The 62660-nt window shown below is 32.9% G+C and overlaps 6 protein-coding genes across 7 annotated transcripts; 5 read left to right on the top strand and 1 right to left on the bottom strand.

The window, feature by feature from the left end:
• Positions 1-9557: 9557 nt before the first annotated feature.
• LOC123639702 (olfactory receptor 6C75) lies at positions 9558-10496 on the top strand. Its single transcript, XM_045553762.1, has one exon. It carries the CDS (start codon positions 9558-9560, stop codon positions 10494-10496), a length of 939 nt encoding a protein of 312 aa, XP_045409718.1.
• A 7086-nt stretch (positions 10497-17582) lies between these two features.
• On the top strand, positions 17583-18518 carry LOC123640546 (olfactory receptor 6C76-like). The gene has a single exon (XM_045555157.1). The coding sequence runs from the start codon at positions 17583-17585 to the stop codon at positions 18516-18518; it is 936 nt and encodes a 311-aa protein (XP_045411113.1).
• A 6806-nt stretch (positions 18519-25324) lies between these two features.
• LOC123639701 (olfactory receptor 6C65) lies at positions 25325-27579 on the top strand. 2 transcript variants are annotated; one of them, XM_045553761.1, is made up of 2 exons: positions 25413-26329; positions 27555-27579. In XM_045553761.1, the coding sequence occupies exons 1-2, from the start codon at positions 25413-25415 to the stop codon at positions 27577-27579; spliced, it is 942 nt and encodes a 313-aa protein (XP_045409717.1). The 2 variants fall into 2 exon arrangements, with proteins under 2 accessions (XP_045409716.1, XP_045409717.1); XM_045553760.1 differs by lacking the exon at positions 27555-27579 and having other exon boundaries at positions 25325-26383.
• Positions 27580-36484: 8905 nt separating this feature from the next.
• Positions 36485-37426, top strand: LOC123639698 (olfactory receptor 6C76). The gene has a single exon (XM_045553756.1). The coding sequence runs from the start codon at positions 36485-36487 to the stop codon at positions 37424-37426; it is 942 nt and encodes a 313-aa protein (XP_045409712.1).
• Positions 37427-52129: 14703 nt separating this feature from the next.
• LOC123639704 (olfactory receptor 6C2) lies at positions 52130-53068 on the top strand. Its single transcript, XM_045553764.1, has one exon. The coding sequence runs from the start codon at positions 52130-52132 to the stop codon at positions 53066-53068; it is 939 nt and encodes a 312-aa protein (XP_045409720.1).
• A 5046-nt stretch (positions 53069-58114) lies between these two features.
• On the bottom strand, positions 58115-59053 carry LOC123639713 (olfactory receptor 6C70). The gene has a single exon (XM_045553773.1). The coding sequence runs from the start codon at positions 59051-59053 to the stop codon at positions 58115-58117; it is 939 nt and encodes a 312-aa protein (XP_045409729.1).
• Between the last annotated feature and the right edge of the window lie 3607 nt (positions 59054-62660).

Raw genomic sequence — 62660 nt, 5'->3', positions numbered from 1 at the left:
AAACAGAGAGAAGAGAAAATATTTAAAAACATCATGGAAAATGCATGAAATTTAGATAAACTGGTAAGAGTTCAGCTTTCCAGAAAACTGAATTTAATCTGAAAGTCTAGAAATATCTCAAGGGTGTTTGGAAGAAGAGAAGAGAAATAACATCTCCTATAATAATATTCTACACATTGTACTTTGTATTAGGCAAGTCATATGCAAAATTTATTGTATAAAACCTCTTAGTGAGTATTATATACTCTTTCATTTTTAATAATTTATTAATAGAAATTCATGTTAAATACTAAAATTATTAAAGGACTTTCTAATGTATGATTAACTCATTCCAGTTATACTTAATTATCTTATAACAGGTGTTGAAGATGTAGTGATGAAAATATGGCTCTTGCCTTAAATTTTCTCAAATTCTAGTGAACAGAAAAAATAACACCTAATTAAAATTTAATTTGATAAATGCAACAATTTGAATCTAAACAGCCTATAAACCAGGTAATGTTATCATTGACAGAGATATAGAATGTCAGTTTTCCTGCCTTTTCTCCTAGTAGAATTATAATTGATTTCACAAAAATTCATTTTAGCCCTACAATCACATGTATTTCAAAAATGTCTGCTTTGGCTATTACCTTAGTTTTCACTCTTATTTATACTCTTACATATTTCCTGATAATCTTGTGTGTTATTAAAAAAATCATATTATTTCTTAATTAAAAAAGAGTTACTGGAAAAAGATTATGATGGTCTTCAAACAGACACAAAATTCTCCCCAGTATCTCTCTCTGCCTCCAATCTGTATCATGAATCATGGATTGTTCTTCTACTCACTATGACCCATGTATCACTGAGACAGGGAACTGGCAGGCAACGCTTCAGCATTTCCTTAGGTGTTGCTCTAGGCATTGTTTCATGCATTGCCTAATTGTTCAGGCATTGCCTGAGTCAAGAAGTCTCAAAATAAAGTTTCGAGCTACCCTGATCAAAACAAGATGGTGGCAGCACAAGTTCCAACTGGTTAGAACCAAGATGGTGGGGAAATCTACTGTTTCTTGACATTACAGCTTCATTATACCATCGTTACCATAAAATTACCATAAAAGTATCTAAGAAACCTCCGACTCCCACCATGCACCTGATGCCATGACACTTCCAGTTTGACCATATACAGTCAAAATGAGGGTGCCACCCTAATACCAGGAAAACATTGCCCTTTCCAAGAACTAACATGAATATCCACCATCCCCCAAACTTGTTTAGCCTATAATTAAGGCTTTGCTTAAATAGAGGGGCTGAAGGATCCATGAGGCCTACTCCCCTCTGCAAGGAGAACTAGCCTCTACTCTGTGGAGTAGGTTTTCTATATCTTCTGAATAAAACTTGCTTTCATTTTATACTGTTGGCTCACTCCTGAATTCTTTCTTATATGAAGCCAGGGACTCACTAGGACTTCAAGTGATTCCCAGCATTGAGATTCACTTTCCTGTGTCACTACTCCATATCTATTATTCTCCCAGGTCTATTTGAAAGAAGTTATGTTACCAAACACACTTTAGATTTCTATGAGATGCCAAACTGTTCCAAGTATTTTTTAATTTCACATCCAGGAAAAATTCAAGTCCATTCACAAAACAAATGGGAAAATCAAAACAATTACTGCATACTGAATATTTTAAAATATTATTTGAAAAGTAATAAAATAAGTATTATGCATATAGTATTTTAACTCAGTTTCTATATGTGGATATTTATAGTTTTCTATAAAGAGAGTAAGAATCTTCCAGGTATAAACTCTTTATAATTCTTATATGATTGTGAAATTTCAATCATACATTAGTCTAAAAATATTTTTTAAAGCAACTAGGTTGCAAGTATGTGCTAGCAATTTGGGTTAATAGAATAATACCATTTCCACCACATGGGACTTCAGGTGACAGTTAAAAAGGTATACATTTACATAAAGAATTAATTTTTTTGTAAAAGCATATACCAAGTGTTATATCAATGTAAAAGATGGGGTTGCTCACAATATCGGAATTATCCAAGAAGGATTTCCAGGAAATATAATAAATATAATTAATGGATATTCTTGGCAAAGAGAATCATGATAGCAAATAACACAGAGCCGTAAAAGTGAAGAAAAAGGCATAGAGTGAATTATGAGAAAATAAATAGAAAGCAACAAATAGCAATTACTTCCTTTTCATGCTTTTCATGAAAGAGCCAATTTTATTGATTCAATTTATTATGCAAAGCAAAATATGCTATAAAACACTCACTTTTCTTATGTGAATACTATATTTTAAACTGTGTTAAATGTTTTATCTATTCCTCTAAGGTTTTAACAGTTCCTGTAAGTGGGTATTTTTTCTCCTTCTAAAGAATGAAGCATAGAGAGTCACAGGAAATAATCACATATAATCAATATATATCAAAATAGTGATTTAAATCAGGTCTATGACCCAGCAACTAAGCTACTGTACCAACTTTTTGTGGAGGTAGAAAACTTGCAAAATAAAAATATACATGTGAAACTTAGAACTTCAGAATTAAACATTATTTACATTATTCACTCCTTCACAAAGTACTAAATGAGCATAGTCAAAGTGCCAAACTTGGCTTATGGAAAATTCTACCCAAATTAACATACCACAGAAAATTAAACATTCAAGAGACAATTACTTTTTTGGAATTAAACTTAAATCTCTCAGACAACACAGAAAATCGCATTAGCTAAAGAAACTCATAATCCCCCAACTCTTCTATTGTTAATCTCAAAAGTAATATGTACCTGCATAACTGTGGTGCACTTTCAGTGTATTCTAATTTCCTTTGTGACTTATGGGCAATATTCTGTCATTTTTAAATTGAACACTGAATTATCCATACCATCAACCTCAGCCACAGCTACAGAATATGTGATTCATAATTCATTATCTCACTCATAGATATTTCTTAGTCATTCCCCATCAGTCTGATTTGAAACACAGTAAACCTTTGTATTCTTAATTAAAGCTCTTTGGTATTCATCATGCCCTACATCTCTCTCTGATATCAGGTTGCTTGTACCAAAGTTCCCAAGCCTAAGTCACCTTTTTTCTCCATCTATATAATTGGACCTTCACTGGTATATTTTGTAGTCACATAGGATCACATAAGCATCTTGGAATGGTTCAGTATGCTTACCCGTAGGTTAGCAATTTTCACAGTGTACTAGAACTTTATTTTTCTTGACTATCTCTACTAATGGACTATGAGCATTTTTCAAGCAAAGTGAATGTTTTGCTTATTATTGCCTACCAAAGAATTTATTGTAGTACAGTCATTCAGTAAAATATTTTTAAAATTAATCAATAAATAAATGGAAGTCTCAAATTGCCTACTTCCTATTTACATTATCAATATCTTCTCCCTTTACATTAACATTGTAACAGAGAGAATGGCTTGAAAAGACCACAAAAACATTTTCTGTCTCTTTAAAACATCCTCCACTCCTTTTTGGGAACTAAAACCTGCATCCCTGCTTCAGGCCAGCTATTGGGAGGAGCAAGCTAAGTCTTTTGTTCTTTCTGCTGCAGAGGATGGCTCAGCCCAGACCTGGCAGAGGAGTTTCTGAGCTGAAGACATGGATTGTCATCAGAGGAGATGGGACGGAGATGGGAAGATCAGGACCATCAACTATAGTTGAACAGCAATTGCCTGAAGCTGAGAACACACCCTTTAAAAGCTCTATATTTCTGCTTATTAATAGGACCATAGCATTTCAGACAGGGGTCTCCATCTCCTCCTTTGCTGGTAGAGTAATAAACTTCTCTTTCCTTCTCCTCAAACTACTTTTTCTCATTCTTCTGATGTGGCTTAGAGGACAAGTGTTGAGCTTTTGGTAACAGCATTGCTCTTCTCTGTCATCTTGTTAAAAAAAGTTTTTACGTCTGGGTTTTCTAGGACTCCTTGTTTTTCAGAACCATGTATTAATACATAAATCATCATAACTCTTCAACATCACTGACCACCTCTTAAATTTCTCATTCAACAGACTGAACCTATCTTAGCTTTTTAGGTCTACTTCCCAGGATCTCCACTGTGGATATATCTAGAGCAAAACCCTATCTTTTACTCATTAAGCTACCAAATGGACCCCTATAATCAGATTCCCACAGGTTTCACACTTTTGATGCTTTCTTAACTTGAAATGTTTTCATGTAGACAATGTTAAAATATCACAATAATACACAATAATGTCAAGGGAAAAGAACCCAAACTCTGTAAAACAATTTAAAGAGTTTCATTCTGAGCCAGGTATGAGAACCATGGCCTGTGGTCATGCCCAAGAAGCTTTGAGCAAGGGGTCTCACCATGGTTGGATTACAGTTTCGTTTTATAGATTTTAGGGAGACAGAAATTACATGTAAATTCATAAATCAATACATGGAAAGTATACATTGGTTTGGCCCAAAAAGGTGGGAGGAGGGTTACAGGCTATAGGTGAGTTTAAGGATTCTTTGATTTATAATTTTTTAAATAAATAAAGCTTTGTCTAAAGGCTTGGAATGTTTTAAGTTAAGATAAGGAAGTTTGTTAATCAGAGACAAGCCACCGTACACATACTAAGACTCATGAGATCTGTTGGGTAAATTGAGCACCTGCAGGTATGGTTTAAGCTTTGTCTATGCATAGATGAGGGATAGCCTTTGAGTTACAAAGAATGTCTCCAAGAAGGGATGGGGCATGATGAGGCATGTCTGACCTCCTCTCTCATGGCCAGCAACTCAGCTTTAGGGTATTTCTGGGGTCCCCTTCACCAAGAGGGGGTGCATTCAATCAGCTTGGGGAGATAAAGATTATTAACTTAGGGGATATTATTAACTTAGGGATATTATAACTTAGGGAAGTTCTACTTTACTCCTTAGGTATCAGTGGTTTCCATAAGGTAGGGTTATTCAAGTCTGAGTAGCAGCTAATCTACTCTCTTATTGGCTATGTGTAGTCTCAGAAAATGCAATCTGTTTGCATGACCTTGGGCAAATTAGCTGAACTCTCAAAGTTTAAGATAACAGTAATATACTTTATCAAGCACTTGGAAGGTACCATTTGCAAATAATCTAAACTCTTAATGAGTCATTTTCTCCATATGAAAATTAGGGAGAGTAATAGTAATTTTCTTAGAAGGTAGTTGTAAATATTTAGTAAAAGAAGGCTTAAAAAGTGCTTGCAAACATGTCTTGTACCTTCCAAGTGCTTAACAAAGTATAAAGATTACTATTATATTTGAAAATGCTAGTTTTAATTTAATAATATACAGCTATCTACATTTAATTTACTCAAAAAATTAAGCTTTATACCACACAATAATGTCAATAAGACAATGTATGCTATGTGGAACTCCCTTAATCACAACTAAAGCATCAGAGTGTTTTCATCTGTAAATTGGGGATTAGAATAAATTTTACTTAATTTATTGATGTATTTTATTTAAATCTTTCTTTTGTATATCATTACTATAAAAACATTTTGTGTATTTATTCATTTTGCATCTTCCAAATTTCTTCAAATATGCCTATCTATATGCAGAGATGTAAACACTACATTTTCATTTGCAAATGTGATTTGATTCTGCCAATAAAATACACTCATAAAAGATGGAAACTTTTAACTCCGTTACAGTTAGTCATCTACATTGCTGTTGTTAACCCAAGTGACTGAAGCAAAAATCTCAATCAGTGGAGATTTATTAAGCCTAAATTGATGACACACCCTGGAAAAACAGTAACTGCAGACAAGCTGTGGCTGTTTTTCCAAAAGGGAAGTTGGAACCTTCAGCATTTCAAAGGCATAAAGAGTGAAGGAAAAGGGAGAAGTGAGTGGGGTGGGAGGCTGATGAGGCAAAATGAGGCCTTTATGAGGCCCAGGAAATCTATATTTTACATAAAATAAGGGGTATCTCTTAGAATGACTAAAATCCAAAAAATTTAAAAACTGACAATATCAAATATGGAAGAGAAAGTGAAACAATAGAAATTCTCATACATTGCTGATGGGACACAAAATGGTAGTTACTTTGGAAAGCAGTTTGACAGTTTCTTACAATGTTAAACATACACTTAAGCACAAAATCAATCTTATTCCTAGTTATTTTACCCAAGTGAAATGAAAAACTAATATTCACAGAAACACATATATGTTAAGCATCTTCAGTCATAATTGCCATAAACTGGAGACCATCCAGATGTTCTTCAATAAGTGAATGGGAAAACAAACTATGGTGCATCCATATTATAGAATACTACTTGAACTAGGAAGGAACCAGTTGTGGATTCACAAACCAACATGAGTGAAACATAAGTTTATTTTACTAAGTAAAAAAACTCAAGGGGCTACTACAGATGTCTTTTCAAATCAAAATAGTGAATAATAAGATGACCTGTGCAGGAATGTATTGCTTGGCTTCAATTTGAATAAGGGACTCTGAGATTTCAAAAATAATGTAGAATTTTCACATTTCACTTCTGTAGGAAATAAAAACTATGTAAAGAGGTTTCTTTATCATCTCTGCATTCTCAGAACCTAATGCTGAACCCAACACATAATAAACATTCAAAAAGTAATTATTGAATGAACAAATGGTAGATAATTATAATCATGATCCAGTTTTCTATGTTATCAGTCAACAGAAAGAAAAAAATCTTAAAAACAAGTCTGACATCTTTTATGATGTAGAATTATGGAGATCCCAGGCCCACTCTAAAATATCAGGATGAATTATTAACATTTCCCTAAAATAGAAAAATCCATTCATTCACAGCTTAGTCTATTGCCACTTAGAGGTTACCAATTTCTATTCCTTCATGATTTAGCTTCTTCAACTGAAGTTATACATTATTATAAAATATAAATCCTTCTTCATTTCTGCCCTGATTTTAGGCTACTATCACCTAAGTATTCTATTCTAAATTGTACACTAATTTGGACTACTATTTAGTGCTTGGTATCTTGAGAACACCAATCTCCGCAGTATCTTTTGTTTATTCATTCAACTAATTCCCCTGAGTCCATTGTAAATGGAGCAGATAAAATTATGGCTAGCCTGAATAACATTACTTCTGCACAGAAGATCATATCATCTTATCCATCAAGCTTGGAAAGATATTACATGGACATTAATTTCAAAAATAACATATTTCCAGTATCAGTGATAGATGGGATATCCTGAGACCTCAGATCCTAAAAGTTTAGGTCGATGTATACAAATGGTTTGGTGTACGCCTTTCTTGTGAATGTTTGCAGAGAACCTCTTGGAATTATCCTTTATTATCAATATTTTGGGTATTTGGTTACAAATACAATAGAGGAGAAACATTGCAAAGACTCTTGAAAAATCCCAAAGCACTTATGTTTAGGCAAATTAATAAGCAATTAGAAATAACATTGACTAAACAGTCATATTTATCATAAAAGTAAGTATGTTCTTTTAGGAATACAGTTTTTACTTTAAGAGTTTATGTTTATATTTTATACAATTTAAATTGCATATATGCAATTAAACCATCCAATTTATATGAAATATATACATAAAAGAAAAATTTGAAAAATACTATGTCAAAAGTTTCATGTAACATTTTTGTGCATTATATCATAAATATTGTCTGATTGATAAAACTACATTAATTTTTGTTCTTATCTAAACATCTGGGAATAATCATTTGTAATATAAACAACATCAGGAAACCATGGAATCAGGTTTGTACAATACTTTAAAAAGTTTATTTGATGTGCTTTAATACTGAGAAGATATACTTTATGTTTTAGTTTTTCACAATGTGAATATTATGCACAGTGAAGATTAGCACTCATCCTATAAAGGCAAAAGACAAAAAACTGAATATCATTTGACCACAAAGAGCAAATAATGGAAACTGGAAATATATCCATCCCAAAAATTTTACAGGTAAAAATTTTGAATAAATTTATTCACATATTAAATTAGTTCACTAATCCTGAAAAAGTGTTTTTCAATTTGATAGCTCTGACATCTATGAAGAATATAGAAAACCAATGAGACATTGCAGACTTAGGCAGACTGTCTGGATATTTTGTTATTAACAAAATTATTTTAGATGACAGTATATTTAAAGCTTTAATAATAACTTCAAACATGAACAACCAAGTAAACAAATTCTGTACAATACCAAGAGTGACATCAAAAGCGAAAAATAGGAAAAAAGAAAATATTTATTACCTGCTTAAAACTTACCTGAATGTTGACCTCTTCCTATTTAGCATCCCTCAAGAAGGGAATAAGCAACGTTACCGAAGTGCTATAGCGTTTTGGAAATAAGGCAAATAAGAGCACTTGCAGTTTATAAAAATAAAATCAGCACTTTTTATAATACTTAAGTACTGCTTTATATATCAGAGAGAAGATTTATGATAGGTAAGTGGTAAGTAAAAAATACCCAAAAAAGTACATTTACAATTTTACAAGAGACCATTATAACAGATGAGTAATTAAAACTGGAATGTCTTGCAGTACAAACACTGAAATTGCACTGGGGCTGCTCTCCCACCCATTAAACATCTCTGTATACCATTAGCAGAAACACATTACCTTGGATGACTGAGTTGTCATTGTAGACTATAAAAGTCTGAATGGAGGAGGAGAAAAAAGGCTTACTCAAAATAGCAAAATAAAAAATATATGAAGAGGAAAACAACAATAAAAAAATTTTTCACAGAGTACTATAGTATGCTGGCAATGACTTCGTAAGAGTTTTATTTGAAAATGTTTTAATCTCAAAAGTTTTAATTTCTTTTTTCTTATTTTCAGGGAATATATTGAGACATTCAGAAGACAGACTTATATGGAAATATATGAGAATATAATGAAGAAAATACAGGAATAACGAATATATGAGGAAATAAAACAGTTTTTTAAAAGTATTTTGTTTCTATGTACTATGAAATCATTTTTCTCTAAAGGCAAAAGGTAATAATTTTAAAGGGTGTGTGTTTTTTCCTAAGTTTGTTATTGCATATATTTAAACTGCCCAACATATTTTGATACACATATACTTAGTAAAATTATTATAGTCAAGCAAATTATTCTATTCATCACCACCTTTCCTAGTTATCTTTATTTGTGGTAAGATCACATGAAATCTCCTCTCTCAAAAACTTTCATTATGCAATACAATATTATTAACTATAGTCCTTGCACAGTACATTAGATCTCTAGATTTATTCATCCCAAATAAGGGCATGTTTGTACCCTTTAAAGAGATAGATAGATAGATAAATAGATATTAGGATGTATGTGTATGAGCTATATGGATAGATAGATAGATGCTTAGCTATATACAATGGAATATTTTCCAGCCTTTTAAAAAAAGAAAATACTGCCATACTGCCATTGGTGACATCATAGATGAAATTGGAAGGCATTACAATAAATGAAATAAGCCAGCACAGAAAAAAAATTTCTTTACTGATGTTATAACTTTTTTATTTCTTCATCTATTTTACAGCTTAAATACAGAATACCTTTATAAAGAAAGAAAATAATGAGAAATTCCACAGCAGTAACACACTTTATTCTTCTTGGATTGACAAGTGACCCACAGTGGCAGATCGTACTCTTCATATTTCTTCTTGTTACCTACATGCTAAGTGTGACTGGGAACCTGATCATCATCACACTCACCTTTTCAGATCCCCACCTGCAGACCCCCATGTATTTCTTCCTTAGGAATTTCTCCTTCTTAGAAATATCATTCACATCTGTCTGCATTCCCAGATTCCTTGTCACCATCGTGACAGGAGACAGAACCATTTCCTATAATGGTTGTGTGGCTCAGCTATTTTTTTTCATCTTCTTGGGGGTAACAGAATTTTATCTTCTGGCTGCCATGTCCTATGACCGTTATGTGGCCATCTGCAAACCTCTTCATTACACAACCATCATCAGCACCAGGGTTTGTATCCTTCTTGTCTTTAGCTCCTGGCTTGCAGGATTCTTGATCATCTTTCCACCAATAATCCTTCTTCTGCAGTTGGACTTCTGTGCCTCCAATATAATTGATCATTTTATCTGTGATTCTTCTCCAATTCTGCAGCTTTCTTGTACAAACACTCACTTTCTAGAACTCATGGCATTTTGTTTAGCCGTGGTAACACTCATGGTCACCTTGACCTTAGTTATTCTCTCCTATACAAATATTATCCGGACAATTCTAAGAATTCCTTCTATGAGTCAAAGGAAAAAAGCCTTTTCCACTTGTTCCTCCCATATAATAGTTGTTTCCCTCTCTTACGGTAGTTGCATCTTCATGTACATAAAGCCTTCTGCAAGGGAAAGGGTGACTTTAAGCAAAGGAGTAGCTGTGCTTAATACTTCAGTGGCTCCTCTTTTAAATCCCTTCATATATACACTAAGAAATCAGCAAGTGAAACAAGCCTTTAAGAGCATGGTCCAAAGGTTAATCTTTTCTTCAAAGAAATGAATGTGATTATGTGCACAATGTATCCCTAAAAGCAAAGCTGAATGAAAAACTCTCTACTCTTCTCTAAATTAATTCTCTCTAAACACCTCATTTCACTCCTTTAGTTAGACATATTTATATGTCATCAACACCTCTTTATCTAACTAGCCTAAAAACCAAGACTTAGCTATATTAAGTTATAGAGAGTGTTTGATCTCTCATCTGTGTAACTAAATTTAGGTAAATCAATAATCACTAGTGTTTCTCATATAAAGGCAAGATTATGAATTCATCCTTAAAATAGAGAGGGCTATAAATTAAGAAGCTTACTAAAAACCACACTCAAATATAAAATTTATTTTTTAAGAAATACATAAAATATATATCTTAATTAATATCTCTAAAATTCTTTCTTCAGTGTCACCAGAAAAACATGTTATAAAACTAGAAGTATTATCAAAATGTCTCCTTGTAGTTATCAATAAATTGTAGTTAAAATGTTTGAAAACATTAAATAGTAATTTAAGATAAAATGTACAGTCAGAAATACTATCTCTGTTGTTTGAATTAAGGTTGTATTAATTTTTATATTAGTTTTCCTGGAAAAGAATAGCAAAGTACAATTGAAATGAAGAAATGACATTTACCTTATATTTTGTTTGCCAATATTTCCTAAAATATACATTATTTAACTAAAAGTTTTTCTGTTTCTGCCAATAATATTTTAAAGGTAAAACTATGATCCATAAAGACAAATTGTTATGCTGCCAAGATTCATATTTGTGCTCAAATGTTTTAAGCTGATACAAAACTGCCTTTCCTATTAATATGATGAAGTAAATGACAAACTAAGAGCCTAGAATGGTGATATTGACTCTTTATAAATGATCTTGCAAACGATGACATATGAATTACTAATACATTAGTTTTCCTTCATTAGTAAACTGACAATACTATCTTTATCTTTCTATTGTGTCTTTCACAGAAGGTTCTACCCCCCTCACCTATATCCAATAAAATGACTTTTAGAGGTATCTGAGAACTGTAAAAAATGAGTTCAAGCCCAGTTCTTACAGTTAATGAGTCCCCCATCTCCAATGTATCATTAAGAAAATTGGTTGTCTTGGGACAATAGCTATGAGTCTGACTAGATACAGGCTAAGTGGATTTGAGTTTGATTTCTTGATTTTCAGCTTGGTCTGATATATAGGTTAATGTAAAGAGCTCTATATATTTTCTAAGTCCATGACAGAAATACTTCTCATAGACGAGCGTGTCCTTAAGCACTTACTTATTTCCTACCATTGGGCTTCATGAAGAGGCTTACATTTTTTTTCAAACAGGTTCTAACATAATATTGCCATAAAGCAAAAATAAAATGATAATTTTATTTGATTACAAATATTTTATAGGAGCAACGTGTAAAGAAGTGAGACAATGTCAGTTTGCTTTTGTAAGATTATAACAAGTAGCAGAAATGCAAAAGTGAAAATCAGGAGTGTGGAAAAACAACATGCAAATGTTAGCAAAATAAATATAAACTCTGTGTGTGTGTGTGTGTGTGTGTGTGTGTGCGCACACGTGCACACCAGTGGTAAAATCTACATGATAGTGAGAGAGAGAGGAGGGAGAGGAAGGAAGGGAATAAGAAGGTGGTGGGGAGAGAAAGAGAGAAAAGAAGAGAGAGGGAGTGGAAAATAACAAAGTAAGGGAAAGTAGACCCTCTTGATCAACAAAAACTATTTGAAGAAGTTGACTGTAAATGATAATTGTACATATATGAAAATTGCTTTGTAGTGTAAGACTCCTGAGGACAGATCATAAAAAGCTTAATGCTTTTAACTTGGTCATTCAGATTGTCTACTCTGGGGAAAGGGATGGATTTCCTGAATTCAGGAGCTCAGAGTAAATCCTAGATGCAATTGGTGCTCTTATGAGGATGTGATACTGTATGGATTCCTTCTGTAACTGGGAACTCAGTGGAAGGGCCTCACAGAGTTAGTCTCTCATCTCTGAAAAGGGGGCACTGCCTGTTGCTGCTTACACACCTGAGGATGATGAAATAAGCTGAAGCTTGGGACCAACGGCCTCTATGAAATCAACTGCCACTGCTAGGGCCATCAGACAGATACTCAGACCAAGGGAAAAAAAGAAAAAAATAATAATTTCCCTTCCTTTCTCCCATGTTCTAATTTTCCTGTAGTGCCTCATTGTCAGTGCCTATCAGCAACCCGATAGCTAAAGAGACTGGGTAACGTAATTTGCACTGTCTGATTCCCAACATCACAGAGCTAAGTAGTAAATGCTGGGTTTGGAGCTGAAATATAATCAATAACAATTAACATATTTTTGATTTTGGCATGATTTTATTTCTTTATATTCATTATTATAGATCTGTCTAATTGACTACTTTACGCCATGAAATATAAGCAGAAATAGTGTGTCACTTGCAAATGGAATTATATAGTAGCCTCTACATTATTTTCTACCTTATTTTATTCCTGACGGTTACTGATGATATTTAAATTATATTAACTTGAGTCCTGAATGAAGCAAGATGTGAAAGAGAGTCTTTAGCGAACCTGCACTTGACATGTGTTGGAAAGGAGAAATAATTTTGTTTTAAGCAATTGAAATGTTGATGTTGTTTGTGAATGAGGACACCATAAAAAACCTTCAATAGTATAGCAATGATGGCCTGATAAACAATTGCAGAAAAACAGTACAGTAGCAAGTATTCATATGTTTTCCTTGCTCTGCTACCCCTCTCCATTTCTAACTATTTTATTTATTTTACAACTTAAACATCATTCTGCAGGTTATTAGACAGAGATTTTTCACTGAGCTACAAGGGCAATGAATATTGCCCAAAGAATAGAAGTGAAGGGGGAAGGGGATGGCTGTATACCTACATAATGAGTGCGCTGAGCACTGTCTGGGGAATGGACATGCTTGAAGCTCTGACTCGGGGGCCGGGGGGCAAGGGCAATATACGTAACCTAAACTTTTGTACACCCATAATATGCTGAAATAAAAAAAAAAAGGGATGACAATTTGCCCTTCCCTTTGGTGTAAAGTGAACTTATTTTCATTGTCTGAGAGACAGTTACTACATTAGAGTATGCTGCTCCTTCTAAAGTTGTTTTTCTTAAGATTTTATATGGGTAGAAGTTTTTATTGGGGTGACAATCAAAAGAAAAACCTTTACTATGTACCATGTATTTACTAATCTACTTCTTTCCTACCATCTTTCTAGATGAAGAGATGGGGGAAAATGCTTTTTCAAGTCCTAGTTTCTTTTGGGAAAATTGTGGTTTCCTAAATATAAATCTTTCCACACATCTTCTAAAAACAACAGATTACAAAGAAGAATAAATAAGATTACCCATAGCCCAAGCCCTGAGCATCACTAGATGACTAGAAAAGTCATCTCCAAGACCACGCACCAAAGCAAGAAGTAATGCAGGAATTTTGTGATAAGAGAAAAGTCAGTTGGAGTCTTAAATGTGAAAAAATAAAAATAAATAAAAACTGATAACATCAATGAAGTTTCATCTCTTTGCTGTTATTAGATGGAAAAATAATGAATTTGGTTGGAATCAGATTGCCAATTACTAAGGATGCCAAAGAAAAGGGATTAAAAAGCTTACAAGATGTGATCTGCCTTTCTCTAAAAAGGCATAACTTCTGAGGCAGAGTTAGGTGCCTTGTACTAGTTTTCTATGCTGTGTAATAAATTACTACAAACTTAGCACCTCAAAAAAGGCACTCGTGTGGCCTCACAGTTTCTGTAAGTCAGAAACCTAGGCACTATTTCGCTGGGTGTTTTGCGAAGCTGCAGTCAAGGTGTCTTGAGGGGTGGATTTTTATCTGAAGGATTGACTGTGGGTGGGTCCACTTCCAAAATTACTTACCCTGTCAGCAAAATAACATATTTTATAACTGCAGAATTCATGCAATCTTGTTTCTTGAAAGCCAGCAGTGGAGAAAAACACTATAGAAAATTAGCCAGCAAGAGTCTTTTATAATATATCATAATCATGAGAGTGAAATAACATCATCTCTGCCACCTTGCAATATGGCGATACGCATTGGTTAGAAGTAAACTACGGCCCTGCCCACACTCATGGAGAAGAGATTATACAAGGCTGTGAACATTATGAATTGAAGATCAGGGGGAATACCTTAAATTCTACCTGCTAGACATCCTGGAAAATAGATATTTTACTGGAAGCTAGGTGGTGAAAGTTAAAAAAAAAGGGGGGGGCCTCCTGAAACTGAAATATCCTTAATATAACATTTACAGAATATCAGAAAAGAAAGAAATGCATTATTTTGCTTAAAAAAAATACTGCCATTTGTGGAACGTTCTCTTGAAATAAGACAATCAGTGTAAATGACTCCAGTCTTACAGATTCACCTGCCATAACAAGTCCAGGTAAATACAAACATAATTCTAAGGACAAAAATAATTTGAATCCAGCACCCACAAAAAACATACTATAAGAAGACAAAAAGTGAGAATCAAACACTTCAGTAGTTGAAAATCAAGTACCTGACCCAAAACTGTCTAATAGGAAATAGTAGACAAATATGATGAAATTGTACATAATCTTTGCTTGCTTTATTTTCTAATGTGAAAGAAACAATACCTAAGGAGTTCTTTAGATAATCAATTTTATGAGTTTTATGTCCATATTATACTCTCTCAATTTTTATTGTATCTAAATGATATTCCTATATATTACCCATATTTTGCCTAAAATGAGTGCTCAATATGATTTTATTAACAAATAAAACATTTGAATAGCACATTTCATATCCTTGTGGCCCTTTCCTCTTGCTATTTTCTACTTCTTCACATGTTTTTCTGTTATTGGACCTTTTTTCTTGGCAAATATTTATCTCAGGTTAAAAAAATATTGACAATATGAACTCCAAGATAATTCTAAGACTATTATTTCCTCATTATTGTTGTTTGCATTGTATACCTTTCTGATGTTTAATGTTAAAAAATCATTTCTAAATGATACCTAATTAAAATTATTCCATTTAACTTCAGAATTCAGTAACCATTACCATCTCTCTCCAGAGACATTTTAATTCTGTTTTCTACAAGAATCTCCTGTGAATATTTTGAAGGAGGTGGGGGGAAAGCAGATTAGTATCAGTCTGTTTCTTTTGGAGAGCATATTTTTAAAAATGAGTTTTCTTGCTGGAAGGTAAAGACCAAATTAAAAAAATGACAACCCATATTTCTTTCACAAGAGTTACTGAGACACAAGTAAAATAAAATATTGGTAGGTTTTCCTAGCATCCAGAGTCAGGACTTTGTTATTTTTATGAAAATTTGGGGGAAAATGAGATACTAAATGCCTGGCCTTGCCTTGTACAACTTGGGATATTCCTTGTACACTTCCGACCACTTTCATTCATATGCCACGCAGCTCGTGTCCTTTCCATAGCTGTTGTTTCTTTATTCTCACTCATGATTTGGGCCCTGTCCTTCATATGAACTGAGAGTTTCACTTCATTAACTAGGAAAATATACAACTCTATCTTCTCTATTCGCATGTTCCACTGTAAGTATTTCTTGGATTCTGACAAAGATCTCAGATTTTCTTTCTTTCTTTCCCTCTCCCTCCCTCCCCTCTTTCTCCCTCCCTTTTTCTTCTCTCTTCTCCTCTTATCTTCTCTTGTCTTCTCCTCTCTTCTCTCCTCTTCTCTTCTCTCTTCTCTTTTCTCTTCTCCTCTTCTCTTCTCTTCTCCCCTTCTGTCTCTCTCTTATCCACATTCCAGGAAATCTTGATCTCTGGTCTGAATTCCTGCACTGTAAACAGTGCAAACTGTCCATTTTGCTGCTGCTCTTTCCCAGTTCCACAGCCTCTAGCTTTATTCCTAAACAATAAATTAGTACCAGTGACAATGTTACTCAATGAAAAATTTTGCAATACTACCTGAGTTTCAGACTTATCCCACTGATTGGGACACCCAGATTTGTCAGTGTGTCACCAACTCTTTCTTGGATCACCAGTTGCAGGACTTCTTGGATACTCTGCTATAGTCTGGTTATGGCACCTTCTAACAGCAACTGGGACTATGTCACCTTCCTGTCAGGGCCTCTCCCATTTCAGGAATAGAAAACAGAATCTTCTATTGGATTCAGTCCTACAGTATGTTCCATTTTACTGTATATACCCAGGATCATCTTGCCAAATTTCGCCTACTCACTACATAAGTATGTTGGTATGTTAGGAAAATCAAGGCAGAAATAGGTTGGGAAGACTATGAAATGTTCCAAAAGTAAAACATCAAACATTGACACTCAATAAAGTAAAGCAACACAGCACTTGGACTTGAGCAGTCAAACTGCTACCACATGGGATTACATAATTGTAAGTATGTTTTCCATTTTTTGCCTCATTGATTTTTTTCCATTTTCTAATCAATTTATAACCTAGGTCTTTAATTTTGGCTGTTAGAACATCTTTTATAAAATGATAAATTATTTAATTCAGAGAGGAAAAACTTTGGAAAGTTTGTAAAACTTTAAAAACTTGTGTGTTTCTTTCCTTAGGATAATATAAATGTTAGTTTTGATGGTTCTGATTCATTTGTTGTTACTTCTCTATATATGCAAGACTAACATTAAATATCTTGAAAAATTGTGAACAACTCTAAAAATGTGTCAAATATTTTATTTTCAGGAAATCAGAACATGTGGTCATTGCTATAGTATCTTAATAAAAATAAAAGAATATTTTACATTTTAAAGTTTTTGCCTAGCTTTCACACACATAAGAGCAATTTTTTAAAAAATAAAACACATTGGGTAAGTATATTTTTATTATACAGGTACATTTATTAGACTTATCAAATACCTCACTCAATATTAAATGACTAGTGATCTACAAGGCAAATACCAGACACATTTTTTTTTGTGCATGGTTAACATACATTATTCAGTACAACTTGGTGTCTAGTTTGTTTTATTATAGGCCTTATATGTTTCTTAATCCAGCAGATGTGATAAAATGTAACCCTGTACTCAATAAATTATTGTTTCTCATTCTCTATTATAGATCTGGCAGAAGTCAACAATAAGAAATGAAAAATCAGACATTTGAGAACCAGTTCATTCTTCTGGGATTAACAGATGACCCAAAGCTAAATGTTTTGATTTTTATATTTCTATTTTTCACATATATACTGAGTATAACTGGAAACCTGACAATTATCACTCTCACTCTGATAGATTCACACCTCAAAACACCCATGTATTTCTTCCTTAGGAATTTCTCTTTTCTAGAAATCTCATTCACAACAGTTTGTATTCCTAGATTTCTGGTCAGCATTGTAACAGGGGATATGACCATTTCCTATAATTCTTGCATGGCCCAGGTATTTTTCTTCATACTCCTTGGTTCAACAGAATTTTTCCTTTTGACTGCTATGTCCTATGATCGTTATGTAGCTATCTGTAAGCCACTGCATTACACAACAATAATGAACAGCAGAGTCTGCATCCAGCTTGTAATTAGTTCTTGGCTGGCTGGATTTCTCATTATCTTTCCCCCTGTCATCATGGGGCTTCAACTGGATTTCTGTGACTCTAATGTCATTGACCACTTTACCTGTGACTCCTCTCCTATGCTACTGATCTCCTGCACAGACACAGCACTCCTAGAGCTCATGGGATTTTTCTTGGCAGTATTCACTCTCATGGTAACCTTAACATTAGTGATTCTTTCCTATGTATTTATCCTGAAGAAAATTCTCAGAATTCCCTCTGCTGAGCAAAGAAAAAAGGCCTTTTCCACCTGTTCTTCACACATGATTGTTGTTTCCATTTCTTATGGAAGCTGCATTTTCATGTATGTCAAAACTTCAGCAAAAGAAGGAGTAGCTTTGACCAAGGGTATAGCAGTGCTCAATACCTCTGTTGCTCCAATGCTAAATCCTTTTATTTACTCCCTAAGGAACCAGCAGGTAAAACAATCCTTTAAGAACTTGGTCAAAAAATGGTTCTCAAATAAATTTTAATAATAAAGAAATTTAGATCCTTAACTTTAAATGGAAAGTTAACTGTAACATAATACTAACATTGTTCTGTTTCTCCATCCAATGTTATATGCAACTTCTTTTTTCTTCAGGTTTTATTCTTCATTTATTCCATTTTGACCTATTTGGCTCAGTTATCCTTTTATATTAACATGACCTGAAAATATTCTCAGTATGAGTGACTTGATGTTACACACATGAGAATGACATTTAACAAGAATGTCAGAACTTAGTTTTAAATAATCATTGAGAGACTTTCTCTTTGTGCACCAAGCAAAAAACTAAATAAACGTTCTCATCAAACAATTCTGAAAAATTATTTATCCCAGTGCACAATCACAGAGTACTAAGATAAGCTCTGCTGTAAGTTAAAGTCCCTTACCTCTAGTATGCCTCTATTTCTCCTTGTATTTCCTTTGGTTTTTGCATTATAAATGTTGTCTTGTTGGTGTTATATATCTTCATTATAAATTTCATCCTTTAATAATATAACATATGTTGTGTAATGCTTTTTTGATCCAAATTCTAGAATCACTGCAAGTCTGGTTGTGATACCCCTGTCACCCCCAATATTCTCACCACAAGGTATCCTTAATGAACTACACTGATGGTTGTGCCATTAATCATTCCTTTTAGTTAATTTGCTGATGCTGAGCCCAGAGCTCATATGAGGCTCCCTTGGAAAGAATCTGGCTTGCCTTTGGTTTCCCAAAATCCAATTTTCTCTCTTTTGATATTTCCATCAATTTAAAGCCCTATGCATTCTATTTCCTAGGTAGCTCTCAAAATTTCTGGTACACTGATGATACCCTAAATTGTTTTCTAGTGGCTATATGGTTTCACTGTTTTAGAAAAATTGATATTTTTGTGGATGTTGAAAGATGTGGGATTAAGCATGTTTACATTGTCCACACCTTGACATAAGTCTCTCCTGTAAGATGTTCTTAATTATACACTTACAAAAATAAAACTTTGTTTAGTATTCATCTATTTGCTTCTTTCCTGTCTTCTTCCAGTGCACAAACACATGAAATCATTTAATTTACTAGGAGAACACTTTTCCTTAATATTGGAACTGTCAGTTCTTGGGTTCTCTTTTCTTCCAATTTAAAAAATGAATTCTCCCAACAGGTGTTTACAGAAACAAGGCTACACACAATCAAAAGCAGGTGAAAACTAACACATTCTATCTGAGAGTATGAATGTCTAAATGTCTTAAAAAAAGCCATATAATATTTTCATCTGTATGTATTACTAAAAATATTTATGACATCTGATTGTAGAAAGTGTTTTGCTACATTGATAATGATTTCAGTTAGAATTGGGAAGGATACTAAACACTCTTAGACATCATAGAAACAAATGTCCCAGCTATTCAAGAATTATGCTCTTGTTTCTCTCTTTGCATTACAAAACTTTTCATTTTTCCAGTACTTGCTTTGGAGATTCTATGTAAATCTGAGCTTGCATTGCATCTATTGATGGGAATATGACTCAAGCAATGTGTTACTCAGTAAATTCCAAATCCTTCAATGCCTATGGGCAAAAAGAAAAGATATGCTGCTATATGTTTAATAACCCATCATCCAAAAAGAAAAAAAAACAAATTCACAGACATTATAAACTTTAATGTAAATTTCATATACCCAATAGATTATCATAGAATGTTTTTGTTGATTTTTGCCAAACTTATGTTCATAAGCAACCTATTTTTGCAATTCGAACAGTTTGACAAATAGAATTGTATTTCAATCTATTAACTCTTTTCCCTATAAATTTATCATTATTAAAGCTGATAATTAATGAGTTTTGAATAGGTATTATATTAATTTTAAGTATAATCTATTTAATTGTAAGTTTTTACCATTTAAATTTAAATTATGGCTTTTTAAAAAATAATTGCCTACTAAGATTTCTAAAGACTTAATACTGTTGGCACTACCCTGTGTACTCAAAATTCAGAACAAAAAGGACTATATATAGATCATCAATTAAAATTGTATTCACCCTATTCCTCAATTTATTTTTTCTGCATAGACATTAAACCAATTTCCCATCTGTCTTTCCTAAATAACATATTCTCCTAAATGTACATTTTTAAATAATATTTTGACCTGCAGATAACTTCACATAAGTAATATTATAACAAACTTTGCATTAAAACATAAGCATATTTATGATATTTATTCAAGTTCTCAGCTTTGATCATTGACAATTTAATATGATATACTTTGAACTTAAAACAACTGCTACACTTTAATAGCATCTTTCTTCATATGCATTCCATATTGCTTAATTATGTACCTTTAATACTTTTGTTACAGCTTTATTTTAAAACTTTATGTCTCCCAAAGAAACATTAAATACTTGAAAATCTTTGTTCAGGAAGTATCTAGCATATAATGACCATTAAATCATCCCAATGTTCATTTAATTTAGATTATGTATATGTTTTGTGGAGATCCTGGATTAAATAGCAACTAAATGTGTCTCATAATAACTAGCGTAAAGGGGATATATAGATATCTTTTCATATCAAAGCAGAGAATAATAAGTTGAGGTGTGTGGGAAAATTGTTTGCATGGGACGTGGAGAAGGGATTCTGAGATTTCACAAATAATGTAGCCTTCTAACACTATTCCAGAATGTGTAAAAACTATACAAACAGTTATTTTTATCATGACTATATTCCTAGAACCTAAGGGTGAGTTCGACACATAATAAATATCAAAAAATAATTATATAAGGAACAAAAGGTAATGATTTTATGATCAGACTTTCTATGTTTTCAGTCAGTAGAAAATGTAAAACCCTAAAGACAATCCTGACATCTTATTTGGCCCAGGTCGAGAATATTATAATGAATTTTTAACATTTTCCTTCATTGTAAAAAAAAATTTATTGTAACTCTCCTTAACTGTAACTCTCCCCTGAAACATTCACTGGCCTATTGTTCTGTAAGACTATTATTTTGTATAAGACTCTTATTTTCATAAGAATAATCAATTATCATTTGTTAGTTTAAAAAGATTGAAATAAAGCCTGAAATTTGGGCATGAGACATAAAAAAAAATAAAGATAAACCTACTGGATCACAGAATAGTCTACTGACATTTAGAGAGTGCCAATGTCTATTACTCCACTGAGAAGTTTCTTTCTTGTGTAAAGTTATAAGCTATTTATAAATATGTAAAAGAAAAGAAAAGAAAGCAAAATAAATAAATAAAATTTAGTTGAATATTATTGGGTATATCCACTATACAAAGGTCAGAGATTCTGTGGCTGATATTGGTATAGAGTTAGATAGCTTCTCCAGATAGACTCAAGCTATATAGTCTTTATTACTGCCTGATAATCTGAGAATGTTGTATACCATAATCATGACTTCCAGCCCTACAAATGCCCCTTATTATTAAAAATAACAGATTATGTTTTAGCTCTGATTGTCATAGTAGAGTATGGACCACATGGCTGGCATTCCCATGCTGCCATTAAATGAAGTCTGGAATACATTGTGCTAATGACCTAGCTAAAATTAAATCATAAAATACCCAATCTTGGGTCACACATTTTATCTATTCTTTCTAAATCCACAAATGCCATATATTTATTTTAAGAAAACTATAATTTTTACTAAGTTACTCAACTAAAACTGCATGTTCTTCCCTACAGAATCTCATCTCCATCTAGCAAAACTATTTCTTCTTCTTTTGTTGTACCATAGAATCTCTAGGTTAGGATTTCTTTTAGGCCTCAAATACTCTACATTCCAATTTAATTCATTTTTTTTTCATAGAAATTTGCTAGAGAGCCAAGGTGAGTCTTTCTTCATTTAAAATAATAATTAGAAGCTTAAGAGATAATCTGGCAGCTGATGTCTCTGGTCAGCCATCTTCAGAAGTCATTTTATCAAAAAGACACCTGCACTCAAGTGTTTATTGCAGCATAATTCACAATTACAAAGATGTGGAATCAACCCAAGTGCTCATCAGTTCATGAGTGGAATGACAAAATGTGGTATATGCACACCATGGAGTACTATTTTCATGTATTCAGCCATAAAAAAGGATGAATTAATGGCTTTTGCAACAGTTTGGATGGAACTAGAGACCATTATCCTAAGTAAAGTATCTAAAGAATGGAAAAATGAACACCACGTATACTTGCTATTAAATTGGAACTCATCGATGGGCACACATGTGCAGAGAGGGAAGTAAAATTCTGTGGATATCAAGCAGGGGAGAGGGAAGAGAAGGGGATGGGCGAAAACCTACCTAACAGGCAAAATGAACACTATTTGTGTGATGGGCACAGTTATAGCCATGATTCAAGCATTACAAAAGCGATCCATGTAACCAAAACTATCTGTATCCCCTTAATATTTTGAAATTAAAAAAATAATAATAATTAGAAGAATAATTTGAAAAAATTATCAAGCAAGTGATCATTATTTCATCAATCTTCCCCTTTTCTTCATGCAAGTTAAAATTCTATATTCCTCCAATACCTAATGGCTCCCAAGGGAACCCAACTAAAATGTTGCCAAAATTAACTGTGTTGTAAATGCACTAGTTTTTCTGTCTCCAGGGATAGTTCTATTATGTTTCTCTGAAAAACAAGCTCCTCTATAATATTATATTCAAAAACACACAAAAGTTGTCTGTTTCTTTTGGAGAAAAGCTTTTTGGAAAACCTTTATCACTGAGCAATGTCAGAAAAGTCATGAAACACTTGATGTTTAAGCTTCAAAAAAAAATCTTTTGGAAGTATGCTGATTGGATTTTCTTATCCTCACAGATTGGATTTTGGATTGAGAAATGGATGGTTTATGACAAGGAGGAATCTGGACAAAATATTTAAATTTTAATAATTGGTTAGCTGTACGAACGTGAATTAGTCTGATAAAGGATGTAACGCTGAAGGAAGACTTTTCTATCTAAAACACGTTTCTCTTATCATAAATAATCAGAAACCTATTTAGGCTTAAACTATGACTTGAATCCACCAAGGACTAACAAAAAGGTGAGTATCTTTCTTCTTTATTCACGTTGTTAATTTGTCTTTCTAAATTATAGAACTCTTAACAATTACTCTCTGGAATGCATCATGAAGGCATTTTGTCAATTCTTTCATAATTTTCTCTGCCAAGGTCTTCCTAAATTTGTCATAGCTGAATTCAGAAGTGTACAACACCTGCCTCAGGAAGGAGTCAGGCAGGATGTTTTTAGATAAACCTTAGTTGGTATGACTTAGTGCAGTACTACAAGACACAGAATAAACGACACAATTTCATTGTATCTGTACCCTTCACAATGCCTCACACTTTGACTCTGTCCATTAAGTCAGGCTATGCTCATGGTTCACTCAAATATCACCAACCTGGTTTCTCTCTTTCTGGTACTGGTATACCAGGTATCATGGTATCATGCTGAGGAATGAGGATAAATATCTTCTAAGGTGTTGATTATCTGCCTCACTGGGATTTTAAGATACTCAATACCTACAATTCCTATTTTGTTGGCACACACCACTACTGGTATCTCTATCAATTGGGATTGACTAATTCATCGTAATTGATGCATGGATGCAAAACTTAGCCCATAGATCTAAAACACACTTTTGAATCTTGATACCAGTCCTAATCAGGGTGGCACATAAATTATTCAATCATTAATTCACCCTTTTACTTATCAAATATAATTGAACCTCAATCTGTATTAAACACTGGAAGTGGTGCAGTAAAAGATGAACATGGGTGTCACCCTACCTCCATATGGTACTGATGTGACCTTGGGCAAGTTACATAACCCATTTGTACATCAATCTCCTCATCTGCAAAATGAGACTCTTAATATAGCCTACCCTGAGGATTGGGCATAGGGTAAAGGCTATATAGATCTTTTCTATAATAGGAAGAAAAAAAAATAGAGGAGAAAGAGGAGGCGGAGGAGAAGAAGAAGAAGGAGAAAACATTTATTATATTTTATGCTATATGATTACATTATTGCTATCATTGTTGCTATTATCTTCTTTCTAATATATTTCTTTTCCTTATCACATTTTTGAAAACCAAGAAAGTTATCAGATTATTATTTTCAAACATACTTGATAAAGGTTCTCATGCAATAATTTTCTGAAATAATATATCTAGTCTTAATGTGAGTAATCTGATTTATTTCATTATTTATATGATTGACTATATTTGAGAAGTCCAGTTAAAACTTGTATACTATGATCATTTACTAATTTTTTATTAATAAGGACTGACATTGTATTTATGTCAACTTCAGAGAAGAGCTAAGATGGTAAATTTTGCATAACAGCAAGAAGGGATGGATTTCAATGAATTTCTCATAAATACATATTTTATGTTTAATTTTTTGCTATGAACAGAAATCAGGAATAATTTACAAAAAGATTGAATTATAACTCAAAAGTCAGTTTTCTAATGAGAAAATTACCATTTGAATTTTATGGTCATTACATTTTCAAAATTACAGTGCATTTTCAGAACTTGTTTAATCTTCCACAAGCACAATGAAGTAAGCTAAACATTTATTATGGCTACCATTTCGTAACTGGAAAAAAACCTTTCTGTGTGTTAATTAAATAATCAAAAATATATACCAAGGAATTATCAAAGCTGAAATTAAAATCTGTTTTTTAAAAGTAATAAATCATATTAATCTTTTCAATACTAAATTAAATCTGATATGAGCTTGCAATTCTGATGTATGGTTGTTTTGCCACTTCTTGCTGAAAGCACCTGTTAAGGTTATTCATGCAGAGTGAGAACACTGCAAGTGTATTTGAAATCATATTATGAGTTGACATTCACTTTTTATCTACAGACCTATCAGAATTCAGAGCTTAGCCATGCCAAATAAGACATCAATTAGAGAGTTCATTCTTCTGGGACTCACTGACGATCCAGAGTTACAAGTTGTGATATTCTCCTTTATGTTGATCACATACTTATTGAGTGTAAGTGGAAACATGACCATCATTTTGTTAACACTGTCAAATGTTCATTTGAAAACTCCCATGTATTTCTTCCTTAGGAATTTCTCTTTCTTAGAAATTTCATTTACAACAGTCTGCATTCCTAGATTTCTGATCAGCATTGCTACAGGAGCCACAACCATTTCCTATAATGCTTGCATGGCACAAGTATTTTTTTTAATCCTCCTAGGATCAACAGAATTTTTTCTTCTGGCTGTCATGTCCTATGATCGTTATGTGGCTATCTGCAAACCTCTACGTTATACAACAGTCATGAGTAGCAAAGTCTGCAAACGGCTTGTTATCAGCTCCTGGCTGGCTGGTTTTCTCATTATTTTTCCCCCAGTGATTATGGGCCTCCAACTGGATTTCTGTGACTCCAACATTATTGACCATTTCACCTGTGACTCTTCTCCTATTCTGCTAATTGCTTGCACAGACACAGAGTTTCTAGAGCTTATGGCATTTTTCTTAGCAGTATTCACACTCATGGTAACTTTGGCCTTGGTGATTCTCTCCTATACACTCATCCTTAGAACAATTCTGAAGATCCCATCTGCCCAACAACGGAAAAAAGCCTTTTCCACCTGTTCCTCCCATATGATTGTGGTTTCCATTTCTTATGGGAGTTGCATTTTTATGTATGTAAAAACATCTGCAAAAGAAGGTGTGGCTCTGAGCAAAGGTGTAGCAGTACTTAATACCTCTGTTGCTCCCATGCTGAATCCCTTTATTTACACATTAAGGAACCAGCAGGTAAAACAGGCCCTTAAGGAATGCACCAAAAAAATGTTATCATCACAGAAGTACTAATGATGGTGAAATCTGTAGCTGAAACCACAAACAAACCACAAATAAATACAAATCATTATTCTAGGTGATAGATATACACAAAGGAATGAACAATATAAAGGTTTACATCCTTGTAAAACTTACCTCTAATAATAAGATAGACACATTAAGCAGTCACATAATAGTAAATTACCTAGTACTTTAGTAACTGATAAATGCTATTTTAAAAAAAGGAAATACAGTATAGAAAGGCCAGTGATGACTAGAATTCAAATTAAATAGCTTGCTCAAAAATTTCACAGTCATTAAAAAAGTTATTTTTTATTTTTTGTGTATGCAAATGTATTAATATTTTCCTATATTCTTAATCTTCTATTGTTCTGTAATTTTCCCATTTTATGTTCATCTATTTCAAGCATCAAACATATCAAGACTGTGAGGTACAACGATCAAATAAGTATAGATAGCCTATTCAAATTCTACCTGAAAATAAATGATTCTAATGAAAATTTACAGCAACCTACAGTTAATGAAAAAGATGGCATCTAATTTCAAAGCTTAGAAAACTGTGCTTTGTGATTATTTTGAAGAAAGGACTCTGTCTCTCCCTTACTCTTCTTCCCTTAGTCTATTGAATCAGATATTCAGAATCTGTACAGAGAAAAAGTAGCTGAGAAACAATGTTATTCTGTGAAAATGGACTATTTCAAACTGTCCAGGTTCCTTTTATGCCATCTCTGCTCCATCAGAAATATTTATCTACATCTTTTCAGATTATACATTTCCTGTACAAACAGAAAAAGGAAGTGTGAGGCGCTAGAGCTGTTGGGGAAGGAGATCTCCTCCAATGAAGTGCTATATGCAGTGTTACTAGAAATGACTGCTTTTACACTAAATGCAGTGACTTTATATTTGATAACACCATATTATCATAAAATTACACCATCAAATAGACAGAGGTGGGAGATCATAAAAATGCAATCCATGAAATTACTGAAAATTAATGCAGGATTTATACACAACTATTTAACATGCACATAATGATCAGAAAACACAAGTTTATTAATGCCCAAATACATAAGGACACTTCAAAGCAAATCACACATCTTAACAGTTTTCAAATAATCACAAGTAGTGCACAATATTTAATAAGCACAAAAAAATATTTAAAATTAATGTGAAATTCAAAACCCTGAAAATTAGGAAATAAAATTTCAATTTGAGGAAAAACAAAAAAAAAGAAAATTAATCAAAAATAAAATATCAAGGTTGATACATAAACTAATTACTTAAAAAAAAATTTAGCAATTGTACTGTCATATAAGACATGAGACTGGAACATAAAATTTATAAGGTTGTGATATTCCTAATACTAAGAAAACATAATAAAATTGTATAATTGTGTGATACTAAAGTAATAATGGTATTATGTGCAATTATATAAAAATATACTTTTGAATTTGTTTAAAAATACATTAGAAAATATTTATAGAGCAGAAAACAACCTGAATATATATTTTAACTATGAAAGGAATTATTTAAAAAATGACCATCTAAGAGCTGTGCCTCCAAAATATTTCTAAGATTTTAATATTATCTTATTCTAAACTTTAGATACATAAACCATTCATTTAAGTAGATGTTCTTATAATAGTTGCAGACTATAAAATAGTCAAAACAATGATTGACTTTGTAATATACAAAACTTCCATAACATATATGCATGTTCCCTGTGTAAAATCCTCCTACAATGAATCAATAATATAAAAAAATACTAGTACAAGATGAGAAACAAAAAGATACTGGATTTGGAAATTTTGAGACATACTGTATCATGTTATCTTTTAAACAGGTCAGATGAGAAAAATACTTAAATGATCTCAAATTATATTACCATTTGCCCATTAATTGTAAACAAAAAATAGGAAAAAATTCCTAGTGGACACAGATATGAAAGTATTTATGTCAAAGCCAAAAAGAAAATATATAGTAAAGGAACAACCCATCAAAATTTTATTCAAAGGTGAAATTAATATAATTTATATTAATAACAACAAAATAATGCTGCAATCCCCACTATGTATTAATTACTTCAGAGACTTTGCTCCAGATACATTTAACTAATGCTAAACCACACAAAACAGCAGCAAAATTCATAAATATTTAAAATAAGAAGACAAATATTCAGTTTTTCCAGACATTTGTTATGAATATTTCCCAAATAAGTTTTAAAATCACTGAAAACTATTCATAAAAGAAATTGAAGAAATCATAAATAAATGGAAAGATGTCTCATGTTCATGATTGAAAGAATTAATATTATTAAAATTTCCATATTACCTAAATTGAACTATAAATTCAATGCAATCCCTACCAAAATTCCAACAGCATTTTTCACAGAAATAGGAAAAATCAATCCTAAAATTGGTAGGAAACCACAAAAGACCCAGAACAGGCAAACCAATGAGAAAGAAGAACAAAGCTGGAGGTACCATATGTCATTATTTCAAACTATATTACAGAGCTATAGTAACCAAAACAATATGGTACTGAAATATAAAACAGACACACAGAACAATGGAACAGATTAGAGAGCCCAGAAAATACCACATATATATGGTCAACTAAACTTTTATAAGGGTGCCAAGCATACACAATGGGAAAGGGAAAGTGTCTTCAACAAATGTTGTTCGTAAAACTGTATATCAACATACAAAAGAATGAAATTGGACTCTTATCTTACACCATATATAAAAGACTCAAATGTAAGACCTGAAACCATAAAACTTCTACAAACAAACATAGGAAAAAACTCATTGATCTTAGCAATGATTTTTTGGATATGACAACAAAAGCACTGACAACAAAAGCAAAAATAAACAAGTGGGACTACATCAAACTAAAAAGCTTCTGCACAAAGCAATCAATCAACAAAATGAAAAAGCAACACATGGAATGGGAGAAACTATTTATAAACCATATACCTGATAAGGGGTTAATGTCCAAATGATATTAAAAATACCAATGACTCAATAGAAAAGAAAAATAATTAAAAATGGGCAGAAAACCTAAATAGATATTTTTCCAAAGAAGACCTACAAGTGGACACTGGGCATATGAAAAGGTTCTCAACCTCACTAATCATTAGGGAAATGAAAATAAAAACCACACTGAGATATCACCGCATACCTGTTAGAATGGCTATCATCAAAAAGATGCGAGATAATAAGTGTTGGCAAGACTGTGAAGAAAAGGGAACTCTTGTACATTGTTGGTGGGAATGTAAATCGGTACAGCTTTTATGGAAAATATTTCAGAGGTTTCTCTAAAAATTAAAAATAGAACTACCATACAGTCCATCAATCCTAATTCTGGGTACATATCCAAAGGAAATAAAATAAGTATCTTGAAGAGGTAACTGTACCCCCGTGTTCATTACATCATTATTTACAATGGGCAAGACATGAAAACAACATGTTTCCAGAGATGAATGAATAAAGAAAATGTAATATATGTATGCATGCAAACACACACACAGGAACACTATTCAGTCATGGAAAAGAAGAAAACCCTGCCATCTGTGAAAATACAGATGTAGCATTGCATTCTCTGAATCCAATTAAGTTTTGGAATGTTGTATTTTCATTTTCTTTTTTTCTGAAGACATTTTCTAATTTTCCTTGTGATTTCTGCTTTGACCCACTGATTATTTAAGAGTATGTTGCTTAATTTTCATATATTTTTAAACTTTTAGTTTTCTTCTTTTCCTGTTGATTTCAAGTTTTATTCCATTGTAGAAAAGACACTTTGTATAAGTTCAATCTTTTCAAACTTATTAATGCTGGCCTCATGCTGTGGGTTAGGAGTTGTTCCTTCATTTCTTTTTGAAAGAATTTGAGAAGAACTGGTTTAATTTTTCTTGAAATGTTGGTAGAATTCACTGGTGAAGCCATTTGGTCCTTGATTCTTCTTCGTTAGGAGGTTTTTGATTACAGATTCAATCTCTGTACTAGTTACACTTCTAGTCAGAGTTTCCATTTCTTCATGACTCTGTCTTAGTAGGTTGTGTGTTTCTAGGAACTCGTCCATTCATCTAGATTATTTAATTTGTTTGCAGCTATAAATTTCTATCTTAGCACAGCACTGCATGCACTGCATCCATATGTTTCGGTATGGTATGTTTTTATATTCATTTTTCTTAAGATATTTTCTAATTTCTCTTGTGGTTCTTATTTGAAGACTATGTTGTTTATTTTCTGCATATTTGTACAAAAAAAAATCTGGTTTTTGCTCTGTTACTGATTTCTAACTTTATGTCATTGTGGCAGGAAAAGACACACCATAAGTGAATATTTTTAAATCTCTTGGGACTTGTTTGTGGTCTACACGTGTTCTACCCTGTAGAGTGTCTCTGTGGACTTGAAAATAATGTGTATTCTGATGTTGTTGGGTTGAATATTCTATATACCTCTGTTAGGTCTAGCTTATTTAATCTATTGTTCAAGTCCTTTCTTATCGTCTGTCTAGTTGATATATCCATTATTGAAAGTGGATTATTAATGTCTATAACTATTATTGTTGAACTATGCATTTCTGCTCTCAATTCTGTAAATTTTTGCTTCATTTATAATATATTGGCAGTATGCCATTGCGTAAATGTGTATAATTTTTATATATTCTTGCTGAATTGAAACTTTTATTAATATTTAATGCACTTATTTGTCTCTCATAATCTTTTCACATTTCAAGTATTTTGTCTAATATTATAGGCACCCCAGTTTCTTTTGGTTACTATTTGAATGCAATATTTTTACCATCTATTCACTTTCAACCTATTTGTATCTTAGGATCAAAAGAGAGTCTCTTAGACATAGCATATAATTGGATCATTTTAAAATCCTTTCTGTAATTCTCTCTTTTGATTGGTGAGTTTAATCTCTTTTGTATTTAAAGTAATTATTAAGTAGAGAGTTGCTTCTTCCATTTTGCTGTTTGGTTTTTATATGTTTTATAGCTTTTTTGGTCCCTCATTTTCACCATTACTGCCCTTTTTTGCGTGTTTAGTCAATTTTTTGTAATTACGTGTTTTGATTTCTTTCTCATTCCCTTCTGTGTACAGTATATAGATATTTTCTTGGTGTTTATCAGGAGATTATATTTAACATCCTAAATTTACTACACTCTAATTAAAATTATAACAATTTAACTTTAATACCATAGAAACTCTGCTCCTAAAGATATCCTTTCTCCTTTTGGTTACTTATGTCATAGATCACATTGTTATACACTGTGTGCCAAATATCATAGATTAATAATTGTTTTTATGTATTTGCCTTTCAATTTTTAGAATTAAAATTGGAATTACCAAACAAAATTATAATAATGCTTTTATAGTTGCCCATATATTTGCCTTTATCAGAGATCCTTATTTCTGCATATAGATTGCAATTACTGTCTAGTTTCTTCTCATTTCCACCTGAAGGACTTCAGCAATTCTTGAAGGGCAGTTCTAGTGGTAATAAACTCCCCCAGATTTTGTTTATCTGGGAAAGTTTTATTTTCCCTCTTGTTTTGAAGAACTGTTTAGCTGGATATAGAATTTATGGTTGTCATTTTTTTCTTTTCAACACTTTAAATACACCCATGTATCACTTAACAGTGAGGATGCCTTCTGAGAAATGTGTCATTAGGTGATTTCATCATTATACAAACATCATAGGATGTAGTTACATAAACCTATCATAGATGGTATAGCCTATTACACATCTAGGCTCTATGGTATAGCTCATTGTTCCTAGGCTACAAAACTACACAGCATGTTACATAGTGTTACTGGAGGCAACTGTAATACAATGGTAAGTACTTGTATATCTAAACATAGAAAAGGTAATATGTTATGCTGCAACATTACAACAGCCATGATGTTACTAGGCAATAGGAATTTTTCAGCTCTGTTATAATCTTATGGAACCTCTGTCATATATGCAGTCTGTTGACCAAAATGTCATCACGCAGCACATGACTGTATGTCAACCCACTGCCTACTGCCTTCGTGGTTTCTAATGAGAAATAGGGTAATAGTCTAATTGAAGATCCCTTTTATGTGATGAGTCACTTGTCTCTTGCTGTTCCCAAAATTTTCTCCTTGTTTTTGGCTTTCAATAGTTTGATTATAATGTGTCTTGATGCTGATTTCTTTCAGATGATCCAACTTGGAGTTCAAGTAGCTTCTTGGATTTGTAGGTTCATGTGTTAAATTAAATTTGGAAAATTTTCAGCCATTATTTTTTCAAATAGTATTTCTTCCCTATTCTTTCTCAGTTGTACACATGTGATACACATAATGCTTATGCTGATCTGCTTGACGGTACCCCAAATATTATTCCTTAGTATCTGTTTACTTTTCTTCATTCTTTTTTCATTCTTTTCCTCAGACTTCTTAATTTCAATTGTCCTAATTTTAAGTTTTTTGATTCTTTCTTCTGCTTGTACAACTTTGCTTTTGAACTTCTCTAGTTTATTTTTCATTTCCGTTGTTGCACTTTACAGCTCCAGAATTTCTGTTTAGTTTGTTTTATGATTTCTAACCCTCTGTTTATGTATTTCATTTTGTTCATGCATTGTTTTCCTGTCTTTGCCCATGTCTTTTTTTGTATTTGTTTAAGCATCTTCAAGATAGCTGTTTTAAAGTCTTTTTTAGTAAATCTAATATCTGAGCTACCTCAGACATATTTTATGTTGATTTATTTTGATAATTTGAATGTATACTTTCTTATTTCCTTGTATGCCTTGTGATTTTTTTGTTTAAAAAACCTGGACATTAGAATCTTACAATGTGGTAACTATGACAATCAGATTCTCCTTCTTCCACAGTGTTTGCTTTTTGTTTTGTTTTTTATTTTTCTTTTAGGGTTTAGCCTGATGTGAAAGTCTAATTTCTTCTTATGTCTTTTTTAAGTCTGCTCTTTCTGAAACAATGGCATTCAATTTCTATGCCCACATCTTGGCAATCAGTAGCAGTTTTCAGCAGTCAGAAGAAACCGACGTTGTAAATGTTCAAGCTAATATTAAATGGTTAACTATTACTTAGGGACAAATGAAGATTTCTTAATTAGGTATAGGATGCTTAAAAATATATTGCTAAATGTCAAAGGCAGGTTACCAAAATTGAAATATATCTGGAGTAGGGTACTTTAATTTGTTCAGTCATTATCTCTGCATATAAACAAATATTTGAATATATATATTAAGACCACTTGAACACATCTTGTTCAAATGAAAAGATTCATGTTGTGATTTTTTTCTTAAATTATTAATATATTTGTTTCTGCAATTGTGCTAAAGTCACAATAAATAAATAAATAAATAAACAAATTACTGAGTGAATTTTTGTTACTGAAGTACCATTATTAAAAATCTAATTTAAATATCCTAGTTTTCACTTATACGGTATGTTCAAGAGGCTACCATTTTTCAGCCTAACACAATGGCATGTGCCTGTAGTCCCAGGTACTTGGGAGGCTGAAGCAAGAGGATCACCTGAGGCCAGGAGTTCCAGGCTACAGTGCATTATGATCTTGCCTATGAATAGCTACTGCACTTCAGCCTGGGCAACATAGTGAAATTTTGTCCCTTAAAAAAATTAAATGGGCTGGGCACAATGGTTCACACCTGTAATCCTAGCACTCTGGGAAACCAAGGTGGGAGGATCACTTGAGCTCAGGAGTTCAAGACCAGCCTGAGCATGAGTGATACCCTGTCTCTACTAAAAATAGAAAAAATTAGCCAGGTGTGGTGGCATGCACCTGTAGTCCCAGCTACTTGGGAGGCTAAGGCAGGAGGATTGCTTGAGCCCAGGAGTTTGTGAGCTGGGATGATGCCAAAGCACTCTAGCCCTGGCAACAGAGCAAGATTCTGTCTCAAAAAAAACAACAAAAAAAAAAAAATTAAACAAAAATATTTAATTAAAAAAGATTCTATTTGTTAAAAATATGTTTTAGCATTATATTTAATCACTATGGAATTAACTCTATTGTGTTCATATGTAATGAATAGATATTGCATACAGTACTGAAAATATTTGGGGGGTTTTATACTCATGCTGAAAATAATACAGAAACATAAAGGTGAAATTTGAGTTTCTTCTAATTTTAAATGAATACTAGTTACTTAGTTCAACTGATGAAAGGAGCAACGTTCTCTATGTAAGTTTCAGATGTAATGGTATATCTCAATAGTCTTCTGTGATTTCAACATTGTTTCATGTATTGTTATATCAGGTACCTTTTCCTTCACAGACCTCTGGCTCATTTTGCCTTTCTTATTTAAACTGATTTTTCCCACAATCTTAGGGATGATACAGAGATCATATAAAATGAACAACAGAAGATGTTAGTTTATATTTGCTAGGCCTCACTCCTCCCCAAATACCTGGCTAACATCCAAATTGATAATTTTCTCAGTCTCCTCCTGAGACACAGGTCCCATAACTAACCAATTAAAATATGATTGCCAAAGTTGATCTTGCACATGGATTCATTAGTGCTCTATTATTGTTCATCCCAAAAGTCATTAAGCATTTGTTTGTCTTAATGAATGTTCCTGAAATTATGTAATTAGAAAAATACATTAAAGGTGCTATGTGTACTCTTTTCCTACAGAAAATTAATGGAAATGGTCCTCTGTGAAATGTCAGAATAGCCTATTGAAAAGTAATTCTAGAAATTTTTTCATTTACAATGCAAAACTTGTATCTAAAGATTGAGTATAAAGATTGTGGGTAGAATATTTGAACATTCTAGATTTTGGACAATGTTGGGGAAAAACATGAGGAAACTATTTCATTGGATTTTTTCAGATGAAAAATCAAGGTCCTTATGAGGAAATCTGCAACTTTGTGGGAGGAGAGAAAAAAGCAGTTATTTCTCCAGGTAGCCTTGATTCACTGTATGACTTTTGATTTAAGAGAGTTGAGCTCAGTATTTTGTGTTCAATATTTAACTCCAAGCATCAAAATTTTAAAATAGGTAAGTATTTTCAATTAATTTTTATGTGGTATTTCAGCTTTTATTCATTCTATTCTATTGATTATACAACATTGATTACTCTCCTCTGGTGCATTTCTTTTTATCTCTCTGTCTCATATATATTGCATATATAATTGTTAAATCAATAAACTAAAATGTAAAACTATTTTAAATAATAATTTCTAGTATGTATCTGAAATACTTGAAATACAGCATGCTTTCCTTAATATTGATACATTTATAGCTTTGAAAAACCTGATACATATTACTGGTGAAGGTGTCCAAGATAGTTACTAAATAACATATGTAAAGTATTTGCCGGTTTCATATCTGATTTTCATATATGAAGTATTCATGTACTTCATTAAAATATTTTCTGACTATGCTGTTTGATATCTACTTCATTTAAAAATATTATTAGGGATTTTGAAACAATCAACTGAAAAACACTATATTAATTATATTTTAATGAAAGACACTATTTTTTAAAAAATTAAGATAGAAATTTAGGAGGCTCCAGTGTTATCCAGAAATAGAATGTGTGGTGTATTGGGGAAAAAATTGGATGCTACTTATATAAATCATTGTTTACATGTTCATAACACAACATTAGAATGACTTATACATTGATTATTTTAATAAGAAAAGGGGCAAGAAATAAACTAAAAGAGGTTGCAGTGGCTACTTCACAAAAACAGACATTTAGAATTTTCACTACAAAATTGGGTTGATCATTGATTTCTGTAATTAGTCAGGATTTTTATTCCTGACAAAGATAAATAAGAAAAACATAATGCCTGCTGTATTTTAGCTAAATAATGAAGCATTAGAAGTCTTTATGTTCAATTAGTAAATTTCCCAAAACTAAATGTAAGATATGGAGATAGAGTAAACATGGAGCAAACACCAATATTAAGCCTAGAAGACATATCTTAAAAGATATGAGAGAATTATAGAAAATGGGTGACATATAGAGAGACTATTTAAAAAGCCCCAGCTGCTTCATGTTAAAATACAAAGATACTTGAAAAAATTTGGTAAATATGTATGATTGTCTTTAAACTCATTGTTCTATTGTTTTCCATACTGATTTTATTAGTAAGATCTGACAGAAATCAACCACCAGAAATGAAAAATAGAACATCTGTGACAGATTTCATCCTCCTGGGATTGACGGATAATCCAGAACTACAGGTTGTGATTTTCTTCTTTTTATTTCTCACATACGTACTGAGCATTACTGGAAATCTAACTATCATCACTCTCACCCTGCTGGATCCCCACCTGAAGACCCCCATGTATTTCTTCCTCAGGAATTTCTCCTTCTTAGAAATTTCATTTACTTCTGTCTGTAATCCTAGATTTTTGATCAGCATTCTAACTGGGGACAAATCCATATCCTACAATGCTTGTGCAGCTCAGCTATTTTTCTTTATCTTCCTTGGATCAACAGAGTTTTTCCTCCTGGCCTCCATGTCCTATGATCGCTATGTGGCCATCTGCAAGCCTCTACATTACACAACCATCATGAGTAACAAGATCTGTTATCAGCTTGTCATCGGCTCTTGGCTGGCTGGTTTCTTGGTCATTTTCCCACCTCTGGCCATGGGCTTACAGCTGGATTTCTGTGACTCCAATGTCATTGACCACTTTACCTGTGACTCTGCTCCTGTGCTGCAAATCTCTTGCACAGACACCGGTACTCTAGAGCTCATGAGCTTTATTTTAGCTTTGTTTACCCTCATGTCCACTTTGACATTAATAATTCTCTCCTACACTTGTATCCTGAGAACAATTCTGAGAATCCCCTCAGCCCAGCAAAGAAAAAAGGCCTTCTCAACCTGCTCCTCACATATGATTGTTGTCTCTATCTCTTATGGAAGCTGCATCTTCATGTACGTGAAAACATCAGCAAAGGAAGGAGTTGCTTTGACAAAAGGGGTAGCTATGCTCAATACCTCTGTCGCTCCTATGCTGAATCCATTTATTTACACTCTAAGGAACCAGCAGGTGAAACAAGCATTTAAGGATGCTGTGAGAAAAATACTTTCCTCAAAAACATTGATCTGAATGCAATTTATAACTGAAACACAAACACATTTTTTTTACCAAAGAATTAATACATTTCACTTTGTAGTTCTTCTCTGTCTTCTTACTTTTATCTCTTCTCAGAAATACTACTCACACTATTTTTAATATAATGTTCTTATGTTACAAGTCTTTCTGTGAATTTATGTGTAATATCATTATCTAATTATCTGATGTACTCTCTTATGGTATAATTCAAAGGAAGGACTAAAGTCGCTTCCTAAATTAATGCATACACTTGAAATAAAATAATTGTGATATTCATCACTGCCCAACTTATTTAAACAGAATATGATATTATATCTCTTTAACTATTAAATCACATAAGTGAATATAGGAATGTACATACATATGTATGTATTTACAATGCGTTTGTATCTCTGTGTCAATATTTGTATATATAAATATATATATGTAACACACACAAATGCCCATTGTTTTAATGGTTTTTTTCCTTCAAAATGACAGTCAGAGGAAAGTTATGGAACACAGGAATAACTGATGTATAAACAATGAGTTAAATAATATAAATGAGGCATTAATTTTTGTATTTATCAGGATATTTAACTCATACTTTACCTATATCCTGTAAAAATCAGAAACAATTCATGACAGCAAATCATTAAGAACTAGAATAACCTTTACTAGTTTTTCTTTTGTTTTTAGAGCAATTTATTGTGAATGCTTAAATATGAAAAAATAATTAATATAATAAACTATGCCATTAAGAATAATTTCACGTGTAGAACTTTTCCAATTATAGTCATTACTTAAAGGAAAAGGCAATAATATTTAATTCCACTTCTATAAAACATTTCTACAAGGAGTTAGCAACATTTGGCTTGTGAACAGTGCTCTCTGTGGACTTTTATCCAAGACTGTGATTTATAACTCTATAACCACAAAATATGTCGGCTTATAGTGTTGTTTTCTCTCTTTTATCAGTTGTCTTAGACTAGTTTTGATAAAAGTTGCCCATTGTATTATGTGGGATTATATTAGTTGTCAAATACACATTAAAATAAGATCCAGTTTATGAAAAAAAGATTTATTGGATTGATAATCATAGGAAGACTTGCAAGTTGTGGAAAATAATGTTTAGTTCAAGGAGTCAGAAAAGAAGGCTTATACGTGCTACGACTTAATTTTGCTCAATCTCACTTTTGCATGCTTCTGTCTCTACCTGTTTTTCTGTATCATATCTTTATTGATATGATATAGAAAATTTCTTTTCTTATTTCTTAACACAGATGCTCTTTTGTCACATAAATGGTATAGCACCTTGAAGTCTCCCATTTATTCTTTTTTACTAAAACTATACCTTTTATTTCAAGATAAAACGATTTATTCTTTTTAATTCATGACACAATAAATAGAGACTCCTAGTCACCAACTCCAATAGAAGTGTCAGCTGGGTTGATTGGCCCATTTTGTGTAGGTGTTAATGACTGACCATCTCTTTGACCCAAGAGGGTCAGTTATATTATTCTCAGCCATAGTGTGTTGGTTAGTTTGTTCATGCTGGAGTTAGACTGTTTGGGTTTGTACTCTGGCTCTGTTGTTTATAAGCCTGAGACTTTGCTGGCCATCCTGAAAGTGCTTAGTAATGCTAGCTATTATCACTACCATTGTTACTTCTGTTTACAGTCTGCCTGAGTCACACTGTTCTTTGAGAGGTCGAGTTGGGGGCTGGCAGCTACTCTTGCTTGAAAGTGAAAGGAAAATAGTTTTGGGGTAAATCAAATGCCATTAAATTTATATCAGCTAAATCCATTTGGCCAATGTAATTGTATAGTAAGCATGGCTACCTGCAGATACAGAGACACAAGGTAAAGGCCACCAAGCGTGCACTCAAAACTCTTTAAAGGGTGGTATCTGCTGGGTAAATTTATGAGAGTGAAGGAATGGCCATATGCCTTACCTGAGTTTCATATTCTATCAGATTTAGATTCCTACCAGTCACAATCAAAAGAGTCAAATATATAAAGCATAATGTATTAATTAATACATTTAATCACTTAAAAAGGGTTACTAGAGGCTGGAATAGTCATGTGCCCTGTGAAGGGAGCCACATTCTTAGCATCTGCATACCAGGGCAGCTGAGAATCTTTGGACAATAGGATGGTGTAGAAAACAAATATCACAGTTCATTTTTTTTAACTAGACATGAAGATACATGATAAATCATTCTGATATAGGAATGTGGACCCCCAAACTGGATCCACCTGAAGGCCAAGTGAGTTCTTGGCTTTGCACAGGAAACAATTCAAGAGTGAGCTGACAGATTCAAGCAAAAGCAAGTTTATTGAAGTAACAAAGAAACAGAAGTAAGGCTTGCTCCATAGGCAGAACAGCACCTCTCTCTCAGAGCAACAGAGAGTAGCCCTTTTTGAGTTTCTGGGGTTCTTTTTTATTAATATATTTTTATTTAATTTTATATTAAGTGGAAGAAGGATTAATCATAACATTTCTGGGAAAGGAGTGGGAAAAGAGGGTTCCTCCTCTTTTTAAACCATATGGGGTAACTTTTAGGAGTTGCCATGGTATCATAAACAGTTATGGCACCGGTGGGAGTTTCTTTCAGTGTGCTAATGCATTATAAGTAGGGTACAATGAGCACTGAGGGTAAACTGAGGTCATTTTTTTTTTTATTTGTAGCCATCTTGGTTCTAGCTGGTTTTGGCCAGCCCTTCTACTGCCTCCACTTTTATCAGAGACCTTGGTTCAGGTCTTACGACTCTTTATTGAGCAGGGCCTGCCAGTTCCCTATCTCAGTCCCTTTCCCCAAATGCACCTGTGATAAACCACATAACCCAAACAAAATGTATTTCTTCACTAGAGTGTACTGAATCAATATTGCTCTATTATGATATTTTATTGTGTTAATGATGCAGCTAATTATACCTAAGTGATTTGCAGCAAGCTAATCTAGCATCTCAGTTGGTTTTATAAACTGTCAGATTGGGTTCATACTCCATAACTCATGAAATTTTTTGTTTGAAGAGAGTGAATTAGGTCATTTAAAGTGTTTGTTTCAGGAACTCAATAAATATTTATTATTATTTAGTTATGTAATCTCTTTGTTTAGTACATTCTTCATCCTGGATTTAAAGAACAAATACCATATTTCCTCTCTCTTCTCTTGTTTAGGACATTCTTTTCCCAGTTTATCCATTAAATATTTGTCTTCTATAACTAAACTGTTGACAATATTTTTATGCTGTCATTCTATATACCCTCTCTTTTAAAGTTGTATCTCAGAGTTTAATCCTATATTCTGAGGTAATGACTTCTAAATCTATGATTAACCTACTTTTTATCATGTGCCCAAGGCCTAAATATCTGATTTTCTAATTTTTATCATAAAGAGATAGCTTGGGTAGTGGGTAGCATAACCAAATTCTTTTTTGGCTCTTACCCACAAAACAACCTCAAATAAGCCTACTATCTAAGAAAACACTGCATCCTTACTTTGCAAAACCACATAAAAGATGATTATCTTAGTCATAACAACATTCATGGAGATTGTCCCCACAAACCATCCTTCTATATATCATATCTGGAACTGCCAATGCAAATATCCTAACTGTACTTCTATATGGATATGGGACTACACATCAAGACCAAGTTTCAAAAACTGAAAGTTTTGCCTTCTTCTTCCTACCGAATTTGCTTTCTACCTGATCATTTATTTGCCCCATTACCTAATTTATGAAACCATAAACCCGGGGTTCATCTCTTCCTGCTTCTTTTCCTATTCTTACATTACATTTTTAAATCAAATTCTGCTTGTTTTATTATACTTTCACATATTTTTCATCATCTTACTGATCTCTGTACCAAATGAATTATGTTAGGAAGACAGAAAATACTCAATATATTTCAAATTCTCCAAGTTTATAGTTTGCCTTCTGATTTTCTTAATATTGCATATCAGTTTCTCAACGGATTGTCTTAATTCCCATTTCTTTTTTATTTTCATGAAGTCAAATTCATCAATTTTTTTAACATGGCTTGTGTTTCTTGTGTCCTAACTAATAAATCTGTACCTTATTTAAATGTCTCCACATTTTTAAAATTTTCTCATTAGAGCTTTATCTTTAAGATAATCCTTTAATCTACTTCAACTTTTTTTATGATATGATGTAGTATAGGCTTTTTAAAATTTGTTAAGCAAATTTTCCTGAAACTTTTGTTTAAAATCTTGCCTTTTGTCCCATTGATTATATTCCCATTTTAGTTGAAAAATAGATTAAATTAATGCATGTTTGAGTGGGCAGTCTAATATCTATGAATACTTTCTAAATAACCGTAACTGAAAAATGCATTCTGCAGTCACCTAGTGGAAGTCCACATATCTTCCTCTTTTACCAAACTGTTTTTGCTATTAAAAGACATTAAAACTAAATGTGCTCTTATAACACTAGCTATTAATAAAAAACAAAATTAAACATTTTACAAGCCCAGTATTACCCTTATACCAAAGTCAGACAAGGACACTCCAAGAAAAGAAAATTAAAGGCCAATATCTTGATGAACAGAGATGCAAAAATTTTCACCAAAAATACTAGCCAGACTTTTCAATAGCACATTAAAAGTTTCATTCACCATGATCAAGGGGGATTTATCCCAGGGATGCAAGGATGGTTCAGCATACATTAATCCATAAAGGTGACACACCACATTAACAGAACAATGGACAGAAAAACATGTTATCTCAATAGATGCAGAAAAAGAATTTGATAAACTACAACATCTTTTCATGGTACAAATTCTTAGCAAATTAGGTATAGAAGGAAAGTACCTCAACACAATGAAGACCACATCTGGCAAATCACAGTTAACATAATGCTCAAGCAGGAAAACGTGAATTTTTCCTCTAAAATCAAGAACAAGACAATGATGTCCATTATCACCACTAATATTCAATATAGTGCTGAAAGTCCCAGCCTGAGCAATTAGACAGGAGAAAAAGATAAAACACATCCAAATTGGAAAGGAGGAACTTAAAATGACCTTGTTTGCAGACACATAATTTTAAATATAGAACACCTTAAAGGGTCCACCGAAAAAAAAAAAAAAACCTATTCAAACTAATGAATGAATGCCTTAAAGTTACATGATATAAAATCAACACACAAAAATCAGTAGCATTTCTATGCACTAACAACAAAGTATTAAGAAAACAATCCCTTTTATAACACTTACCGAAAAAAAAAAAAAACTTAGGGATATATTTAACTAGGGTCTGCAAAAAGACAATCACTCTAACACAAAAATGCAGCAAATCATACGCAAAATCCCTCAAGCCATAACCTTCCTCTGCTCTTCACACCTTTGGACGGGCAGGTACTACTATTTTAAGGAAGCAGACAGATCGGAGACCTTACCTCCTTTTTCAGTGCTATCAAACACCCCAAAAAGTTTCTTTAGCAAGCAGATTCCAGGAGCATTTTCTCTCCTCTTGAAAGCTCATCACTCCCATCACTCAAGGAACAGAGTAATTAGGGGCCTAATGAAACAGCCCCACCAAGGCAGCAGCCACCAACCTGCTGGGGAGAGAGAGCTGAGGCAGAACCGCTTCGGGCACCAGGCGCTTCCCGCGCTGCACTGTGGGGGCCGCCATCTTGGCGCATACCAAACAGAAAGTCTGGGGGGGGGGCCTGTTCATAAAAATTTCCATGGAATCTGTGACTTTCATTTCCCTTTGTTACTGACCTAAAGAAACACACCTTCTAACTGGCCCTCCAAAACCTAATTGTATATGATTTGAAACCATTCACAGTTTGAGATGTTGCTTTTTAGATGTTGTTGTTGTTTATAGAGACGAGCTCTTGCTAGGTTGCGCAGGCTCCTCTCCAACTCCGGGACTCAAGTGATCCTCCTGCCTCGGCCTCCCCAAGTATTGGAATTACAAGGATGAGCCACCGTGCCTGGCCTGGGATGTTGCTTTTAAATATATGTATTCTAAAATGTCAGAGGCAAACATTTCAAAGCAGTAATATATTAAAATAGTGGTTCTTAATTGTGTGAAGTGTTTTTGAAAGTCATACATGTAATGATGGTCTTACAAGTCATTGTAGACAGAATAAATAATATGTCTGACCTATGCAAGTTCTGTTTTTCAAATGTACATACGTTATCCTGTGAATAACAAAATATGAATTAATTTTATAATATCATTGTATACATAGTAATTTTTATCAATATGAATTTTTATACATAGTGGATATTTTACCAAATATTATAGCATGACAGATTAGGTTAGGCCAAATATTTTGATTATTAATAAACAGATGTCCTCATATCCTTAGAAAGTGTAGTAGGAAATTGAATCAGACTTGTGCAGTATTTTTCTCATTAGGATGGGCATCTGGCCTCTGTTTGATACTGTTGTTCTACCTTACTGTCTCAGAGGAAATTGTCTCTCTGCTGCCTTCTGTTTTGGTTACTTTGCCCAAGTTAATTACACAGACAGTTCATTAGTGATGTTTGAACCTGGTCACTAAGGATCTTCTACTTTATTCATTGAGGTGATCCCAATGCACCTCCAAGAGACAGAGCAGAAAACATAAATATTGTTATTTTGTGTGTAGAAAATCTAACTCCTTACTGAGAAAGATCAGAGCATCTACTTTTCTTAAACCAAAAGAAATTCTTTTGTTCTCCCTTTACATTAAATTTTCTTACCATCATACCAGAGACCAAACAAAATGTTTCCAAGTTTTAAAATAAGAAAGAATCTCTAAAGAGACTTTTTATATGATGTGAAAATGAGAAACTAGGAGACCTCAAGACCTCAGAAGATGCCTGTGTAGTAAGTCATGTTAAACCGGCACAAAGCCATATCTTTCGTAACACAACACAGTTAAACCCACTAGGGAGCTGCCTCCTGAAACTATGAAAAATTTTCGAAAGAGTAAGTACTGTAAGGTCAATATGACAATTACTTTCTCTTTTGAGAGATAAGGGAAAGAAATGTTTGTTCGTATATTCTTCTGTAATTTTGTTAATTAAGCTTGTTTCAATTTTTTAACATGGAAAACTGTAGTAGACATGCTTTGAAACTATTAAACAACCCTGTGATAAGACTAATTTCATAGCAAACATATACTTATGCATCCCTATGTGGTAACAAATGTGATAATTTGTGCAGTGTAATTTAAAGGACACACAAATCCTTGGAATATATTCCAAAAAAAAGAAGATTACATTGATTACAATTTTAACATTTTCTAAATTGTAAATGTTATTTTATGATTAAAAGTTTACACAGAAATAATACATTTCCTCTTATTAGTTCAACAAAAATGTTCCTTTAATATCTAAGTGAGATAAATTAGATAAATTATTGATAGGCCTTTATTTTGTTCATGATGCTCTGCAGAAAATGATCAAGGTGGAGAAGACTATTTCATGGAGACAGTTTTTGCCTGCTGTGTGTTCAGAGGGGAAAGTATGAAAAAGGAGATGACGGAAAGGATGTGAATTCTTAGTTACTTCATACTTTGTTCTACTTATTGCACTTTTTATGATCTTTAAATAGTTCAGAGATAATTAGTTCTTAAACCAAAATCAAAGAATAAGGCATAGTATATTATCAGCACACTATTTTACTTGTATAAAATAAAAATAATAAATTGATTTTATCTAACAAAGTCAAAAATGGGATTTTCATAAAAGAAAGAGAATTGAGGGGATATGGAAAATCTCAGAGAATTTGAAAACAAAGAACTCTGTTTTTCTTACCCGGAATAAGATGATGTGAGAGGCTTGCAAAGAGACCAGTCTTTGGGGGCCAGAGGGGTCATCAAAGGAAACAGTTTTAGTTTTATGGAGTTTCACTAAGAAGTGTGTGTGACAGGCTGCAATATTGGCCAGTGTGTTTTGTTAATGTCTTCACCCTAGTTATGCCAGGTCTGCACCGTTGCCCTTGAAAGAGATGTTCATTAGGTTTCCTGCATAAGTGTCCATGTCCCTGTGATGTCCCTTTAAAGCAAAGAGGGCCCTGCCATATGTACCTCATGGGATTTTGTAAGACACATGTCCATAGGAAGGAGGAATTTATTTTCCCCCGACCCAGAGGACTCATGATATTTGCAGTCATTTTTAAAATACAAACTGAGTGAAAAATCGTTCATATAACAAAATAATATGTATCTCCTAGGGAGATACCGTTTCATTCAGTCATGGAGAAACAGCAAGAACCCTAAAGACTGTGTTTCCAGATAAGACATGTTCATAGCTACCATCATAAACAATCAATGCTGGCTGAGGACAAGGAGCAATTATTGCTCCATGAACAGAAATAGTGTCATTTCCTCTTGCTGAGGAATGAACATAATGGTGAGAGATGACGTCAACAAAATGAGACCAATAATGCAAATAAAAGGTGTCAGTATTTTGTCATCCTTATTTGTGTCTGAAATTGTAATGTAAATATATAAATTAGGTGATTTTTTAAATGATATAAGGGACAACACTGATGGGTAATAGAGATGATCTTGTGGTTGAGCAACAAACTCCCTTAATTGTGTAGGTGGTTCTCATACGTAAATATGCATATGAAACTAAATCATTATACTACAATTATTCTAATTTCTAATTTCTTCACTAGCATCTGACCTCCCTTGCTTACTGCCTGGCTAAAATTTATTAAGCTTTGAGTCCCAGAAATCTGTATTTGTGACAAATAACTTTGATGATTCTAATTCAGAGAACTATAAACTAAACACTAAACAACCTAGTCAAATGCAAGTATTTCTGGAAGAAGATAGGAAAGCATTAGGTAAACAGTACAGTGAAAATTTTATTATAAATCAAATGAGTTTTATAATACAGAGCCTAGCCCGATGCCTCGTTAATAGTAGGCACTGTATGGAATAGTTAAATTTAAACTAGCTTGCTTCATATTTTCCAATAGCCAGGTGGAAGCAAGTTCTTTCATAGAATTAAGCGGATGTACTCTAACAGGATGGAGAAGAGCAAAAAGGATCTAGAGCTGCTTAACTCCTTGGGAAGAGTGGAGGAAGAGACTATCAAAATGAAGCACTGCATGCAATAAATGCACACAGCTAGTATACCTCAAGGAATCAGGCAAAAGGAGGTTCGAAATTTAGGAAGGGGAGTACAGAGAACAAAGGCTATGAAGGCAAATTTTACATTTGTCACAACTTGTCTTCTGAAAAAGAATATATTCACCTTTAGTCAATATAATATAAAGACTGAAAAGAAGAATTAAAAATGTCATTGTGTTTCTGAAGAGAAAAAAGAGATAAGAGGCTGGTTAAACTTAAAGTTGGGGTAAAGGATCATGTGGGAAGGTTAAAAGTAGAAAAGGGCAAAGTAGAAGTCCAATAATTAAGTATGTAAATTTTGTCCTTAAGTCACTCAGAATAAGCATTTTATCTCCTTTCCAAACGATATTGTTGAACTAGTGCCTGCAGATGTGATCCACTAACACGCAAATAAGACCAGTGAGAGTGGAATCAAATACTACTTTGCAGAATATGCCACAACCTGTTAATAGTTACGGAAGTTACAATTTATCTAGTCTTATGGTCCTCAGCATATACATTTTTAACAGCTTTATTAAAGTATAATATATGTACAAAACTGCACATTTTTAATGTGTTAAATTTGATGAGTTTGGACATATGCACACACCCATGGAGCCATCACCACAATCAAGGTAATAAATATATCCATTACCCTCAAAGTTTATTTGTGCATCAATTTAGCTTTAGTGGGTTTTTATTTTTGGTTTTTCTTTTTTTTTAGTTTTTAGGAGTTTCTTAATAAAAAATTTAACGTGATACCTACCCTCTTAAACTTTTTCAGTGCACAATGCGCTGTTGCTAACTATAGGCACCATATTGTGCAGCAGATCTTTAGAACTTACTCATCTTGCATAACTGAAATTTATAATTATTGAACAGCAATTCCCCATTTTCCCATCCCTTCATCCTCTGGCTACTAAGATTCTAACTCTGTACTTCTATGACTTTGGGTGTTTGAAATACCTCATATAAGTGGAATCATGCAGTGTTTGCCCTTCTGTAGCTGGCTAATTTCACTTAGCATAGCATCTTCTATGTTCTTCTATGTGGTTACATATTACAGGATTTTCTTCTTTTTAAAACTGAAAAATATTTCATTGTTTTTAAATGCCACATTTTATTTATCCATTCATCTGTTGATGGACATTTGGGTTGTTTCCATATCTTGGCTATTGTGAACAATGTTCAATCAACATGGTAGTATAGGTAGTTCTTTGAGATCCTTATTTCTGTTCTTTTACATATATACCCAGCAATGGGATTATTAGATCATAAGATCATATACTAGTCCTATCTGAAATTTTTTTAGGAACTATTTATGCTGTTGTCTATGGTGGTTGCACCATTTTACATTCCCACCAACAGTGTACATGTATTTCTCCATGTACTCACGAAAAGTTATCTTTTGTTTCATTTTGTTTTTTAATTTTTTTTGTAAAAGCCATCTTAGTAAGTGTGAGGTGATATCTCATTGTGGTTCAATTTGCATTTCCTTAGTGATTAGTGATGTTGAGCATATTTTCGTACACCTGTTGACCATTTGTATGCCTTCTTTGGAGAAATGTCTATTCAATGCCTTTGCCCATTTTTAAATTCAATTGCTTTTTTTTGGGGGGGTGCTACTAAATTTTAGGAATTTTTAATGTAATTTAGAGATTAACCACTTATCAGATGTATGGTGTGCAAATATTTTCTCCCATTTTGTAAGTTGTTTTCTAAATCTGCCACTATTCTCAAAATTATTACTGTTTGCTTATTTGTTTATTTTAGAAAATATAAGGATGAGTAATACTTTTGTAACAATTGTTAGAAAGCTAAGTAGTCACAATTATTTTTTGACTGTGTCTGATTCCAAACTCCTGAGAATTCCAATATAACAAAGAATCTTAACCATGATTACACCTCCTGGAGGGTAGCAGAAATTACTGGAAAAGAGAAGTTGTTTTAAAACTAAACTTTTCCTACCCACCTATCCCTTATCTCATCCTGTAGCTGGCTCCCACTCACTGCAAAAGGAGAAATCTCCTGCTATTGTAGGATTGTGTGTTCTTTACCTCCAAAGTGTTGGGTCATGAGAAACTTAGAATGCTGTGATACTTTAGGAAAAGCTGAATAACACTTTACAGACTTTATGACTGTTCCAGCCTAAAAAAGTGTGACGATATTATTTTTCCCTTATAAAAAGTAGATTTAGTAATTTCTCTCTATGCTAAGTAATTTTGTTTCTCTACAAACACTATTCACTGAGTTTGGTTCTGGGTAGCATGTAGAACTAGACATCTAAATGAACTTTCTAATATGAATAAAAAGACATGAGTGGATTTAATATTTTGTATATGAAAAGGCTATTTCACTAAATACTTTCAAATTGTATTAATTAGCAAATGTACTGGGAATGTTGGCATGAAAGAAATGGATTTTAGGATATAAGTGGTAAAGTAAACTATTTAAACTGACAAAAAAAAAGATTCTACCTTGGAAATAATCATAAATATAGCAGTAATTCTAATCTTCACATTGCAGCATGAACCTTCTACCTATCGGTATTGTCTGAAACTTTAAAACAATTTTTTTAAAAATTTTAAACTTTAAAAAAAACTTTTAAAAAAATTCTACTTTTTAAAAGATAAAAATACAAGTTAAGTCAATTTAATAAAAGGTACATGAACTCATCCATCTTTGGTTCTCCTGGAGAGAGTTGGAACCCATTATATTAAGTGATGTATCCAAAGAATGGAAAAACAAGCATCACATGTACTCACCAGAAAATTGGTTTCCCTGATCATCACCTAAATGCACATCAGGGAAGGGTACCAATTAGATATCAGACTGAGATGGGGGTGGGGGGAGGGGATGGAGGTATGCCTACATGATGAGTGCGTTGCGCTCCGTCTGGGGAATGGTCATGCTTGAGGGTGCTGACTCAGGGAGGTGGGGGGGTGGGGGGAGGGGATGGAGGTATGACTACATGGTGAGTGCCAGGCGCACTGTCTGGTGAATGGACACGCTTGAGGCTCTGACTCGGGGGGATGGGCAGGACATGGACATTGTATATAACCTGAACTTATGTACCCCCATGATGAGCTGAAATAAAAATAAATAAATAAAATAAAATAAAGTAGTTACGCAACTGAAAAAAAAAATTATTGAACACATGTATGTGTTAGGCACAGTTTCTGCACCAACAGGATATAACAGAAAAAGAACAAAGCCTCAGTTCTTAGAGTTAATTTTCTAGTGACCCTAAAGATCCAGTGATCCTAAGAATATTAGGATATTCTTGAAATTCTTGGATGTATCCATACATATGATCTATGTGAATTCCAGCTGATTTTAGTGAAATAAGATAATCCAGCGTCTCTCAGATAAGAGGAATAAGTCTTTAGGTCAGCCTTGAAAAAGAAAGGCAAGTGGAAAGTAAAACAACCTCAGTCTCTAAAAAATGGTATATGGGGATCAAATTCTGGAGGTAAAAAAAAAAAAAACAATTCTAAGTGCCTAACAAGGAAGGGGTCAGGAGAGAGATGATTACCAGAAACAAGTGTACAAACAACAACAGATAGGGAATTATAACATTAAGGGTAAAGAGTAGTTCACAGGCCAAAGAAAAACTCAGGAAAAGATACTAGAAAAAGAGGATTTGCAAAGCTTAGAATTGAAATTATTCAGGTCTTTTGTTTAAGAACACACTCAGAATGACAGCACAGTTTGAAACAGATGTGAACATGAGAACTTTGAACCCACTGACCAGACTAGGCATTAAGGAATATATCTTACTCTTGGTATATAGACAACTGTGTTTTATTTCATCATTAAATTTATTAAGAACCCTGTATATGCCAGATATAAAAGAAAATATGAGTATGCAAGATGTTGCCTCTATTTTAAAGAAGTTTATAGAAACATACAGGAGAAATGTATACAATGTGATATATTTCAAGACAGGGTAAGTAGCAGGTACTTGAAAAGAACATAGGAGCATAATTTCACATTATCTGTGTGAGTAAATGAAAATTTCCTTGAGGAACTGATACCTAAGCAGAATCCTGAAGGACTAATAGGCATTAGTCAGTCAAAAGATTCCCCTCTGCAGAGGAGATACCATGTAGAAAATAATAATTGGGAGTAGTCAATGTTAGTGAAACTTAAGTCATAAGGAAGAAAGGAAAGAATATGGCAAGTGATAAAATGGGAAAATCAAGGAAAGTCCTGTCCATGAAGAGCCTTGAAGTCTACACAAAAGATATTAATCTACATCAAGAAATAATAACACCAGAAGAAGAGAAGGCTTAGAATATGACTACCTAGAACATGTATTAATAGTAAGTATTAATGAGATGTCTGTGGAACATCCAATTTGTGTTGTATACTTAGGGATGCTTTTTATGAAAGATGTATCCAGTCTTTGAAATATATCACACAAATGATAATTTAAAAAATTGGCCTACGTGACATCACTCTTGGCGAGTAGAGAGTAAGAAGAATGGCAAACAGAAAACAAGAAGTCAGGGTCTGAAGATAGATTATTGGGGAATATCAATATCTCACAGATGAAGAGAGAAGAGACTAAAAAGAGAGACACAAAAGATCTACAACTAGGAAGACTATCAGAATGATGGCATGGAACCCACTTAAGGAATGATTGAAATATTATTTTTCGATGCTATGGCAATGCCAGGCAAGATAAAAACTAAACTGTGCCCTTAGCTTCAACAGTAATGAAGTCCTTGTAGGTGTTAGGAAAGCTATAGGAGGTAGAAATGAAAGTGAGGGCACAAAGGGTTAACAAGCCTAAATTGAGTGGGAGTCAGATAATAAGGAGACACTCATGTCTTTTTAAAGGAATTATTAACATAATGAAAAAAGACACAGCCTAGAAGACTATATTTAGTCATGTTAATTATAGATTAGCTTCTGGGGCTTTGAGAGAAAAGGAACTACAGTCAGATAAATGAACGTAAAATGATAGCATGTGAGAATATTCCTTTTGTAAATACTTTAACCCAAGTTTTTCTCACACTATAGATAAAACAGCTTTACATCAAACTATCTATGTTCCCTGTGTTGAGTATGAGGAATACCAACAAAGAAAAATAGAGACCAGGGAAAGGCTCTTTAAGTCCAGTTTTATATCATTGCTATTTGTTTGTTTTCCAGGAGAAATGCATCTTTCCCTTAGAACAATCCTTGAATAATAACAATTGAAGAGAATTTACATTCTTAATTACCTGTATATCTCCTATATCCAGAGTTTGTCTTGGACAAAGAACTTTTAAGTACTCATGAAATGACATCATCATTTTCTGACCCATTTGTAAATCTCATCCACGTAATGATCTACAATCAGACGCATTTGTAAATTCTACGAGGCAAGGAATGACCAAACAAAAAGTTAGACTGTTTTACAATAACATGAATTCTAAAGAAAACCTCCACTGTTTATATATAAAATTCAGAAAGACTATTGGAATAGTGGAGGTATTGATTATTATGTGAAGGATGAAAATAAATGTAGGCTGGTTGTTTGGCCTCTGCGTGTATAGCCTTTTGCTATAGAAATTGAATATCTCCCTTCTCATAAATCTTGACTTTTACATGAGAATTGGTTGGATATCGAAGGTCAGTGATGAGAAACCACACAGTAGTAACAACTTTCATCCTGCTGGGGCTGACAGATGACCCACAGCTACAAGTTCTGCTTTTCATCTTTCTATTTCTCACCTACATGTTGAGTGTAACAGGGAACCTGACTATTATCACCCTCACCTTGGTGGACCACCACCTAAAAACTCCTATGTACTTTTTCCTCAGAAATTTTTCCTTCTTAGAAGTTTCGTTTACCACAGTCTGTATTCCTAGATTCCTGTATAGTATATCAACTGGGGACAACAGCATTACCTACAATGCTTGTGCAAGTCAAATATTCTTTGTTATTTTCTTTGGAGCAACAGAATTTTTCCTCTTGGCAGCCATGTCCTATGACCGCTATGTGGCCATCTGCAAACCCCTTCATTATATGATCATCATGAACAACAGGGTGTGCACCTTATTAGTCCTCTGCTGTTGGGTGGCTGGGCTGATGATTATTGTCCCACCACTTAGCTTAGGCCTCCAGCTTGAATTCTGTGACTCCAATGCCATTGATCATTTTAGCTGCGATGCAGGTCCCCTCCTAAAGATCTCGTGCTCAGATACATGGGTAATAGAACAGATGGTTATACTTGTGGCTGTATTTGCACTCATTATCACTCTAGTCTGTGTGATTCTGTCCTACTCATACATAATCAGAACAATTCTGAGATTCCCCTCTGTTCAGCAAAGGAGAAAAGCCTTTTCCACCTGCTCATCCCACATGATTGTTGTTTCCATTGCCTACGGAAGCTGCATCTTCATCTATGTCAAGCCCTCAGCAAAGGACGAGGTGGCCATAAACAAAGGAGTGTCTGTGCTCACTACTTCTGTGGCACCTTTGTTGAATCCCTTCATCTACACCTTGAGAAACAAACAAGTGAAACAAGCCTTCAATGACTCTATAAAGATGATTGCATTTCTCTCAAAGAAGTAGAAGTTTTGATGAATTAGAATGAAATGAAAGAAGAAAGTTCCCTAAATATTGTCCTACTTCTGGCTTATTTCATTTTGTTCTGCATACAATTCAGTCATATTAACCTTCTCAGTAACATTTAATATTGCATCCTGATCTCATCTTTATCAAACTACTTATTCTTTCAAAACAAGCCTATACATAGTGTTTTCCCTCATTGTGAAATTAAAAAATATATTTTTAAGAAATTACATTTTTCTGTACCTCTGACCCGAATCTTTTCTTTATTATTCTAGGGAAGAAAAGAAAGTAATAATGCTTAAAAGTGTACAAATTATCTAGAAGTTAATTTATGTAGTAATAGTACTAGTTTCTCTAATACAAAGTCTTCAAAATTAATATAGTAAATTCAAGAATCAAACAAAAAGTAGAAAACACAGCAGAAATATATTAAATATAAATTAAACCAAATAAGGCATTCTGGGCCAATTAAAATAATTGGAAATAATATATTAATAGTAGTTTAAGATTAATTAGAATTAAAGAAATGGAAACATCTTCACTATCACTAGTAAGATGCATTAGTTCCTTCTTTACATTACATGAGAGAAGAACTTCACTTAAAAGATGTATGTTTAGTTTCAAACAAATGTAAACATAAAGTCACTTATTATGAGTTATAAAATCAGAGTAGATACATAAGAACAAATTGGAACACCAAAATTTAATTGCTCATAAAATAAGACAGCTATTTACATCAACAGAAAGGTAACTAAAAGATTTAAGTAGATATTGAGGATATACAACCAGAACAGATAGAAAAAAATGAAGACCTACAAATGGGAATAAATATTAGAATTATATCAAAAGGACAATTAAAGAAAATATTCACAAATTAAAGAGGTTACAGTTTTAAGCTATTAATAGTGGCTATTAAAATATTTAATGTATTTCATTGCTTCTCAGCAAAACAAAGAAAATTAAATGAGTTTCTACTGATAATGCTCTCCCCTTTTTAATTATTATATCTAAGATAATTACTTCTACAGGCTAACAAAGACTAAATTGTTAAAGGAAAGTTGGAAAAATAACTTGTATTAAATTACAAACTCAGGAATTATTTATTTTAAATATTAAAAGTGGGCTTTGAAATTGCAGTAAAACATTCTTTCATATTATTTCTATTGATACAATTTTGAAAATAACTACATTTTTGAACTACCAATAATGTGTCAAACTCTTTGCAAACATCATGATTAATGATACTGTAAATATGTTTTAAGTATGCTAAAATGTAGAAATAAGATTGAATAAATTGGCCAATATATCATAGGCAGGAAATGACGAAGCCTGATTTCTGATTTCAAGTCATGTTCAATCTACTACACTTCACTGCTTTTCAGGCTGCAGAGTAATATTGGCGGTGGGGGGGGATGAGAAAATATGCTCTAATTGGAAGTATATGAACTGGCATAGGTCTCTCTCTATATATATATTTCTCCTGCTCTCTCTCTCCAAAAAGACACTTTTAGTCTACCAGTGTTTCTACTTGTACTTGTTTTTTCAATTGCTTTGATCAACTTTAAAGAAAAAAATTAAATTTTCTAAACACTTCATAATTTATAAAATAGATTTTATGTACCATAGTATGTCCTATTCTATCTAGTTTATGTAAGATTTTCTATTTTCATATGGAGCAAGAAGATGAAATAAAACTGCAGTTATCATCTCCCCACCAACATTGAAGCACATTTATTATCAACACTACCTTCAGTTTTAATATTCATTTGACCTAAGAACAACACTCAATCTGAAATCTAAAAGCATTCAGAGCAATTATACACGTTATCGTGCACTACCAGACAAGCAGTGGACTTCTTGAGTAGAAACTAGAAGCCAAAGGATAATGGAGTAGCACTTCAAAGTGCTGAAAGAAAGAAAAGAAGCAGCAAACAAAGAATTGTATACCCAGGAAAATATCTATCAAAATAATGGCAAAATAAACAAAAGCAATTAAATGTTATTGTCAGCATAAATTCATAGTAAGAAACATTAGAGAAAGTTGTTGTAGCTGAAGGAAAATGATCCTAAATGAAAATGCATGCAACTGCCAAAGGCATGAAGAGTGACAAAAGGTAAATGTAAAAGAATGCAAAACTAATTTTTTAAAATATGCTTGGAAGTGTAACATGTGACTCAACCGAATCCAAACTTCACAGAACAAATCCCTTTATTTAAAGGCTTTGTTCTGTAAAATTTGAATTCAGTTAAAAGGTTGCACTCAAGGATCCGGAAGGCCACATGTGGCCCCAGGTTCCCCACTCCACTGTGAAAGGTAGTAACAGGAATGAAGGACATTTGAGGCAAATAGAAAGCAACAAAGGAGATGGTGGATGTAAAACCAATTACAATATTATTATTGGAACAATAATTATTTTGTAATTTCTAACAAAAATAAATATTATTAAAATAAACACTATAACAAAAAGGCAAGTATCATCAGAACCAATTTTTTTTTTCCAGCTTGGGAAAAAAAAGGTTTTTGTTTTTTTTTATTTCAGCTTATTATGGGGGTACAAAAGCTCAGGTTATATATATTGCCCATGTCCCATCCATCCCCCTGAGTCAGAGCCTCAAGAGTGTCCATTCTCCAGACAGTGCGCCTGGCACTCACCATGTAGTCATACCTCCATCCCCTCCCCCCACCCCCCACCTCAGTCTGATGCCCAGTTGGTATCATTCCCCAGTGTGCATTTAGGTGATGATCAGGGAAACCAATTTGCTGGTGAGTACATGTGATGCTTGTTTTTCCATTCTTGGGATACTTCACTTAATATAATGGGTTCCAACTCTCTCCAGGAGAATCAAAGAGATGTCGTGTCACCGTTATTTCTTATAGCTGAGTAATACTCCATGGTATACATATACCACAATTTACTAATCCATTCGTGAATTGATGAGCACTTGGGTTGTTTCCACATCTTTGCAATTGTGAATTGTGCTGCTATAAACATTCGGGTGCAGGTGTCTTTTTTATAGAATGACTTTTGTTCTTCTGGGTAGATGCCCAATAATGGGATTGCTGGATCGAATGGTAGGTCTACTTGAATCTGTTTAAGGTATCTCCATATTGTTTTCCATAGGGGTTGCACTAGTTTACAGTCCCACCAGTAGTGTATGAGTGTTCGTAGAACCAATTTTAAGTGTCTATTATTATAATAGCCTAATTTAAGTATAAGAACACAGAGTAATTGAAAGTAAGAGGATGGAATCAAAAGGCATACAAGGCAAAACTAAACAAAACAAAGTGACATGACTATGCTAATATCACTAGATTTTAAGGCAAGATATATTGCTAGAGATAAAAAGTAAAATGTCATAATGATAAAAGGGTTCATTAAACTTAAAGGCACACAAATTTTATACCTGTACATTCCTAATAATACAACACTGAGAGATATAAGGCAAAGATGAAGAGGGATAAGAAGAGAAATACAGAAATCTACAATTTCAGCTGGGGATTTTCATAAAATGAAAAAATTTATTTTTCAGCAAATTGATCTTTCAAAACTGAGCTTCCATGAGAGAATTAAGCACCACATAAAAGTATTCCCAGAGAAAAGGCAGAGTAAATTAAACAAAATTACTTTTTCAAATGACTATATTGAATAGTACAGTATAGTGATTGCATATAATGTGAATAAAAAAATTGTTGTGTGGCTTTTCCTTTTTCTAACACTTTAAAGACTTTGAACCTATCTGTGTCTTTCTAGTAATAACAAAAAATTATGGGAAGTTTCTGCAGCACATTATCTTATGCATTTATCCTTTCCAGTTCTTTTAGACAGAGTGACAGCAACAATCGTTGTCTTGATATTTGAGAAATAATTTGTCTTTTTAATTTTGCATTATCATCTTGTAATTTATTCTGAAGATCAGAGTCTGCCAATAATCTAGTAATAAATTTTATTTGATCCCTTCATGTTTTCTTTTCTCACTATCATTAAAATTAATAGGCACATATTTTCAGGAATATTGACTAGGGAAATACATACTAACTATATACATACATAAGAACAAATACTAGTGGCGTATATGGAAGATAATCTTGTGCTAGTAGCTTAATCACCACCATAGTATAAACCAATTGGTATAATGGCATAAACACATATTCATCAGAAAAAATAGAATGTGGTATATACATGTTCTAAGCTTTGGAGAAAAAAGGAAACATAATTTTATATCCCTAGTTTGGAGGAAATTAAACATAATTTTATCTTTAAAGTCATTTAAATTTTAAGATATTTATATTCAATACAATTTACTGTGAAAAATGTTTACAGAATTAAAAACTAATAATTATGTAACAGGATATAAAATTCATCACATATTCCCATTTACTCAGTACATTAATTGATATGGTCAAGATATTAAACTTGCTTATATGCTCTTGAAAAAGATTGTCGATGGACTCAACTACATATGCATGAAATCATATTTATTATCCACTGAAAATTTAAAAATCTGTTCAACATAAATAGTAAATCTCACACGAATGAAATATATGATTCACTTCAAAGGAAATATTGCTTTCTTACTATGTTGACAATTGACACTTTACAAAACAATTTTCTACATCACTTGTTAAAGAATAAGCTCTCTTGAATATTTTAAGCATATTTAATAATAACAAAATTTGATTTATCTAAGACTTTTAAAGAACATGGCTTTTAAATAAAACAAGGTATATTTCTTCATGTTATTTAACAAATCCAGCTGCTCAAAAACTTACATTCTATAATATAACCAAAACCCCTCATTCATCTTATTCCAACATGCTTTTACAGAAAATGAATTTTGCAATTTTTTTATTTCTGACATAGAAGGGTTTGCAAATTGAATAACAGAAAGTTAAAGCCAAAAAATAGGATAAAAATAGTTTTGAGGCTCGGGCAAGCTAAAATAATGCAAACAATTAAATATTACATAGCAATTATTTAGAAGCGACAAATTAGTGTTTTGTTCAAAATTCCTTATATGTCTTCATGTTAATTATTTCAAGTGGTATTACTTGTCTGAAGCAGAAAATATCTTTTTAACTGCATCTCTAAAGGCCTGTTTAACTTGCTGATTCCTCAGAGTATAAATGAATGGGTTCAATAAAGGGGCAATTGATGTATTGAGCACAGCTACTCCTTTGCTTAAAGTAATTCTTTCATGTGCTGATGGTTTTATGTAGATAAATATACAACTACCGTAAGTGATGGAGACAACAATCATGTGAGAAGAACAGGTGGAAAAGGCTTTTTTCTTTTGGTGAGCTGAAGGGAATTTTAGAATTGTCTTTATGACATAAGAGTAAGAAAGGATTACTAAAAGCAGTGTCACAATGAGTATCAGCACAGCTAAGAAAAAAGCAATCAGTTCCAGTAAATGTGTGTCTGAGCAAGAAAGTTGAAGGACAGGAGAAATGTCACAAATGAAATGATCAATGATATTTGAAGCACAGAATTCTAGGTTAAGAATGAAAATCAGTGGAGGGAAAATGACGAGGAATGCAGTTACCCAAGAACTGAGTACAAGCTGATGGCAGACTTTGTTGCTCATAATGGATGTATAATGCAAAGGTTTGCAGATGGCAACATACCGGTCATACGACATAGCAGCCAGGAGGAAAAATTCTGTAACCCCCAAGAATATGTAAAAAAACAACTGAGATATACAACCATTATAGGAAATGGTCTTTTCCCTGGTTACAACGGTGATTAGGAATCTGGGAATGCAAGCAGTTGTGAATGAAATTTCCAGGAAAGAGAAATTACGGAGGAAGAAATACATGGGGGTCTTGAGTTGGGAATCCAGCAGAGTGAGGGCAATGATGGTGAAGTTCCCTAAAATGCTCAACATGTAATTAAGAAGTAGAAATAAGAAAATTATAATCTGTAACTGATAATTATCTGTCAGTCCCAGAAGGATAAATTCTATCTGCCTTGTATGGTTCTTCATTTCTCTTTTGTGATTTCAGCCAAATTCTAAAAATACAAAAATCAGAAACTACATGAATATATTTAAATCCAGGAAAAGATATATGAAAGGATCCATGTTCACAAACATACCCATGTAAGAGGCAATACTCCATGGATGTTGAAGATATAATGTAGAACCATGCAACAGAAACTGTGAATGAAGAACTTAAAAGAACTATAACAGTCAACTATTAAATATTTTGAAAATTGATCTGTAAAACTCATAATAGCTGATTTTTTCACTCTTCCAATTAATTATAATTAATTCCAAAATTTTCCAGTTGTTAAAAAATTAGAGATCTTGCTTCTACATTCAGAATAATTCATTCATTTTAAAATTATGAATTTCATCAAAAGAAAATTATGCCAGTATAATGAATTAAGACCATCAGTTAATTCTCAAACTTCAGATTTTATATTAAAGTGATATTTATTTAGCTCCCCATTGTAGCCTCTTGCAATTTCTATATGAACTACTGATGAAGACACAGAAAATGACCCCCAAAAGTATAAGAGTTTATACCACATCAAATAAATACTAGTTGAATCTAGGAAAATTGAAACTGAATATTAAGCATATATAGCCAAATTTACCAAAGAGAAATATTAGGTTATTAAGTATGAAATGTCCTATTTCCTTAAGTACAAAGGTTGACAGTTGATTTCTCTAACATTTCACTTTGAGACTTCTTGTTTTATTTTTATTGTGAAGGTACATCCTCAGTTCTGCAAACGCACGATGTGGCTTGGGATTATCTTTCAAATTTTTTTAGAGCAATATTTGTGAAACCATGGATAAGTCAAAAATTCATGTTATTTTTAAACGAGTTCCATCATGGAACCAATGCAGTGCAGACAGCTCGAAATATCAACGAAGTGTTTAGGAAGGATGTGGCTAGTGAATACACAGTACATCGATGGTTTGAGAAGTTCTGTTCTGGTGATTTTAATCTTGAAAATGTGCCATGTGGGCGACCTGAGACAAAGGTGGATAATGGTGAGCTGAAAGCTGTAGTGGAAACGAATCCATCTCAACCTATGCATGATTTAGCAGCAAGGTTTGATGTTACTATTCCAACCATACTGGACCATTTGAAACAAATGGGCAAGATAAGGAAGTTGAATAGATGGGTTCCACATGAATTAAATGAGAGTCAGAAGAGAAATCTTCTCAAAGTTTGCCTTTCTTTGTTGTCATGACATAAAGGCAAACCATTTCTACACCATATTGTTATGTGTGATGAAAAATGGACTCTTTTTGACAATTGCAAATGTTGGGCACAATGGCTGGTTAAAGATGAAGTGCCGAAACACAGTCCAAAACCAAGTATTCATCAAAAAACGCTAATGGTAGTGTCTGTTTGGTGATCTAACATTGGTATTACCCACTACAGCTTCATGAAACCTGGTCAATCCATTACAGTGGATGTCTACTGCAACCAGTTGGATGAAATGATGAGGATGCTTGCGATTAAGCACCTGAGATTGGTCAACAGAGGCAGGCCAATCATCTTGTAAGGCCACACTTGATCACAAACAACGCTGCTTAAACTACAGCAGCTGGACTTGGAAACTCTCTGTCATTCATCATGTTCACCAGACCTTGCACCAACTGACTACACTTCTTCCAGCTTTGGACCACTTCTTGCAGGAAAAATATTCAATTATCAACAAGCTGTGTAAAGTGCCTTTTGTGATCTCATTGCCAGTAGCTCTCCAGTCTTCTTCGCTGCTGGCGTAAACAAGCTACTGTAAAGATGGCAAAACTGTGCTGATAGTTTAGGTGCATACTTTGATTAATTGTACTGCTTTTTGTTTGAGATATAATAAACTACACTTTTGATTCAACCAGACATTTCATATTTAATGACCTAATACATAGAAAGAATCTATTTAGGACTTCAAAATTTTGTCACATTATCTATGACCTCAGGTCCCCAGCAATCACTCATAAATCTAATCAATATCTATTAATTTAAGGAAGTACTGGTGTAGGAAGTGTGTAATGATTTGGATGGGACAACAGCATTGTGAGAGTATTTTATGTTTGCAATTATAGGTTTCCACAGTACCACATTGCCAATGACAAAAACTAAGGAGTAATAGTGCAGAAGTGTAGCAAGGGTGGGAGCCTATTGGGAATTAGAAACTAGACTTAAAATTGCTTTTAGGGCTATGGATGTAAGAACAAATTAATGGCTACTGAGGAAAGGACAATCCACTCTTAAGGTTAAAGTTTGGACAGATTTTTTGTTAATAATCAATTTTTAAGTGTTAAACTGAATGTCATGAACAAACATAACAGAAAATAAGACAGAATAATATGGCTACATTAGTAGTTTAGATTTAAGTCAAAGAGATATTTTGGAATTTCTAGTCTATCACTTATTTCTAGTTATGAGGTCTTGGGAAAATTAATTAACTTCCTTACATTAGTTTTCATTTATTAAAAGAAGGTAAAATAGCTTTGACCTTGGTTATAACAATTAAATGAGATGTATACAGAACACATCAATATCTAGCAACTGCTCAATAACCAACAAAGAGATCCGCACATATAAAAACTAAAAATGTAGTCAGAGTTTTTACTGTTTCATCAAGCTTCAAATAATTACAGGTGTAGCAAGTGTTCCCTAATCACTGGAATCTGCTGATACTAGTGGATCTTCTGTGTGTTGGAAAAGATATTCCATTTGTATTATGAAATAAATAATATAGTTTATAAAATAATCACAGTTTTGTAGTTCAACATAGCTTTCTATTTTCACATTGCAGCATCAGTTCTGAAAATGCAAATGTTTGCATGTTGAATTTTTTTCAGGTCTGCTTCTAAGATGCAGGGAAGTAAAACAGTGATACGAAAAATTATAGGAAATTCTGCTTATGGCATCTTTGTTTAAAAACATACTATTGATAACCTAATATTACAAAAACATACTGTTAGATTTTATTTTACTATAGTGTAATGAATATGCCTACAACTTTCCAAACTTTAAGAGAAGAGTAAATTATGCTGAATTAGTGCTCATCCAATTGATTTTTATCCAAATACAGATGTAATATAAGCAAATTAAATAATGTTGTTTGTTATTAAAATTTTGCACACCTTTTTCAAATTCCTATAAAACTTATTCGCTAGGATACAAATATGGTTGATTCATTTGAAATTAAACTATAGCTAATATATTCTTTAGAAATTACACTAATAACTCTTTATATAGTGAGAATCAATCCCTAATATTTTTATTTTTTTCCCTAGTATTTTTAAAGTACATATTATTTAAGTAAAATGTTAAAAAGAGACAAAATGTTGATAATCCTTAAAAAAACATATTTTTGTGGGATAAAGACAATATTGGAAATGAGAAAGGTACAAATAAAAAATTAAAATTATAAGAGCATCTTCTGATCATCCTTGTGAAAATAAAGTTAGCAATTGAGAGGTAGAATAACAAATTCCTGAGGAAATAATCAACTACAAATTAGCAAAGTATAAAATATAAGTAGAAAATAACTATTACAAAAACTAAAAGAATTGTCAACAATCTATGTTCCAACTTCAATAAATTCAAAACATTTATTCTGAA

Source organism: Lemur catta, chromosome 6, assembly GCF_020740605.2.
Source record: "Lemur catta isolate mLemCat1 chromosome 6, mLemCat1.pri, whole genome shotgun sequence".
NCBI classification, from domain to species: domain Eukaryota; kingdom Metazoa; phylum Chordata; class Mammalia; order Primates; family Lemuridae; genus Lemur; species Lemur catta.
Note: the sequence above shows the minus strand (reverse complement) of the source record. Positions and strands in the feature narration are given on the sequence as shown.

What these genes read in the sequence shown, in the direction of transcription:
- LOC123639702 (XM_045553762.1), top strand. Translation starts at nt 9,558, where the DNA reads ATGAGAAATTCCACAGCAGTAACACACTTTATTCTTCTTGGATTGACA.
- LOC123640546 (XM_045555157.1), top strand. Translation starts at nt 17,583, where the DNA reads ATGAAAAATCAGACATTTGAGAACCAGTTCATTCTTCTGGGATTAACA.
- LOC123639701 (XM_045553761.1), top strand. Translation starts at nt 25,413, where the DNA reads ATGCCAAATAAGACATCAATTAGAGAGTTCATTCTTCTGGGACTCACT. An exon ending in AAGGAATGCACCAAAAAAAT is followed by an intron (nt 26,330 to 27,554) that starts GTTATCATCACA and finishes TTTCAATTTGAG; the next exon opens with GAAAAACAAAAAAAAAGAAA.
- LOC123639698 (XM_045553756.1), top strand. Translation starts at nt 36,485, where the DNA reads ATGAAAAATAGAACATCTGTGACAGATTTCATCCTCCTGGGATTGACG.
- LOC123639704 (XM_045553764.1), top strand. Translation starts at nt 52,130, where the DNA reads ATGAGAAACCACACAGTAGTAACAACTTTCATCCTGCTGGGGCTGACA.
- LOC123639713 (XM_045553773.1), bottom strand. Translation starts at nt 59,053, where the DNA reads ATGAAGAACCATACAAGGCAGATAGAATTTATCCTTCTGGGACTGACA.